A 60,948-nucleotide genomic window follows, 5' to 3' on the forward strand; every position below is an offset into this window, starting at 1 on the left:
CCTTCTCTCCTCTCTACATCTCCTCCTCTCCCCTACTTCTCTGCTCCTCTCCTCTTCCTCCTGTCATCTTTACTTTTCCTCTCCTCTGCTCTCCTCCTCCTCCCCCACTCCACCTCTTCTCCTGCTGTTCTCTTCCTCTCTCCTCTTCTTTCCGTTACTTCTCCTCTCCTCCTCTCCTCCTCTGCTCTCCTCCCTTCCCCTGTCTTCACCTCCTCCTCCTCGTCCTCTCCTCTCTTCCACTCCTCTTCATCCTGTCCTGCTTTTCCACTCCTCTTTGTGTCCTCTCCTCCTCCTCCTCTCCTCATTCTTCTCTTCCTCTATCTGTTTCACCTGTAGCCCCTCATCTCTTCACCTCTCTCCCCTCCTCATCATCTTCTTGTCTTGTTATTTGTTCCTCTCTTCCTCTTCCTCCCCTCTTCTCTCCTCTTCTTTCTCTTCCTCCTCTCCTCAAGTAAAATAACCAATAGTTTTTGGAAATTACATTTTAATCATGTTCTTTGTAAGAAGGAAAGAAGAGAAGAGGACTATTGAAAGTAAAAAGTAAAGACAACTTATTTGCTGATGCAGTGTAAACATGCTGTGGTGATGCTATTGTTTGGTTGTAAAACCTTTCAGAGCTGAGCTGTCGTCAGGGATTAAAACTGAAGCACGGCCTTTTTCCTTTCGTTATTATAGTAAATTCTGCTGTGGTCCACAATGCTGCTGGTTTGTTTTCAGTGACAGTTGTCCGGCTGTTTACACATATTAGGAAGCTAAACGCTGCATTATTGTAGACTTTTGTGCAAAAACACATCTGACCTCAATTATAAAACGAGGCTTCAAGAAAGAAACAGGCCCCTTAACTGAGACACTGGAGATTCACCTTATTTGAAATTCAAGCAGTGAACATGATCAGCAGCAGGAAATGGTCCAGCACAGGAAGTGACAAATCTAAATTTAAACCTGCGGGACAAAAATGTCTCCAAAGCAGGAGCAAGCAGACTGTCTGTGAAGGGAAAATGTCTTTTCTATCCCATGGCTGACGTAGTTCGCTCTTGTCGCTGTCTCTTATCCCTTTGCATTTATTATAAGGTAATCGCAGCCCATTCAGAACAGTGGACATGAACGTGCTATTTCCTCTTTACTGTCAAGTTACAGAATATCTGGATATTAAACGCCACAATTCATAGTGATGCTCATAGATGATGTACAGCAGATCCAAGAATAATTAAAGTGTCATAGGCTAAAAAATTAATCTCTGAATAAATGGATATTGTGTGATATTTTGGCTTTTGTTTGTATATTTTTAGAGATGAGATCTGATATAGTGGATGTGAGGTTAAACTACTTTCAGAGTTTCAGGGAGCACAATATTTTAAAATGCATCATGTTGATTCTGTCTTTACAATTTTGATCCACGGGGGGAAAATCATCATCATCAGAACTCATCATTTTTTGTGTCAACAATCACTGTTGTGTAGGCAGCGTTTAAGCATGATGAAACTAAACCACTGAAAGATGAGATGATGTCTAAATATTACAGGAAGGTCACATGATGTTTCTGAAATGCTTAAATGCAAATGTTTCTGCATATACCCGTCGCTAACTACCATTACCTACTGTTGCTTTCTCATCCTGTCTTTTTTTGGCATCTGTCCCTTCTCAGCATTTTTCTTATTTTTTTTTTTCCTTCCTTCCTTCTGTCTTCCAGGGCAGAGAAGAAGGAGAGGTCGAGGTTAAAGACGGTCAGAGTGACGAGGTCTCAGGACAGATCGGTGAGCAGCGACTTGTCATAAAAACCTTTAAGGGCTGTAATACTTAATAAAATTAAACAGAAACCACTATCTGTTTCAAAGCAGCAATTTGTCACAGCATCCATCTGATTACATTCCAATTAAAGAACCACAAAACCTTATGTGAGCAGAATAATTCTCAACTACTTGCTGCAAGTTTGGAAACCAGTAGTTTCTGGCTGTGCAGTCATATCATCAGTTCATGCTGTCTATGAGAGCAGAGCAGTGAAGTCATAAGAAATAGCAAGTCTCCCTTTTCAACCATAACATTGGAAATAAAGGTTGAAATAAAGAATTAACTCTGTTTATGAGAGTTTGCTATTATTCTCTTGTGTGTGTTAAACATTCTCAAATTACAGCTGTTTAGGGTAAATGTTGGCAGATTAATAAAAGTGCAGAACCATCTGTTGTGCAATAGCTGCATTGCATTATCTAAAAAAAAACTGCAGACCAAGATAAACCATGAATACTATATAAAACTCATTACAACTTATTTTCCGTGAACTTCAGTTTTAAGATGAAAATTAAATGTGAGTGTATTGCAATGCTGTTAAAGCAGGAGGTGGTTTTTCTTGTCTTATTTACCTGTCCACATAACTACAGTTAACTGTATTATTCATCGTATTTAAGTTGTCTTACTATGAGATCACAACAACTGATTATGTTAAAGAATATAATTAGTCAGTAATTCACCTTTAATCCAATACGTTATGGCAAGACAAGATATTTCTGTTGTATATTTTATACAAAGGGTAATTTCAGATCAGGGATTTCTGGCACAAACTCATCTACCTCCAAAGATCATGGAGAAAAGAAATAGTTTTAAGGGATAAAAAGTCTTTATTTTATTTTGTTTTATACTTTGTTGTGAGACCATGGTAATTGAAAGTGCCTTACATAAATCATTGAGACTAAAATAATAACAAAATGTCCACCTAAAAATAAAATACAAGGATAGAACTGCAGCACAGGTCTAAAAGCAGCTAAATGTTTAATTAAGAGCAGAGGCTGAAAATGTATTCCAAGCTCAGGAAGTACAGCAGAGCAGCTAAAAGCAGCTTCAACAGGGAGTGTCATCCTAAGAAAAACTATAGTCGATCAGTTCAGCAGGTGCCCAAAAGCATTCGTTAGCATTTAACTGACAAAACCCTCCAGCAGCCGTAGGAATTAGGACACTGGCCCATCAGGAGCAAAGGAGGAAAAAGTTTGACGTTGTTAAAGAGCCTCAATGTCCATGACTCATTTGTAGTCAACACATCAGTGAGTCGAAGAATTCCTGACTAAAATATTTGAAAGTCAGTCCCAGCCTCTCCATTTGTTTCCAGGAAAAGTGTTAATTAAAGATTAATTTAAAAATACACTAACTAGTGATATTTGTGATGTAGAAAGTTGCTCTCTAAGTTCAGATGCGAGGCGACGACGTGACTTTAATCACGCTTCACACAGCGTGACAGTGGGAGCTGACACACGGGTCTAACACAAGCTATTGATATCACTGTGTTGTCAGCTCCCTCTGTTTTCCTCGCACCGTGTGAATCAGCAACTCTGCATGGTGAAGAACTGATAATTAAAAATTATCACACACACATACTCACACATGCTGTATCTCCTGGCACAGTGCTATGAGAAATATGCAATTAGTCTAACTTTGTATGTGTGTGTGTGTGTGTGTGTGTGAGATGACTAGAGAGCCCATGAGCTTTCAAAGAGCGATTCTGCTGATGACAGTCAAGATACTGTTATGATCATCTTGGGTATGATGATTAATGCCATATCTCTCTCTCTCTCTCTCTCTCTCTCTCTCTCTCTCTCTCTCTCTCTCTCTCTCTCTCTCTCTCTCTCTCTCTCTCTCTCTCTCTCTGCAGGACCAGGATGATAAAGGTAAGTGTTCTCTCAGTGACACCTGCTGGTCAGTACATGTGACTCCAGCTCCACTGTGTAGCGTGCACTCCACCTCCTCCGCAATCTTCTCTGTTTAAATCCTCCTTCAAGTTCCTCCTCCTCACTCCCGTTCCTGGATGGAGGAAGAGGAACACGATGGAGAGGGAGAAACGGACACTGTGATGTTTGAGGTCACTCTCCAGGATAGTTCAGTTCAATCAGTTCTGAGAACATACAAAGAGTATAGCTGTAAGTCAGCCAACAACCAAAAGTGTTGCCGTCTTTAAAACTTCAAAGAAAAAGTCCATAAAAAAAAAACGTGTTTCAAATGTAAGTGATGAAAGAAGAAATCCACGGTCCTCATCCTGTGAAAAAATGTTGAGTTGGACTAATTAAGTGAATGATTTTGTCCCTGGTGGCTTAGGAAAGGATCTTTATTTAAGTAAAAGCACCAACACCACAACTTAAAAATACTCAGTTACCAGTAAAGATTGTGGATTTAAAGTCCTACTTCACTTCAGCCAAAAAATAATTAGTTACAGTGTAACAACAGTATTTTAATATTGTGGCAGGCTGCTGAGAGCTTATTGTACTCATTGTATATACATTTTATTACTTTATAGCAATGCCTTGTATTTTATATGCTCCTTATAGGTTTTTAATTTGTAAAAAGTATTGTTTTTCTCTCTGAGATGTAGCCGAGTAGACGTATAAAGTAGCATAAAATCAAAATACTCAAGTACACCAAAGTACTTGAATAAATGTTCTGGGGGGTTTTCCTTCCACACAGAACTCATCTATTTATTTCCACATAAAGTCAGATTCAGGCTTCTCTTTTCATCCAGTGGAAAATGCAAACTGCACAACATTTAATGACAGCAAATTATTTTGTCTGACAAAGTAAGAAAAGGAGCATGTACTGTTTTTTTCTGGTTATCTCAGTTTGGACTTGAGACCTTTTGTAAAATCCTGCATTACAAACTGGAGGTGTGGGGTTGACAGAAGAGACGCTACTGCTGTGTATTATGGGATGTTGTAGGAGCCAGTGTTTGGAGTTTGAAGTCAGAATATCTGAACCTCTGCTGCTTTGATTTTGACCATTCTTTTTTTTTTTCCTTTTAATATGTCTCTCACAAGTCTCCCAACTTTGTGGAAGTACAACGCTAAATTTCTGGAGTGCCCCTGAAACATTTCTCCTTTATTACATTTGGAAAAGTACTACATTTCTGGCTGCTTTTCAGAGGAATCCTCTGGACTTAGTTTTACCTTTCCTAATGTAATAAAGGAGACATATGAAAGGAAGTAATTAAATGTATTTTCTTTTGGAGACTGTAATATTCCAGTGTCCACATACTTTTGGCCATGGCACACATGTTTGGGTAGGGATTGTACAATGCATAAATGGATGTAATGAGACTGTGCTGCTGACTGTGTGTGTGTGTGTGTGTGTGTTTTAATTTTATAAGTTAATGTGTGTCAGTGATTGTGTGATATAGAAAGAATGGAAATGTATGTGTTTGTTTGTATCTGTGTTTGTATGTGTGTTTGTTGCTGACTCTGACCTGTCTTGTCCTTCCAGAGCTGGTAACCTCTGGCACCAGCGATAGTGAGAGTAGTTCCTGTAAGTCTAGACCCTCCTCTGTCTTTCTTTCTCTTCCTCTCTCTCTCTCTCTCTCTCTCTCTCATGCTCTCTCTCTCTTCCACTGCTCACACTTCTTTATTTTGTTTTTTACTTTTATTTGAACCTCAGCTACTTCATGTAGCTGCTGGTATATGTGTGTGTGTGTGTGTGTGTGTGTGTGTGTGTGTGTGTGTGTGTGTGTGTGTGTGTGTGTGTGTGTGTGTGTGTGTTTATCCGTGTGTCCTTGTGGGAGTGTCATGCATACATGCACATGTGTATTTGTGTGTTGTAATTATTGTGTTTTCATGTGCATGTGAGTGTTTCTGTGAGTGTGTTTTTTGTGTGTGCGTGCAAGTTAGCTTTCTCTGCTTCTCCAGCCGGCTTTTCCAGAGCTGTTGAAGAAGTGTAGTCAAAAGTAGAAAAGGATGAGGGTGTGTTTTGATGTCGGTAATCCCGTCCACTGTGCCTCTAAATGTGACCATCATCTTTATCTGTCCAATCAGCTGGCCAGGAGGAGACCGTCCTCACCTACCAGCCTGTCATGCAGCAGGAAGGTCAGTGCTCAACTCAAATATATCATTTATTTTAGTTTGACCACCTTTATGTTATTCAGTCTGTGGAAGTATAGTTACAGAAGACACTCACCAACACACGGTACTGTACATCGATTTGATAAAAAAACACAAAATACCATCTTTTTTTTATCTGTAGAGTAAAACTCTTCAGTTATATTTGGGAATTTTGTAATAAAGATAACATTTGGGTCATAAAAGCATGGATACAGACATTGTGAAACTAAAAAGCTGTCATTAGAATTAGCCAGACATAAAAAGTTCATGCTGTGCAGCCAAACTTTGTTCAAACAAACAGAGAATTATTGTAAAATATGATGGAGTTTACAAACCTTCCAAAGATATATATGATAGGTGGTTTTGTTGGCCTGTTGGTGGCAGTAGAAACAAGCTTTAAACACAACACTGACATGTTGTCACGTATAAAGTGTGTTATGGTCAACATGTAACAAGCAAGTCAGTTTACAAATCTGGCAGACATGAAGCAACATTAGCATTAATTTTGGGTCGTGTTTCTGTCCTACTGATGAATGTAGCTCTCTGTCTTCACCAACTCCTGAGGTAAATATCTGGCTCTTTAGCTGCTAAATGGGTCAACTTTGTCTGTGCACTGTTTGGTACTGAGCAGGTAGGTCATGGTGTGTTTATCAGAGTTTTGTCACTGAAAGCAGTGACAGTGAACTAAAACTGCAAAACCAGAACAATAAGCTAAAAGAGGCTAAAAAGCTCCGTAGAGCTGAAGGGAGCTGCAGAGTCAGATGATAATTCTCTGTGGACTTGTCACTATGAGCAGTACCTTTCATGTTACACAGTAATTTGACCCATCATTAATATAGAAATGTAATTAGTGCAGCTTTAAAGCTACTTCAACAGAATGAAAGGAGGAAAATGGAGAGCATCATTTAGCTAATCTTATTGTGTCTATTTGTATTAATGTGCTTTGCTTTGCTTTGCTTGTCATTTTTTTAGTTAATTACACACGGCCAGTCATTGTGCTCGGACCAATGAAAGATCGGATCAACGATGACCTCATCTCTGAGTTCCCTGATAAGTTTGGCTCCTGCGTCCCACGTGAGTTTCTGAACTGTGTGACGAATCTGAGTGGTGACCTCTAAAACACAGAAACTCTGCATATGAGACGTACGCGTGTGACCTTCACTCACATTACGAAAACTATAAAATCCTGTTTATGGTGCTGGAATGAACGCTGACACTTCAGCCCACATTGATGTGACTACAGGAGATGTGTCTATAGATGGACATTTTTATGACCTCACTTAAAGTTGATGTTTAGCTTCTTTTAGTTTTAGCTTAAAACAAAACTGTAAAGAAAATATGACAGACAGTTACCTACTGCGTTTATTAACTGTCACTATTCCCAGACACTTTGAAGAGATGACTTTGTTTGACAGGCAGCTTGAAAATGAAAACTGTAAAATTAGGTTCCAGAAGAGCTGTGAATTGAAAGTTAAAGGTCAAATCAAAAATTAAAATGAATAAATCCAGAAAATATATGTAATTTTTTTTTAAAGTTTTAAAACCTGAAAAACTTCTTCAAAACTTCAAAAAGGTTTCTTGGAAGTGAACAGGGAGCTGGAACACCTCCATCTTTACATTATCCTTTTTTTTTTTTTACAAGATATAAGAATAAAATATGTAATGAAATATATGCATGAGTTGAATATAGAGATTGAGATACAGATACATTTATACTTTTTATTTATTATTATTATTATTATTATTATTTTGTTTTATTTTATTTTAATGATGTTTTTCTAGAGAAAAGTACATAACTTCAGCAAAAAATCCCAAATTAGTTATGCAATAAAGTGCCATAAAAAAAACTAATAAAAGATAATAATATGATCATATTTATTTTTAAATAATACTCTGGTCTGTGTGTGACACCTCTGATGTTCAGACACAACGCGGCCGCGGCGAGACTACGAGGTGGACGGCAGAGATTACCACTTCATGTCCTCCAGAGAGCTCATGGAGCGAGAGATCCAGGAGCATAAATTCATCGAGGCTGGACAGTATAACAACCATCTGTATGGAACCAGCATACAGTCTGTCAAAGAAGTCGCTGACAAGGTGAGACACTGAGAGACGTTACGCATGGAAGAGAGAACATGAGGAGAGAGGACAAATAATCCAAAGGACAGAGGAAACAGGATGAAGGGATCAATAGAGGACAAAATACAGAGTTGTCTAATTCTCTCTCTCTCTCTCTCTCCCTGTCTGACTCTTATGTCTCTCTAACAGGGTAAACATTGTATACTGGATGTATCAGGGAATGCGATAAAGCGTCTCCAGATGGCAGGCCTCCATCCCATTGCTATCTTCATTTGCCCACGCAACGTTGACAACATCCTGTAAGTGACATCAATAACAACAACCTCGCCATGAGGTTCATTTAGTCACAGCTTCCTCTGAAGCTTTTGTCGGTATCACATGGTGCTAGTCAGAAAATAGACTTTCAAGCTCTACCTTTAAGCCAACATGATGAGAGATGATATAAGTGCATGTGCAGCTCCGTGACATCTGAACAGGCTCCTAATATTAATATTGTATATTATATCATGCAATTTAAGCAACATCCTGTTAGTATCACTGGCAGCAAGGTGTTCTATGAGTATGAGGAACATCAAATTTTAAGCACATACAACATACAGGAGCATATTTGTACATGAACATAAAAGTAAGCTGTAATCCTCTGTAAGTAAAAATCATAACATCCTTCAAGCAACTTAAATTGGAACATAAACAAAACATAAGCAAACACCTGTGAGTAACATTCATGAGTTAGAACTGACAAATACCTTTACCGTCCTACTATGATGTCACACTGCAAAATGACCTCTTATGTTCAAGTGTAATGATGAAAGAAATGTACTGAAATCAGGTTATACTCAAAATTACAGGTCTCATGATACAATTCCATATGACAAATTATTCAGTGTTATTCTGTCCACCAATGCAATATAATGCAAGTATAGATCAGCTCAACATGAGCCTATGAACAAACAATAATACTGTTTATAAAATATTTGTTCGATTTTTTTTTTCTACAGCTAACCTCGAACATACTGTTGGCTAACTGCAACTTGATCTGTTATTCTCATTCGCTCACCACTGTGTGTTGTTGCAGTTCTACTGTAATAAAGGTTAAATATCATCATGCCATGTGAGCACTGCTGAACATCACACTGAGGTCAATGAAGTTTTTGAGAGTTCATGATCATGGAAAAAAATGTTTTCGAATCATGTTCTGTTCCTTCATATTGAGTCTCAGTTCGTATTCGTGATGCTCGTCTGTCTTTCCAGGGAGATGAACAAGCGTTTCACTGAGGAGCAGGCGAGGAAGACTTACGACAGAGCGGTCAAACTGGAGCAGGAGTTCACAGAGTACTTCACTGGTTAGTTACTTGCAAGCAAACACTTATGTGGTTCTGTACAGACACAAGCCAGAGCTGCTTTCTAACATACACCTTAACCCTTTAATGTTCTGAGAAATTTCTGTAACGGCTCTATGTGAGAACAGGAGCAGCAGTCAGTGTCATAGCCAGTTCATCAAATGCAAAGATCATGAGGAGGTATGTGAGATACTTCTCCCACCGCAGCTCTAATAGAAACAAGAGCAGCAACAGTTTTGCATAATAGGTATGGCTGTAAAAGTATGGTTGAGCAATATGACTGACTATATCAGCATCTTGCAAATATATGCTAAATCAAATATAAAATACATGGATGTTCAAAGCAATAAACCGATGCGTTACATCAGACTGAGCTCTTCACATGTGAAAAATATGAACTTCTAAAAGTTACTGTTAGTATTTACCTGCGGCTTGCTAGGATTCATTTCTTTGGACTACAGACCTTTATATAACTTTAACATTATGAAATCATATCACCCCAATATTATTCAGCTGAAAGTCAATGAGTGATGATACTGAAGTCTAAAAATATATTACACAACATTACTACATTTAAGAAATATACAAAAAGTGAGCAAGAAAAGCAGAGGAGATTCAGAAGATGGGAGATTTTCCACAAGCCAGACATGACTGATCCAAGTTCCAAGTAAATTAAAAAAAAAAAAAAACATTCTCACAGATTAATTAACACACACAAGCATTAACAGAAGCCTATCTACCTGTGCCCCATACATAAATATATGATCCATCCCATTCAAATAGGACATAAGATGTTGCCAGATCTTATAAAACTTTGTGCTTAATACCAATCAATAATTGATTTTTTGGCCACTTGGGGACAGTGGAGACAAGTTGTGATCAAAGCACTGATGTGTCACTTTTTAAGTTTATATGGTGAACTTCGCAAACAGTTGTTTATTTACACTTCCAGCCATTACAGAGCTACATTATCATTCATTCAGTTGTGTCTCTGGACACCTGGCTTATGCAAGTCCGATGCTTACTCTCTTGTAGCTCTGTTTTTGGTCTCTACCAAGTCCTGATTAGCTGATTAAGCTGCTAAATGCTCCTCTATATTCAGCAGCTAGTCGCAGACTGTGTCTTTCTGCAGCTAATTGCTGGAAACAGCTGCATGGTGCAGGCGAAAACAACTCAATGAGAGTGAACCAATGAACAGTTAAACTGAGCTGAAACTCTGTATAAAGCTCTGTAAAGCCAAAGGCAGCTGCAGATTCAAGTGATAATTCTCAGTGGGTTCATCACTACATGTATCACATTGTTTTCACTTCATCATTTGAAACATGATTATTGTGAAAATGATTATAGCTGCTTTCAGTCCTCTGGAACCACCCCACATACAGCCACCCAAGGGTTAAGGCCACATGAATAATCTTGACACTGAAGTTTCCCAAAGAGAAGTTGCATACTGTATGTAAAGAACATACGTAGTGATGATGATCTTTAAAGGTTACTTTTCATTTTGATTATAGGTCATTTTTCCATGGGTTACGGGCAATATGTTTTGGTAGTTATGCCCATTGGTCATTGATTTCTCTCTGTCTCTCCCCCTCTCTCTCTCTCTCTGCTGCAGCTATAGTCCAGGGCTCGTCTCTAGAGGAAGTGTACTCGCAGGTGAAGCAGATCATAGAGGAGCAGTCTGGTCCTTACATCTGGGTACCAACCAAGGAGCGACTCTGAATAAACACACACATACTACATGATCACACACACACATCACTCTTTCAATACTTCCTACTTCTCTGATTTTCTATTATCAGCCTGCTTCCTCTCTCTCTCTCTTTCTCTCTCTCTCTCTCTCTTTATCTTTCTTTCTCTTACATGCACATCACCACCAACACACACACACACACACACACACACACACACACACACAAATACACACACACACACACACACGTGCACAAGCACATAAAATTGAACGAGGCTGGGACTATCTGGGACTGCTACTTCCTGAAGAGGGAGGAGCTCATGTCTGTCCAGCAGCCTATTGGTGGATCTTCCTACAGCTCAGTTCCTTAATGTTTAAGGAGGTGGTTCAAATCAAGGCAACATGTACCATTATCTGATTTGATTTCATTATTGTTGTTCTTATTGTTGTTGTCGTTGTTGTTTTCATATTAACGAAGGGTAATGCATTCATGTATGGGTTTGTAATGATAATATTGTCACCAAGAGGCAGACTTTTGCACGCTGTAGCTTTAAGAGCATGTTTTTGGGACAAAATCTTGATCTCCCTCCCCGTCTGTCTGTCTTTCCTCATGGCATCGCTCCGGTTTCTCTCTTTCTTGTCTTTTTCTATCTTTCTCTCATATCTCATCCCTGGTTCCAAACTGTCAACAGTCTTTAGAAAACTTTATAATGTGCCCCAACATTTCGGTTTAAAGGGTCAGAATGAAACCAACAATTCAGACACTTGCTAATATTTATTGTAACAAGCAAAAAAATCAGAATTAAAATAGAAAACTAAATTAGACTGCATTAAATTAAACATACATGATTAATCACATACATGTTCAGAGCAGGAACAGCCAATCAGAGATCACCAATTAAAAAGATCATTAAAAATAACTTGTATCACTCAGTGATATGTTATGTTATGTAATTTTATCCCTACCAACCTCAATATCTCAAATAGTAATTAACATGTGAAATTAACAACAACAATCCAATATATTATATTTAAATTGGTTGTGATTGAAACTAACAGAAACCCAAACTGGAGCAGAGAGGAAATTCTCCATCTGGTAGATGATCTACAAGCAAGATAGAATGTTAGCAAGGTAAAATTAGATAAGATTTAAATAAGAAAAGAAAATAGAAGATAAGCAGAATTTAGTGCCACACTGACAGGTGGAAATTGATTGATTGCAGTTTTATTCTTTTTGACTAGTAACTCTGCATGAAGAATGTCATAACAGAAGAAGAGGAAAAAGTAGTGTAAAATCCTACTAAATGTTCAAATCAAATGCACATGCTTCAGCCAACATATTGCTCATTATGACCAATAATGTTTCGTACAATCCCTCCAAAAGCAACTGCATTAATGAGTACTTTATGTCAAAGGAAATCAGTTAATTTTTAAAACTAATGGGTTTATAGTGAATGATTGATGATTTGTTTTTCTTACGTCCAACATATGACTTTTGCTGCTTGATAAATACAGGTTCAGATCCTCAGTTTAAGAAACTTGGGTTTGTATCGCACAAGTCTTCATCCCACAATGGTTTTTCCTTCTTCCTCCTCCTCCTCCTCTTCCTCCTCTCTCTCTCTCTCTCTCTCTCTCTCTCTCTCTCTCTCTCTCTCTCTCTCATGCCTTCATTTCTCTCTTCCTCTCCACATCCACACTCACAGTGTGACATTAGTTGAACAACAGTGTATCATCGTCTTCATCAACACTATCATCACAATCATAATCATCAGCATCATCATTATAGCTTACCTTCTTACTGTAGTTGCACTAATGAGGGCTGGTTTCTTAAAAGCATCTTTGTGACAGAGCTGATACCATCCCAGTGTTTCTGGTATTGATGGATATGTGATACACTCACCTCTCCTTCAGCTAATTCCCTGAGTTATTCTGCTCATTAGAACATGCTGAAGAGGTCAGGAAACATTTTTTGGTAAAAGGCATTTGCAGTTATCTCATTTGCTGTATTTCATGCTATTGTTGAGTAGTTAAAAACATCAGATGCACCCCTCTGGTGAAAGCTACTGTCAGCTACTGTATTAGCTCTGCAGGTAACAGTTTCGTTTTTTTCATGCTGGATTTATTTGAGCCATCGGTCCCAGCACGTATAAAAGACACCTGAAACTAGTGCCATTTGTGACTGCAGGACTCACGACTTTACTTTGTGATTGGTCAAATACCATTCCCTACACAAACCTTTGAGGAAAAATCTAAATGTTATTTTTTTTACCCATCATCCAGCAGTGGGTTGTATCTTCAAGGGTGTCTGCAGTTTGCCCCCAAAAAATAAAATGTTTGAACGGAGCTAAACTACCATTTAATTCCAGCGTTTCCACAGACTGCACCAATTATTGCTGTGGACTTAAAGGTGCCCAGGAGATCTTTGGATCATAAACTTTAAAATGCAGTGAGTGTTTTATTTTGAGGAATAGTTTTCCACTTCATAGGTGCTACAACATGCAGCTTTTGTCAGTCATGTGACCTTCGCTTTTGCACAACTGTTGGCTGTAGTGGAGTTTTACCAGTCTAACTCACTTCACAAGTAACATACTATATTAAACTTTACTTGCAGTGAACACTAAGAAAAATAGAAAACTTGCTATGTTGTACACAGTAAAACATAGGCCTGGATTGAAACCTATCTTGAAAACGGCCATCTTGTCTATCAGTTTCGACACTGCAGCTGTTTTATTGTCATGTTTTTTGTTTTTTTTTATCAATTCACATGTTGTGCTAAATCATTTTAGTAGCTTGAATAGTGTTATGGAGCAATGTTTTCACCAATGGGCCCCAGTTTTTTTTTTTTTTTTTAAATCATGCATCTTGCCTTCGGTTTCATGCTATACCGCTGCTCGACAGTCGGTGGCAGGATAAGCAGTGAATGTAAACGTAACTTTTGTCTGTTTACACAAAAACTCCACACGGCATCTTTAACGAACATTCCAGCGAAGAAGAAAAGTGGAACATGGCAGTCCGTGGAAATCAGCCAAATATTTTATCTTCCCATGCAGAAAGTAGACGGAAGATGCAAACCTCTGCTGGGTAACGGGTAAAAAAAATGACGATCTAGTTTTTACCTTAAAGTGGCTATAGTTAATATTTTTATGATAACAATGTATCGAATGAGCAACAATGTGAAAATAATGTGACAACTGCTCATCGTGATGAACCTACAGAGAATTATCATCTGAATCTGCAGCTGTGCTCAGCCGTACAGAGCTTTATAGTGAGTTTCAACTCACTATTTAGCTGTCTTCAACTTTTCTGTTTTGGTTCACTGTCCCCGTTCTCATCAGCTACTTTGAGCAAAATACTAGCACTAGCTGCTCAGCACCAAACAGCAGGCAGATACAGTTAGAGACCAGCTGGTGACACAGTGGAGAATATAGCAGCTAAAGAGCCAGATATTTCACTAAGAAGTCGGTGGAGACCAAAAACAGAGCTAAAGGAGCGTAAAGTCACAAACGGGGCTAAACCGAAACAAATGACAATAATCTCTGTTGTCGAGTGAAACATTCAAGATACCAAGATGCTTTTGGTGACACAGCCCCCTGTATGGACCTTGTCAGCCAACCACTTCCCATGTCCACCCTCAACCCCCCGAGGCGACTCCTCCAAGCTGACTGGAGACCAGAGACGTACAGAGAGACTGTTCTGTCAGCAGAGTAGCTCTTAGACCCAAATAATAAATAGTTTTGACCACATGTGTTTTGAAAGCTTTAATATCTCCTCACAGAATGTTCAGCTAAACTAAATTTCTGTCCAGCTATAATCCTCTGTATGAATCGAGTAGATCAGTGGTGTTTGTCAGTTGACAGAACCAGACTCTCTGGGTGACTCTGGCTGTGTGTTTTAGCCAGGGGACCATGCCACTGTCTGTTAGAGTAAAGCACTGATGCAAAGAATCTATTACAGAGATGGATCTATATCTAACATATTATAATATTTATCCCTGCTCTAACTGCCTATTTTGGTACAAAAAAATAAATAAATAAAAGTCTTTATTGAGATTTACTGAAATCCCTCGACCAATGACCAGACATGATTTTTTCTTTTTGTGTTGTGGAATGTGTATGAATGTGAATATGACATAATAACTGTAAATATGAATATATTTTCCTTCACTTTCACTTCTACTGCAGATTCGTAGTGGTTCGTACTGATGTCTTGGTTTCCACATCAAAGCTTAAGGATTTCTGTGTGTCAACTGCTTTATGCTTATGTAATAGAAAATGTATTTAAGGATCTCCACCTCTAAAGCTTATTAATGGACATGATCACATAATATAACTGACACCAGTTTACAAACTCTAAAAAACTAACCTCTAAACTTTACAAATTTATTTTCACTATACATGACTTGTAACTCTAAAAATCACAAAATGGAACTGCGATTTATCCGTCACTCCCATCTGCGACTTCTGTACATAGGCTTGAAAAAAAAACCCACCTTTTTTAACAACTGGAATTACAAACTTATAACACATTCAACATTAAAACCATTCACAGAACATATATCACCTTATGTGAAATGTACAGTCACAGAAAAAGGAAAATTTTCTTAAACCATCAACAACAAAAAAAACAATTGTCATGAACTGGAAAAAAACAGAAACATTGACCGTGAATGCTTATAACAACCAACACTAAGGTTGAAGAATTTTTTCCATTTGTCAGTTCAACAAAGTTGCCTTGTACCTGTGTAAAGAAAACTCTTGACACACATACACACATGAAAACACAAAACATTTGCTCATGTATTGATCATTAACCACCTCTGACTTTCTATATCACACAAACAGTATCTCTTTTGTTCACATGGACTTTCAGCATCTTTCCTTTCTCCCCTCATACGTAACTCACTGACTCACTGCTGTAATCAATCACTGACTGTCCAGCAGCAGAGCCAGCAGCTTGTTGCTCAGCACATGTGAATGCGGTTACACTCAATTATAATTACGTAAAAGAAGACCTCATGTCAGCTTCTAAATTCTCGAACCAAATGCTAGTGAGATAAAATGATGTCACTTTTTTGTGATTTAAAGAACTTTCTAAGAGCAAGTAACATGATGTTGATACATTTGTGTAGCACCTTTCGTGCAACAACATGAATAAAAGAGGTCAAAAATAAAGTTACCTCAAAAAGATAGGTCTTTCATCTCTTTTAAAACAGATTTCTGGTGGCATACCATAGGAATTTCTAAATGAAAGGCAGTGGAAGATCTAAGAGTTGGAGCATCAAACAAAAGGCAGCTGATATTAGTTGTTGTGTTCACAAGGTGCAAGGCTTTATAGCAGGTAAATGGACGTTAAAAACAATTCTAAATGATACAAATATCCAGTGCAGTGATTTTTTTGTATTAGTGTATTAGTAATCCTGGCTGCAGCGTTCTGAATTAACTGCTTGCTTGCAGACCAAATTCACATGTTTGTATGTTCATCTGACCTACTGTGCATTCACTCAACTAAAAGACTCCCTGCATAAGGATCAGTTATTTAGAAGTGCACAAGTTAAAAACCGTCTTTATTTTCCCTCTCATTCATACCAAACTGCATGGCTCTTTCCAGGAACCTTTGTAGAAGTGAAGGATCTGTAAATACAACCTAAATGAGCACAAAAGTAGTCCCAGCTGTACTGATTAAACATATAGTAATTAAATAAAAACAAGCAAAGGGCAAATAAATAATAATAATTAAAATAAGTAAAAGGCAAAGATTATTAAAACATACAGATTTCAAGGTAATAAAGTTGTTTCAAGGAAATTCTTGAGCTTTATCTTTACATTTTTTAAACAATTCATGAGATCTCTGAAGTCAGCATTCAGCTCATTTAACAGTGTCACAAAGTCACATCCAAGGTTCACATTATTACAGTCTTTGAGTTCGTCCGGTCCTTGGGTTCAAGTTACCATAATCCAGTAATGAGAGGTAATATCCTGCTGTAAACTACTGTTAGAGTAAAGAAATCACCAGGTGTTCAAACACTGTTGTTATATGATCTGTAATAATCTTATAAAATGTTAAGCACCTCGGCTGCACACAGAACCTGCTGGATGTGACAATAAGGAAAGCTGGTGTTCACTGAGGATCCCACACTGAGGAACAGACAATTTGGCTGTTTCAGCATTTTAATACAAAGAAAAGTAGATTTGTTTCACTAACTGTTTCATTAAATTCATATTTCAGAGAAAGTCAGTGGTGACAGCTGATTCTCAGGTCAGATGATGCTAGGCGCTGACTGCTCCTAGAATGAAGACACCAGGAGGGGAAAATAACACCATCCTGACACCTCAGTGTGGCTGTCACCTCCATGTCATCCTCGCTCCGTCACACTGTGAATGTTGCAGCAGATTAAACATAATCTGACTCCCCAGCCAACTACAAACTCCATTCTGCAGTTAGATTTACTGCCCACGATGAATGTAGTTTCACCTGCTCTGCATTCCACCTTATGTCAAGTTGCATTATCTATACTGGGCACTGTCAGGGATTTAGCAGGAACCAACTAATCTTTTCTAATTAACAGAAAGTAAATTTAAGCGTTAATTTCAAGTGAATTCAAGTTAAAATATTCTGTTCATAAACATGGGTTCCCCTGACCTAAAATATTTTGCCTTGACATGATCAGTTCAGTGAATGTACTTCCATGTACTAACTATGTGTTGATTCAACACAATGTGCTTCAGTTGTTTGAACTTGTTTTCTTAAGTTCAGTAAATTAAACTGGGTTGGTTTTATGGTTTCAAAACTCGCTATTTTAAATTTAAATTAGTCTTATCACCCATGTTGATAATTTTTATGGAGGAACATTCACAGCAATTAGAGATTTTATGATGAGGTTGCCTTCCTGTGTTTCATCTAATGTATGCAGAAATATTTATGACCATAATCCTCATATCCGACTTCAGTTTGGACTGATTAGAATTTGAATTAACTGGTCTGGTGCATGCTGTTTGACACTGGCTTTGGCAGAGGTTCTCCGAGTAACCTTCTGGTTACAGATAAAACCAGTGGTACCCAACATATTTGGCTTGTGACCCATCACAGAAAAACAACGTCTAGTCGGGAACAGTTTCTCTGCAGTATAAGTACTTTCTACTGTTAAAATGCACCTTACACCACATGAAGGGAGGCCCTCTGAACCACTTTAACAACAACTTCGCCTCAGTTCACTTCACATCATTTTACCATGATGACCAAATACTGTGGAATTAGTTTTTGGTACAGCATGGTAGTAAAGCTCAGCGGAAATAGTTGATAACTTTCTTACTCTGTTCAAGACAAATTCAGCTTCTGAGATTCACAGACAAGGTCAAAGTTAGTCAGGGAAGCAGGTAAACTGACTCCTCGTCTCTGTGGTCTGCTCTCAGCAGCCAGAACAGTGACTCAGTGACCAACGGTCTAAATCTCTTCTTTCCCTTTGGCCTTTAGTGGAAAATCACCACACTAGTAGAGTAGAGGAGTGAGAGGAAAGCAGAGGTGGGGTCCTGACTGTAAAAGACCTCTCTGTCTGGGCTTTGGCCTGCAGCCAGGCGGCAGCAGCAGAGACGTGTCAGACCAGGTACACGCCAGGGACGCACACTTCATAAACTCTACTCTGAGTTTCAAATACTCAAGCTGAGAGTCTTGTGATTCCTGAATTACATATTCTAGATGGCCATGTTGTAAATCAGTGAAAATACAACCTCCTCTGAGCTTCACACAGGACTGGACACGAGGCCAAGTCTTTGAGATAGAAGTTGGACTTTGACTCTGGAGTCATCATATAAAGCAGCGGAGAGGGAAAAGGAGGCTACTTTACCTAACAGAGGGAAGACGAGAGAACAAGGCCATGGCCACGTGGAGGACAGTGGGAGCGCTACTGCTGATAGCACATGTTGGTAAGAACTGCTATATTACATCTAAATACACTGTAAAGCTTTTGTACGTATATATTTTTTCAGTTCAGCTCAGATCTTTGTACCACAAGAAGAAATTCTTTTTGTAGCCAGGCAGCATTAAAACACAAGAAAACAAGAAACATAAGCACAATAAAAACACAACAAGACAAGCGAGGACATTAAAAGAGTTGGAACAATACACACAGTTCACAATTAAAGAAAGGGTGTATGACACAGGCAAAGATATATATTTCTGACTATTATGTCTTTGTGTGTGGCCATGTGAAACCTCTCATCTCTTGTGTTAAAATACATAAAAGACATAAATGAGTAACAAGTTGGATTACCATTGATGCCTGTGAAGATAAGGGCAAATTTTCCTTCAGCAACAATGAGCAAAGACATCATAATGAGAAATTTGCTTTGCATGTCTTACAAAAGTAAAGTGTTTTACAAGAACTTACAAGTAAAGTAACAACTCCCAGGTTGGGAAGTACTTTACTTTGGACAGAAAGTACAGTGGAAATTGTGATGTAGATTTTTTCTCATTCCAGTGTTCCTCTTGTTTTCCTAAACCAACACTCCAAGAGTTATAACCATAATCACCTCCACGTTGTCAGACATTGTTCAGCTGCTATCATGACTGTGTGTGTGGATGGAAACACTGCTATAATCCGTAGCAAGGGTACCCAGAGTCTTATGGTTAAAGGGGGACAAGGAAAGCATAGACTTAGAATATATTCAAATCTAGTTGTTGTCAAAGATAAGCTAAGTAGGCGAAATGACAAGAAACATGTAATATTAAGTAGGTAAGACCATGTGACAGTGCAGATTTTGGTGTCCAATAGCATCTTCACACATGAATGTTGAGGATAAAGTTTGACTTATGGAATAAGGTGTGGTAAAATGTAGCAACCATGTGATACCTAGGATTATATACCCATAGTCTGACAAGACAGTTTTCTTCAGCTCACAAGAATTTCAGTCACAGAAATGACAGAACACAGTCATCCGTATTTCATATGGATGGATTGCTAAATGGGCCTACCGGGCCCCCTGGCCTTCATCTATAAAAGAGACCCAAAATGACCACACAGACACATAAACTAACCACACAGACACATGAAATGATCACAAAGAGATATAAAACAACCAAAAAGAGATTCGAAACAACCACAAAGAAATGTAAAAGGACTACAAATGACATAATGATTTAATGTCTCTTTCAGCCTGGGTGTCTTTGTGCTATTTACATGTGTGTCCAGGGACCCATTTTCTTCTGGTTATAGATGTTTAATACTCAAGGCTACAAGATGTTTTCATGAATCATTTGGTGGAATATTTCAACAACTGAATGACGGGCAGTCTGCATATCTCCTTCCCTCAGTGTTTGGCCAGAAAACCATCAGATGGTGCACCATCTCAGACCCAGAGCAGAGGAAATGTCAGGCCATGTCGCAGGCTTTCGCCAGCGTCTCCATCCGTCCGTCTCTGAGCTGTGTCGGCGGAGGGACAATCGAGGGCTGCGTTCAGAAACTACAGGTCAGATTTTGATAACAGGAACTTTAATTCAATAAATCTTTAAACCTCATTGAGCAAGTTTAATTAAATGACCTGTGATTATTGTAGTTTTTAAATGTTCACTGTTATATCACACTGTGTCATTGTGGATTGATGTAGAGCATTATATTAAATATTAATTTAGTTATCTATCCATTTTTATCAGTCAGGACAGCAGGGGACGCGTTAAAAGCTGATGAACTGCTTAGAGTGGCAGAACATACAATCAGGCATCAGATAACAGAGGCCACATGGAAAGTTGCAATAAACATCTTAATAGGTGATGCAGTTATCAGGACCCTGGGCTCTTTATGACAACCACAGACTGGAGGATTTCTGATCTGTGTTCTGTTACCAGAAGCTGAACAAGGAAGGAAACACAAGCATAAACACATGCATTACCAATTTCACTCAGTAGGTATAAAGGAAATAGATTAATTTTAAGAGGAAGGACTTGGTTGGGATGTCCCAGAGCTTCCTTCCTCAATTTTAAATCATCACAAGGCCACAGAAGCTCCTCATGGTTCTTCATCATATACTACAGATTTATTAGTTTATCTATTTGAGTCTATTAACACTGTGATTCCAGTTATTCCCCAATCATTCATCTTTTTCTTCGACGTGTCTGCAGAGAAAAGAAGCTGATGCCTTGTCCATGTTCGCCAAGGACATCTACACCCTGGGGAAGACTGCCTCCTTCAAGGTGGCTGCCAGTGAAACAAAGGCTGACCGTAAGATTTAACAATAACTAAAAAGAAATTGCATCGTTGGAAATTCATTCTGCGCTAGTGGCAGTGGGGATTATAGGCACCGGTTCCAATATTATCCGAGGATCAGCAACAGTGAAGGAGTAACAGCTGTATCATGCGCAGCACAGGTTCCCAAAACTCTAAGTGACTTTTGTTGTATTTTTATTGGTGTGATCTAATACAGCATTTAAACAAATTCACTCTTAGGACATAATTAATTTCTGATTGGTCACAGAGTTGCCACTGCAGCAAAGATTACTGTGATACTAATAAAGCATTGTCTGCTAATCTATTGATGAGGATGTAGTTTATAATATTCAGTGCATCAGGAAAAGACTAAACAATCTGATGATAATAAAACGTATTAATGATGAAAATTATGACTTACTCGTAAAGAACTCTTAATTCAATCTTCTGGCTTTGATTAGCATCTTAAATCTGACATCTTATCTGACATGAATGTTCTCTTTTCTTTTTTTATCAGAAAAATAACTTATATTTTATAATTTCTTGTCACAATAACTGACCTACTTATTTAAGTTACATCACGCTGAAAAACATTAACTAAACTCCAGATCACTGTTTTTAAAATTCATACTCTGGACTTCTTTATACTGATGCTTGATGAACATATGTGATAATTCTCCACTTGTGATGACACGTTAGCTCAGTTTAACACAGATGTTCTGTTATCACACCCTGATTATAATCTCTGCACAGCTTGTGGGTTATTTCAGAACAGGACTGGTAGTCTGTACTTTGATCTCAATCTTATTTCTGTTCCGTGATAACATGTTGCTGTCCAACTACTTAATGTCTCAGTGTCACACGTGTGTCAACACCAGTGCTGCTTTTGCCTCAGGTACTGGTGCCGTCTACTATGCAGTTGCTGTGGTGAAGAAAGCGAACGTTGCCATCAACATCAACAACCTAGCAGGAAAAAAGACCTGCCACACCGGAAAAGGCCGAACAGCTGGCTGGAACATGCCTGTGGGATACTTCATAGACCAGGGTTACATGTCTGTGATGGGCTGCGGCATCTCACAGGGTACGACAAATGTACATAGACACAAATACATATATACATATATATACTGAACATATAGAAAGCTGGAGAGAGGCATGTGTATGTGTGCGTTTGCGATTAGGTGTGGCAAATTTCTTCAACGCGAGCTGTATCCCTGGAGCAAACACGGCTGAGGATCCTCCGTCTCTGTGTCAGCTGTGCGTAGGAGACGCGAGCGGAAACTTCAAATGTGATAAGAGTTCAAAGGAGAGATACTACAGTTATGAAGGAGCTTTCAGGTAACACACATTCATACCATGTATACTTACACTCTTACACAAAGAAGTTACTGTCCTGTAGAACTGGGTATGTACATGTGGAGTCATTTTTGTTCACTCCAACACTTCTAGATTGCTTCCTTTCCTTGTTTGCGCCTTTAATTGTGAATTTCTCTGTAGATGTATGGCTGAAGGTGCAGGAGAGGTGGCCTTCATCAAACACACGACTGTCGAGGAGAACACTGATGGTAACGTCTTAGTTATGGCTGGACAATGACTAGTTGGTTATTAAAGTAACTATTGACCCATTCAGCCACTTTGTTGTTAGTGAGCTTGTCTTTTGGCTAACCAGTTATGTTTTTCACCAGGTCGTGGCCCTGTGTGGGCACAAGGACTGAAGTCATCTGAATATGAGCTGTTGTGTCGTGACGGCACCAGAGCTCCAGTCTCTCAGTGGAAAACATGTCACCTGGTCCGTGTCCCATTCCGTGGCATTGTGGTCGCCAATGACATCACTCCCTCTGTTGTGTTTAACATGCTGACAGAGGGGCTGGTACGTCACAGCTCACACACTCTGCAGTAGTAACACACATGAACCGGTCTTCTGCTCATTCATAAACGGCACCCCAGTGTCCCAGATGGTCAGTTTCATTTCTGCACATTGTGAATGTCAGAGCCTGTCACTTGACTTCTGCTGATAGAAATTTGATAATAGCCAGAATTATCCTCATGCAGTGTTCTTGATAAGTACCAAAATAAGATCTAAATCTTTAAATTTTAATAAATCTCAAAACAAATTTAGTTTAGTAGCTGTACAAGAGCTTTCGTTCATGTTATTTATTTTGACGTGATCACCCAAACTATGCAAAGCCTTAAAGGAGCTATTTGTAAGTTTTGCTATTGCTACATAGCCAACATTAGCATTAGCAGCTGTCAGCTGTTTACTTACCAGTCTAGAAGAAAAGTTGTGGGTTCAGCATCAAGCTTAATTCCTTTACTCACCAAGAGCTGTCTCCAGCACTGGAAAGCAACACCAATGTTAACTCTTGTCTCTATCAAGTTTTTTCTTCTACTGAAGTTAGAACACTAACCAGCTAGCTTTGGCCCGTCTCGTCACTTTCCAAGAGTTACAATAACTTTTCTCCGAGCATTTGAGGCACCTCTTGCCCACATTCACTTCAAAGTTCACATTTCAAAATTCCCAGCCATCGAGCTGCTGATGAGGATCATGTGATATGATTCAAAGATCCAGAACAGTTACTAATTTAACCTTGGCATGAGATTGTTTGTTAATTTTGAAACTAAGTTTTAAAATACAGTTGTAATGTATATAAGAGAGTGCTCCAAACATTGCATGTTCAAGCATTACAAGAATGACTTTCCATCAGCTCTTTATACCTATGTAGGCTATGGTCACTCTAAAAGATGTATTTAACCAAATTAACCTCTACATGTGTAAATTCCTGTCTGCAGGAAAAGTCGGGCTTCCAGATGTTTTCATCTGCTGCGTATGGAGGAGGAACTGTGCTGTTCTCCGAGTCATCCGTCATGTTTCAGGGGGTGGAGTCAGACGACCACAAGAAGTGGATGGGCAGCAATTATTATAATGTTCTGAGTGCCATGGACTGTAAACCAGAAAGTAAGACTATCTATCTATCTATCTATCTATCTATCTATCTATCTATCTATCTATTTATTGGCAGGTGAAATGCTTGTACTCTGTAAAAGGATGGATGGATTTATTTGTTTCTGGTTAACCGGGCAATGAACCTACTGTACCTATCCACGTCTTTCTTTCCGTCTTTACCACTCACCCATCTACCTGTGAATACCCCAGGTGCCCTGCGGTGGTGTGTGTTGTCCAGCGGTGAGCAACAGAAGTGTGCTGATATGGCTGTGGCCTTTCAAAATAAACGTCTAACTCCGGACATCAAATGTGTCCATGGGGACTCTGTGACTGACTGCATGAATAAAATCAAGGTGACCGATGTTTCTCAGTGATATTCATTTATTTCTAATTAAAATGTTAAACACTTGAAATTCTAGGGTCTGATGGAGTTTTTGAGTAATTTTATATCAGATGACATTTGTTCTTTGCATTTTCAATGTCTCAGATTATCACTTTCAGATGTAAAGACTAACATGCTGATGTTTAGTAATTATTTTCACCAGGTTCATCATCTTGATTTAGCTTGTTAGCATGCTAATTCACACTAAAAGCAAAGTACGACTGAGGCTGACGGGAATGTCAATAGTTCTAATTAAAGTATGCTGTTTAGCTACCAAAATATCCTGAGGGGACCATGAATGTGTGCACCAAATTTAATGGTAATCTAAGAGTTGTTGAGCCGTTTCAACAACAAAATTACAAATATCAACCTGCTGATGGCACGAGAGGAAAATCAAGGCATCCCCAAATTCAGTCGGCTTTATCCTCTGGGGATCATGAATGTCTGAAATACATTTCAGGGCATCCATTAAATAGTTGTTAAGATATTTCAGTCTGAACCAATGTGATGGACCAACCATCAGACCGTTATTGCCATCCATATAGCCATGCTTCTAGCACGACTGAAGAAAAGACTGGCTAATAAAAACCAAGCAAAACAAAGCAGAAACAATAACTGATGGCTTTTTTTTCGAGTAGTTCTGAGATTTCAATCTGTCTCCTTCTGTTTCTTGTTGGTGTAGAACAGCGAGGCTGATGCCATCACTCTGGATGGGGGTTACATCTACACAGCAGGCAAAGACTATGGCTTGGTTCCTGCGACTGGCGAGAGCTACACAGGTAAAAACACACACACACACACACACACACACAAAAGTCACACGTTCTGGATTCAAAGACAGCACATACATTCGTTTTTTTTGTTTCTTTTCTTTGCAGATGACCGTGATGGCTCCATGTACTATGCAGTTGTGGTGGTAAAAAAGAGTAGCTATGACATCCGTAACCTTGACGACCTGCGTGGCCGTCGCTCCTGTCACACAGGATACGGTCGCACCGCTGGATGGAACGTTCCTGTAGCGGCGCTGATGGAGAGAGGCTTGATCACCCCTAAGCAGTGTCAGATACCTCAAGGTCAGTGGGATGTTGGTGTGTGTCAGTGAGAGAGGCAGAGGTGTGAGCTGGACAGTCAGCCGAACTCACTCCGCCTACCCGTTCTGGCCATCAGAATGTTTCGTTTTCTAGATTTTACTACGGATTTTTCTTTATTGGTTAGTCTGCTGATTAATTTTTTCCATTACTGATTAAGTTAGGTCAAAAGGCATGTTTTGACTGATTTAGTATTAGAAAACTATTACAGTGACATAAAACAGAGATAAGAACATTTTTAGATTTGAGAAGCCTGACACAGAGAAAGATTATTGATTATTACTGTAAAATTGTTGTTAATTTATTTTCTGTTGATCGGCTATTGGTTTAATTGACTAATTTATTTCAATACTAGTTTATACATCCCCACTCCCAATTCCCTGTTAAGTCAGAAAGTGCCATCATGTACGGTGGCTGACCAGGGTAAACGCGCTGCAACGGCCCAAAACACTTCCAAAAGGAGAAACAAGCTGCAAATTCATAAACGATGCACATTCAAAAACACATACAAAAATACAAAACAAATACAACAACGGGAACGAGCTGCAAATGCAAATGAAAAAAACATGCTGCAGGAAGCCAAAACAAAGACATTAACTGCAAACATGCTGCAAATACAGAAACGCTGCAACAAAAAAAACACACAAACCCCCAAAACAAATGCAACAGAAGGAAGCGCTGCATATTCAGACAACATGATGGAAGGGCTCCAGGCCTCTAGAGGGAAGGCCAGGTGGAACACCTTGACCATAAGCTTGAGCCTCGACTCCAGAGGCCAGACCAGAAGCGCCAATGGTATAAAATGGCCGTGGTCGTGATTGCTTCCTTATGTCAAACAATACAACACTAGATACAGAATGGATTTGTGCCTGATTTTCTGCTTGTTTTTATCTGCTATCCTAATATCTGCTCAATCCAGTACATGGACAAGTACACTTTCTGAGATGTGACTGAGCTCCTCCACAGCCACAGATGTTGTCACAGGCTGAGTGTCTCTTGTACTGTAGATAGAGCAGGTTAGAAAACATAATCGGTTTCAATGCCTGAATATTCCCTCCAGTGTTTGACTTTCTGTTTCTTGTCTTTCCCATGATGCTTAGCGGTGGGCGGGTTCTTCAAGCAGAGCTGTGTACCAGGTGCCAACCAGCCTGGTTTTCCCAACAACCTGTGTGACCTGTGTGTGGGAGACAACACAGGGAAGAGCAAATGTGAGAAAGGAAAAGACCTGTATGATGGATACAACGGTGCCTTCAGGTACTAAAACATTGGATGTTTCACTCCAGTAGCTACGTTTCCATTTCCAGCTTTTCTTTTAATTATATCCTCAATATTACTTAACATAGAAACATGTGCCTCTCCAGTTATTACCATGCTGATCAAAGCCTAGAAAAACTCTAACTGTCTGTCATGTACCTTTTTCTGTGGGAAAAAATGAATGCGCCTGAAATAGCTCATCCTACTTTGAAGCTCTTCTGCCTCCAATAGAAAAGCGGCTGGAATTTAATGAAACACTTCATGTGTCTATCTGTCCATTCAGGTGTCTGGCGAAGGGAGATGGCGACGTGGCTTTCATCAAGCATTCTACTGTCTTCCAAAACACTGACGGTAAGTCGAGTAGCTCCAAGATTTTCAAAGTTTTCTTCTTTTTGGGGTCTCAGATTTTTAACCACCTCACTTTGTGTGTCGATTCAGGTAACTCTGAAGAATCGTGGACTGTAGGTCTACACTCTACAGATTTCCAGCTGCTCTGTTCTCAGGGCGCGAAAGCTGAGGTCACGCAGTACAAACACTGTAACCTGGCTAGAGTCCCCTCCCATGCTGTCATGGTACGACCAGACACCAACATCCACGCTGTCTATGGACTCCTGGACCGCGCTCAGGTAAGACTGTTTATACTATACGTTCCGTTTGTGAGTGAGTCAAGCCAACAAAGTGCAGAGACCTGAAACTGGTTTAAGATAGGTAATCCTTGAGAGTAAAGAACTTTTTTTGTAAGATTCATGTCATAATCATGAGGTAATTCTTCTTGCTGGTGCATTCAAGGATGCTCCAACATCTGAGAATCAATAATTGGCCACCAGAAAACAGAAAGCAGTATATATAAACAAATTAAAAAAGCACACTACTATGGGATTTTTGAAGATAACATTACTTTGACCCATAAATGAATAAAGAAATCAGGAGTCTTGTCATGTCTCATTTTAGTTTCACAGTGAGATGAACGGAAATCAAGTGGTAACTGGCATCTCTCTTTATCTTTTCCTCACTGTTTCCATGTAGACATATTTTGGCAGTGACACAGGTACTGGTTTCAGGATGTTTGACTCGAACGGCTATCAGGGCACAGACCTCATCTTCAAAGACTCCACTGTCCGCCTCGTGGGTGTCGGTGACAGAAAGACCTTCCAGGAGTGGCTGGGACAGGGCTACATGGACTCACTGGTAGAAATGGAATGTAATTCATCAGCTGCAGGTAAAAACACATAATTCCTTATAGTCCAATGCCAATTCAAGTGACTCATGTTTTTAATAGCCTATGTGAAATATGTCTTTTATTCTGTGTGGGTATGAAATAAAGCTGATTGCAAAAGCCCCAAATTGTTGTTCCCTTGACAAAAGCAGTATGAACTCTCACTGCTTAAACATCTCGTAATTAAAGAAATACATCAACTTTACAAAGAGGAATGCAAGTTTTATGATTTATTTAAAGGAGCTACTTGTAAGTTTTGCTATTGCTACATAGCTAACGTTAGCATTACCAGCTGTTTACTTACCAGTCTAGAAGAAACTTTGCAAGTTCCACATCAAACTTCATTCCTTTACTCACCAAGAGCTGTCTCCAGCAGTGGAAAGCAACACCAATGTTAACTCTTGTCTCGTTCATGCGTTTTCTTCTACTGAAGTTAGCATGCTAACCAGCTAGCCCCCGTCCAACTTGTTACTTTCCGATACCGACTCACTGTAGCCTCCAGTCTGCCCTGAAGACGTAGCACTGCACAGAGGGTGTATTTTAACATCTTGGATTATAAAGACAACAATGGCTGAAGCTCTTGTCAAGGGACAATCACCTCCACCTGCTTCTGGCAAGAAAGCACATTCAGCGGCAGAGAATAGTTGGACATTTTGGGGAATACCTTTATTCAGCTTGATACAACTCTCATGTCTGTACATTAAATATAAAACTACAGCCAGTAGATAGCTTATGCTGTGTTCATGTAATGTCGGATTTACCATAATTACCGGTTTCCCCACTTGTAAATGGCATTCACATCAACATCCAAGTTATAATTATGCCTGGGAAAGTTTCATTTTTCTGAAAGTTAGGATACATATGATACATTAGTTTTGAAGTGCTGGCAAAAACAGGCAAACATAGATGTCTCATTTCAGCCAAAGTCTGTTGTAAAGGTTCTTTCTTTTAAGAAATGTCACTAACGTTTGTGCCTATGTTTTATTTTGTTAGTGTTTTTTCTCCTTGTAGCATCAAAATCCAACTGGGCTGTCTAAGATATTATAGATGACATATTAAAAAAATTGATCAGTGTAGCTACCCCTCTGGCTTATCAGTTTGATTTTGTGTGTGGCCATGAGATGAATCTTTCATCTATTTGCCGCAATCATTCAGCTGTATATGAGACATTAAGTTGTATGGATGGATAGGAAATTGATGGAGAGAAGGAAGAAAGGAATACTGATCCATAAATAAAGACACTATAATCCTGCTGCCAGTTTTCATTGCATAAAATGGCCACTTTGCCTCTAAGAGCCAGATTCAGTCAAAGTTGTTTTCTTTTGTACAACCTCTAATACTTACCAATTTCTCTCCCTGTTGTAGTGATGTCCTCTGCATGGCTGCTGCTGGTGGCCCTGTTCAGCTTCATGCTGACCAACCTCTGAATGTAAAGGCACAATATGACCCACACATCCTGCGTCTTCTCCTACTCCCTTCCTCACCTTTTTTTCTAATCCTTTCCCCTTGCTTTTCTGGAGATCCACTCCTTCTATTCATGAATGTGTTTTTTTGTTTTATTTTAAAATTGCATAGCTTCTACCTGATTGTATGATGTTTTGATGTAGGCGAGGGTGGCATGTTGGAACTACCTTTGGATTTAAATTGCGCTACTGTTGAAGAAAATGAAGGACTTCTTTTTAGTGGCAGAGAAGAGTTGGATAGATGAGAGAAGGTGTTAGTACCACTGTGTTTACTGAAGGTGAGTTGCCATATCAGTGCGTATGCTGCCACCTGTTACATTGCTTTAGTGGTTAGTGCCTCCTTCGAAGCTTGTTTTACAAAGAACAGCCAGTGTGATTTTTAATGTCACATGAGCCACAGAAAATGCTTTAACTTCTGGTTCACCTCTCTGAAGAATAGTTACTTAAACTGCAATGATCACTTAAACTGCATATCTAAAAGTGCAGTTTTCAGGTCAGTGACCTTTGTCCAAGTTTTGATATTTTTGCCTTTACCTCGATACAAAAGGAAGTGAAACAAATCATTTGTGGAGCTCACAGCATTGAGAAAACATTACATTACTTCTCCCCATTAGTTTGGATTAGCCACACGACACCCTCTCAGTAGTTTCTATAGGGAATTAGTAAGTAGTAGTAGTAGTAGAAAGTAGTTCTAGTCAAAATAGTTCAGTGTCTGGGGATTATCAAGAAAATTCTGTTGAATTGCTCTTGAATTTGTAATTTTAACTTCTCAGTGATGTGAGCACCATCTACAGTACATCCATTGTATTGGAGTAGGTACAAACCTGGACAAATAACAACAACATTTACAAACTTACTAGAGGTAAATGTGTTGTTATGTGGGTGGGCTGACCCTTTAACTTCAGGAGCAGTAACTTCAGTAAAATGGATAAAATGTATCCAGACAAAAATATATCATCACATCTTTAAAGCTTTTTCTTCTGGTACCTTTAAGACTCTAACCCGCTGTAACTGATCCAAGTTCAGTTCAGTCCCATTTGCAAAGGCTTTGTGTGTATTTAGAAGTCAGATTGTTGTTCTGCTCTGCTGCTGTTTGCTCTGTGAGTACTACTAACAGACATGGCCTTGTCTGAGTTCAGGCTGTGTATCTTACTATAAGCTAATGCCATATCAGTGAATATGCACTAGTGTTGCCTCCACAGAGAGCTGTGCTGGGGATGGTGTGATGATGAGTGATTGAATTTTCATCCATAGGCTGTTGGCTTCATGTATTCTCCTCAAATGCTTTGAAATCAAAGAGATAAATGATTTAATTCATACAGTGTACAGTGTAACTCAGCATTCATTTGAGCCTGCCTGCAGCTCAACATCTAAATCTTTGCTGCATTATTTTTTGGCTTTTCACTTATTTCCGTAACTTATCTGAAACTGTGTAGACACAAATGGAGTGAGAAACTCTAACACACTGGTTTGGGGAGAACATGAAGAAAACCTCCTGTGGTTTGTGATGGAGAGTGAATGAGTTTTTGTTTGTCTGGATGGTAAAAGTCAACAAAGAGAATGTGTCAGGTGAAGAAAAACAACAGGGTTTTAATACAAAATATAATACAATTAAAAGACAATAACAGCTAATGCTAGACTATTCTGAGCCCTCGTGTCTGCTTACCCGAACGACTCCCTCCAGGATTGTCTCTTACTAACTCAAACTAACCAATTTCCTGTCATAACTACTGTACTTCCTGCTGCTTGATGCTGTTTCCAGATTTAAATTGTTGATTGGATGTGTATTTCCCTATGTTGAGAGATTTATTTTTATATGAAGTTCAGGTGCCATATCAGTGTATATGTACTGACTCATGCTGTCAGACACTTATGTCTCTTCTTCCTCGCGATGGAGTTTTATTTCTCTGTGAAACATGTAACTAATATTTAGTTGCCAGGCCAGTGCGTCTGCATAAGTATTACTACATAAAGCTGTTTTCTCTGCTTTCTCAAATGAAATAAAGATACTTTATATGCTGCAAAATTACATCTGTTGAGCTTCATTTTTGAGTATTTGTTATGCTTTCAATGCTTTTTTTCCCCTACAGTTTCTCAACTCTGATTAAGAGTCATATGAGGATCTTTGTCATGTAGCAGTTCTATATAGCAGCCCTTTAACCCATCCCACAGCTGTTATGCATCAGAGTAATGAATTTGCATCAGAATAAAGTCCTTGTGTACATGGAGATATGCAGATTTTTTTTATACAACCAAATGATGAGATAAGCAGTAAAAAATGTTTTTTCTTTTTTTGTATATTCTAATATAGTGAAAATACACCTGTATCTAATAATTATTTCCATAATAGATTAATCCAACTGTTATTTTCTTAATTAATCTATATAACATCAGAAAAGTGGGAAAACCCCATCAGAATTTTCTAGAGCCAAAGATGACATGTTTTGTCATGAGCATGTTTTGTTTTTCTACGACCAACAGTCTAAAGATATTCAATTTTCTAAGATGGTGAGGCAATGAAAATAAGAAAGCTCACATCTGAAAAGTTGAAACCATCAAATGTTTGCTTGAGAAAAAGGTCTTAAAGAATTAAATATCATAGTAGTTGCTGAATCATTTTTTGTTGATCGACATTCATGGCACCTTTAAGTAACAGCACAATACACAGTGATTGCCAGAAGTGATAATCTTTGTTCATGCTCTGCTCACTCCACTGGTGTAAAGATACGTGCGCAGGTGTTTGAAAGTAGCATACAGCTAAATCTGCTTTTGCCACTGCAGTGACCAAATCTCACAGGAGGCAATGAAATGTCCTGTGTTATCTCTACTTATGTTGTAAATTCATCTCTGCCACTCTCCTGCCAGAGTTGTGAAAGCAAATGAACTATGAGCTAAAACTTGGAGGCAGTGAACTGTGAACTCCAGTCCTTCTGACTCTGCTGTGGATTTCTACATCACACGTGTGTACTTGTGAACGGCATACTGAACTGAGTGGCTTCAAAACTACTTGTGATATCACAAAATACTGCTCTGGCAAACACTTCTTATACTGAAATTTAAGATAAGCATAGAGAAAACTTCTCCACTATCAACAGATTAATCTGAAAACAACTCTTAATGTCAAACTCTGCAGATGCACCAATCTGCACATAAAAGGTTAGATCCCAAAACATTTTTGAGTGGGTGGGGACTTTAAAATCTGATCTTTCAGGTTCACTCGATTGCATTTAGAGTATCAGAAAACAGTCCACCTTCATTTAAACCAAAAAAATATTATTTCTTTTATATGAAATTTTATTATACAGCTATATGAACTTTGAAAATATAGTTTGCATTTTTTCCTCTTACCTTACACACGCTTTGTTTTGTGCCAGGGGCAAATGATATCAACTGACACAGACTAGCAGTCAAAGCACTGTTATAAATTATAATCTTTATTCATACAGTGAGAATTAAATGAATTCATTGTTTACACACATCACATCCCTCTACATATACACATTCAGCTGATAAAAGCGTTTCCCCTGACAACTTCATGAACAGATCAGAAAAAGGTCTTCGGCAGGATTGGTGTCATAGATGCATGAGTGCCAGGCGGGGGAGGGAAATGAAAAAAAATCAAACAATACTTTTGTCAGAACATAGGACATAACTGTGTAGTTTTGTTCATAGCTTCATGTGAAAAGGCTATGAACACAAAACAGCTCCAGAGTACATATCATTTCCCAAGACAGTCCCACAAGCTTTCTGCAAGACTAAATACACACATCATAAATTATCTGGCCAAAGAAGTGTAGACCTCTCCGTATTATTAACAATCACATTTCCCGATTGTCAACTGCTCCGAGTTCACCATATCTGATGGTTGCAGTTGATCACCACATTCCTGAGGCAGGTTGTTTATTTTTCATTTCTCCTTTCATCTCCTGGTTTCTTCAACGGGCAGTGAGGTGAGATGTTGTCAGCCTGTCAGTAACAACACATCCTACAGCCAGTCTGTCCTCTTTATTTCTTGATCTGTCTGGAGCCGTCCTTCCATCCTTCCTTCACTTCATTCACAAATGTCTCCCGGACTCTCTTGAGGCGGCTGCCCATCTCTCCCAGGTCACCGGGGACTCTGCCGGCCTCGTCCCGAACCTGCCGCAGCGTCTGGGACCGCATGACCCGTTCCGAGGCGTCCCGCCCGGCTATCTGAGCTTTAGTGATGGCGTAGGCTGTGATCTGGGCCGCCCTACGAATCGGCCGAGACTCTGCCAGTTTCTCGACGACATGGAGGTTGTTGAGGAGATAAAATAACAAGCGAGAAATCATTTTGTACAGTGTTTAGGTAAGTCAGCTAAGTCAGCTAACTTAACAGTCCCGTCCACCTCTCGTGTATTTCAGCCCTGTAATGACACCAACATTTTCCGTTAGTTAGCTGCAGATGTAAGTTCGTCAACGGTAGCTTAAAGCATCATATAGATTGTGGTTGCGGTGTAAATTTCAATAACTGCATATATAAAAAGTTGACTTACTTCAGCTGAACCAGGTGACCGCTAGCTAGCAATGGATGACATAACAGACTGTGCAGGGAGGCTAAAGTTGGCTTCACAATGGCAAGTTAAACTTAGTGAGCAGCGGCCACAAGTGGCAATTACAGCACGCTGGCACATTCAATTCTGGAAATGTTTGCATATTTTTTCCCCTTCTGTATATACCGGGTGCCTACCTCTAAATGTATTGGCTATTTTTAGTTTTCCAGCATTGTGTGCTATGCACCTTTCGGGCCACAAAAGTAACACGCTAATGCTGCATTCACTTGCTATTTGAATGGTTCCGTTTCCCGAGCTGGGAAGTTGTTCTTCCGACTTAGGTGTGTTCGTGTGCTTTAAATCGGAATATGGAAACAACATGGACGGTACAAAGGAGATGTACTGTATTTTATTGCTGAAGACAACATATTGATAATTGTTCCCAGTATTTGTCTAACTTATTGTCGGGGTTATTGCTAATAAATAACTTTTCCAACTACTATAGGTCACTCTGCGTAGACAGCAACTAACGGTAACAAACTAATATATTGCCGGGTAGCAAAATCTATAATAATACATATTCTGTCTCATCATCATTTCTTTTCTGTACGAATCCGAAGCCAACTTCAAAACAAACGTTTTTCCGGACGTTTTTTTCTGGTAACACCAACCGGTGAAATACATCCGGTGGTATCGTACGTACATCCGCTTTCAGGAGCAGATTTCCCTGCTCATTTCCCTTATTCATCCCTCCAGATTTTCTCGCTGAGCGTTGAGCTCAGTCTCCAAACTAAACTGTAAACTGTTCGCGGGTTGCAGATATGCGGGTGTTTCTGTTGTTCGCGGTGACGGTGCTGTCTCTGAGCCCGGCGGGGGTGAGCGGAGCCGAGAAGAAGAAGCTGCAGATCGGCATCAAGAAGCGAGTGGACAACTGTCCCATCAAGTCTCGCAAAGGAGACGTGCTGAACATGCACTATACGGGCAAGCTGGAGGACGGCACTGAGTTTGACAGCAGCATACCCCGCGACAGACCCTTCACCTTCACCCTTGGTGCCGGACAGGTGATCAAAGGCTGGGACCAGGGGCTGCTGGGCATGTGCGAAGGCGAGAAGAGGAAGCTGGTCATCCCCGCCGAGCTTGGCTACGGAGACCGGGGAGCACCCCCAAAGATCCCCGGAGGAGCGACGCTCATCTTCGAAGTAGAGCTGCTCAACATCGAGAGGAGATCCGACCTTTGATTTAGAAGAGATGGCAATTAAGGCAACTTTGAAAACGTACGTTTTTACTAGTGGTACACTCTCAGTGCACTGTCTGAGTTTGGGCCTTGTTCTTTGTGTATTTTTCTTTCATGTCACTTTATCCTTCTACTCTTCAACATTTCAGAGGGAAAAATTTAACTTTTTACTGTTCTACATTCATCTGACAACTACACTTACTTTGCAATTTAAGATTTTTGCATAAAAACACATGAACATCTTATAAAACACGATATAGTTACTTGTAGATATTCTGCTTACATACATAAGTAGAACTGAAAGGATTAGTAGATTAATAGAAATTTTACTGGCAACTACTTTGCTAAACGTTTATGTCAGGTTTCATGTTAACTACCAAACAACAAACACCAACTCATGGTAGTTTTTCTGCTTTTCCCTTCTGTTAGTTTTAATATTTTTGAGGTTTGGTCTATTGGCCGAACAGAATAAGCAATGTGAAGTTGTCAATTTGGACTCAATTTTGGTAAATGTGACAGCATTTATCAATTTTCTGAATTTTTACAAAACAACCTGTTGGGTCCCAAGGGAAAAATGAGTTCTGGGACTTTATTAACCCGCTCCAAATTCCTCCCTTTCTGTGTGCTTTTGATACATTATTACTGAAATATAACATGGTCACAGGTTTCCTATGTAGTGATTTGATTAACAGTATTTTGGTTTTGGTCTCAGTTTCAGAATCATTACACCCCTAGCAGGGAGTAATGGAACAAGAAAGAATAGCCACAGTGAACTATTACTCATACAGATACAAAGTAGTTGGCAGTGTCTGGCTTCTCATGAATCTGTTGCCACACACACCAGCCATAGATGAAGAGCTGCAAACAACAGGATATGAATAAAGTACTATTTTTATATTTGTGCCAAAGCTTGGGTATCATATCGATGTCAACTGAAAAACTGAAATGATATCAACCCTTATTAGAAGTAGCATTAACTGGTCAAATTGATATTTGAAAAAGAACAAACCAACAGAAACAAAAACAAGGACCCTCTCCCAAAAGATATTTAGATTGAGATTCTTTGTTTGCGCTGTTCTTTATGACATAAAGTCAAAATGTTTAGTGTACTGTCATTTTCTTTCAGGTTCCAGAAGGTGCTGCAGCATCAAGTGGAGATCATCTGACCTCTGATAAAGACTACATGGAAAATCTGAGAGTAGGGTTGGCACCCCCCAGCAGAGCCACTGTCCTCCTTTCACTGGCTTTGCTCATTATGCCCTGATTTATTGGACTGAAGTTATTATATGACACAAGAACTTACTATACTGTATGTCCTTGTAAACCTTAATGGAATTGACAGAAAGCAGCTAATCCTAGTATTTAGCCAGGGGCTGATGATAATATCACACCCTGATGTTTCATCTCACTTTTGTTTTTTTCTGATTTATAAGTGGGTTCATTCATATCTGTACATTTTTTACAAAATAATTTAGGTTGTTGATTTAGTTGGAAGTCAGGCATGGGACAGATTAGGATACATGTTTTTGTTCACAGTATTTGAATTCTGATAATAAAATGTTGACCTTACGGGAACCTTTCCAGTCTGTAGTAGTTTTCTTAGACAAGGAAATACAAGTTTTTATTGTTTTCTTTGGCTTTGTGTCTGTCATCTGTGTCTGATTCATGCACTTAAGTATTCTGGCAATTACACTCTTGATCATCTTAATCATTAAGGTCTCTCAAATGGCAAGTACTGTGTGAAATGCAAATGCATTAGAGGCAGTTCAAACCAAAGGCAAAAAGAAAAAAAAAAGTAAATCGGTAATAAAATATTCAAAAAAAATACAGTTTAAATATATTAGTAACAAGAAATCTTAAAATAAAATAAAAAAATATATTTGTAAAATGTCTACAATAAAAAAGGCTTACTGGTTAAAGTAGGTCAAACAAGGGGACCAGTCCATCAGTGACCAATGACATACAACTGACTGCAGCCAATAGTGTGGCACCACATCTCACAGTTCAACCTCCAGCATCAGTAGTCATGTGACTGTGGGCAGTCAACCATAGACTACATGGGTGACTAAAGAATTCGGCATTAATAGAAATGCCACATTTAAAATAACCAATACTAAGTATTTGATTACATTAGATTAATAGACTGAGGTGTGTTTTATAATAATATCGAAAGAGTGCTGTTATGATGGGTGTAGTAAGGTTTATTTCTGGGTTCTACATTTTTTTTTTTTTGGTTTGTTATTTTTGTTATTTGAGGTTGAGTATATACCTTTACATTTTGTTTTCATCAGAATGGAGTCGAGTTCTAAAAATACATGACGTATATTAAACCAATTTATTTTTATAATCAGCGTACTGTACGTCAGATGTCATTACATTAAGAGCGTAATCTGGTATCAACAGGGGGCGACACTGGGCTTGTGTAGAGGTTAATATCTATGGTTAATATGAAATGTTTCCACCCGGAGTCTTTCACAGGACGGACACACGAACCGGAAGTTGCTACCGCAATTTTCAGTTGAATAGCTGCAGACCGCCAACTTGCGACTTCTTCACCATGTCTGCTAAATTAAACGCTTTGAATAGTGATTCTTACATTGATATTAGCCAATACAGAGACCAGCATTTTAAGGTAAGTGAGGACATATGAACATCAATACCCGAGTATTTTAGTTTTTTTTCAGTTAGCTAACTGTTAGCAACCGTTAGCAAACAACAGATTCTGCACAGACATTGTTACTTCATGTGTGTAAAAGGCATTTGTAATACTGTGTTATGGTCCTAGGTCGGGCCTATAAGGTAGATAACTCACCTAACGTGATTGTAAGTGCTAACGTGTTTTTTTTTTTTTTTTTTTACAGTACTGGCGTTTATTGTCTTTTGAGCTTCACGTGTTTCGACTCGCAATTTGGTACAGTAGCATGCGTCCAGTTCGCATTTAAACGGTTCAGCTTTCTGGAGCTCCCCACCATCGACGGGCGTTCATCTTAAATCAGGGATAATTCAGTGTTTTAGTTGTTTGGTTTATAAAATGTAAGAAAGTTTCACAAAGAATTCTCATCCGAGTTTTCAGAACCCGAAGGTGAACTCTTCATTTGAGCCATATCACATCCGAGGTCGTGATGTTGTACTGAATATCAGCACGGCTGTGATTCTGTTATAGCGGCCTGTTAGCAAAGACAATCACATCATCACATCACGACCTCGAGTGCTATATTGCCTTTATACAACAGTTCTATGATCGGCATATTAGTTAAATAAGCAACAACAGATTATGATTTGTTTGTTTATTTCATCATTTAATTGGCAACGCCACCACAAAGAGTTCCGCAGCTGGACTGGTACTGGACAGTTGCTAAGCAACACTTAAAAATTTTCCTGACCTGCACAGTGCACACTAACTTGCTACTTTGTCTACACGTTACCTCAGGAGTGTGCTGAAGTATCCAGGCTTACCTTCGTGCTCTTCTGACGACCACACATCATTTAATTCAAACGTTATTTCTGGAAATATATTCATCTTTGCAAAGTTTGTTTCAATCTAAGATAGATAACGACCGTTGATAGTTAAAAGTCCCAGTGCTGTTGTGCTCTATATCAGCACTCATGGACTGCTTCTCGTCCAATCAAATTACCTACCTAACCTTGGCTCTGGCCAATGTCCTCAGCCTCTGGGGAATGGTGCTTATTCATACTCTCCAATGGTGCTTGTGTTTGCAGGGTAACCGCTATGAACAGGAGAAGTTGCTAAAGCAGAGCCACACTCTATATGTGGGGAACCTCTCCTTCTACACCACAGAAGAGCAGGTAGGATACACTGCCATTATTACCGACTACATCATCAGTTAAAGCCCTGCAGCAGCTTCTCTGGAAATTGGTTTAATTATCGTCATATTCTTTCATCACAAGAAATCTGTCTCTTGGTTACTTTATGAGCTGGTGTTTGCTACTTTGTCATCTTTTTATGGCCCCATCTTTTTATTACTCTAGCAGTTAGTAAGTTATTATGCTCATCTGAGTGAGTTATACTTGTATATTCTATATATAAACGAAACGCAGAGCTTCTAGTGGATTACATTGAAATGATGATATATTTCAAACCAATTTTTAAAAATTTTATCAGTGTTAAAAGCATTTATAAAACTATTGCTTAACATCGTACTTATTTTCTCTTACACAGTTCTCTTCTTTTGTCATTTTTTTTTTGGTAACTGATGATCAGGTGCACGAGCTGTTTTCCAAAAGTGGAGACGTCAAGCGCATCATCATCGGCCTAGATAAAGTCAAGAAGACAGCCTGCGGCTTCTGCTTTGTAGAGTATCCTTTGAAATATGAGACCCAAATTAAACATAGTCATTGTTTTAAAAATATTTGCATTCACCTACACAGCAAACACACCTGAACACCAACACTCTGCCTGTCTGGTTACTAACCCAAGTACCATGCTTTGTTATGAGCTCAATTTCACCACTGTAGAATGAAATGTATGTGTGAGTTTAGTGTATGAGTTTAGGACAGACCTTAATTCTGGCTGTACCAGATACTACATGCGTTCAGGCGCAGAACATGCCATGCGCTTCATTAATGGCACACGGCTGGACGATCGTATCATCAGGACAGACTGGGACGCCGGCTTCAAGGAGGGACGACAGTACGGCCGCGGCAAATCTGGAGGACAGGTGAGGATTCTGACACTTGTTTGTTATGGGTTGAACATGTAATTAGCCCACTGTGAATGCTGACAGGTTTTATATGTACATGGAAAGCACCAATTCTATAAATGTTTGCAACCATGCCTTCCCATAAGACTGATTATTGTTACAGACACCCTCCTATGCCCACCTTCACTCACACAATCAAACCTGCACAATTTCCATCTGAGATAACACCATGAATATCAAATTATAAGAATTTATTGTAACAAACTATCAAAATAAAACAAACAAAAAAACAATACGTAACAAGAAACTGCTGTATAGAAATTTACAACTAGGCTTGAGATTATTTTTTAACTGTAAAATGATATAGCCCTTTAAAAATTAAATAAAAAATTAATGTTAAGAAATTACTATCAGTCGATGTATCATTATTTGATTATTGAGTATCACCAGTAGCAGCTTCAAAAATCCAGTATTGGACAGGCCTCTGTAGTTTAATCAGTTTCAGAAACATATTTATGGATATATAATTTTTGTTATTTTACTGGATATCACCTCGTATCTTAATATCCCTCGGGCTAAATGCATTTCCCTCTCTGTTTGAGATACAGTTCAGTGGGAAACACTGAATGCTTATTTTGGCAGAAAAATCGAATCTAATTCTGCATATCAAAAGCTTCAATCCAAAAAGGCTTGTGTGCGCTTTTAAAAATCCATATCCGTTAAACTCCAGATTATATTAAAAGTATCCCAGAGAGGTAACGGTGTACAAAATAAAATAAAAAAGTACACATTTTTGCAGTTTCGCAACATGGGTCCAGAATGGTCTTAGATAAGTAAGTGACCATGTCTCCCAGCTGTTGCTGTGGTTTAGGGGAAAGATGCAGCCTATCACATGATTAGATTCTAAATCACTGCTCACCTCAAACATCCTTCTGGGTGGCCGTCCTGGTGTTCACGGTCTCGTCCCTGCCTGTTTTGTCTTGTTCATATTGAAAAAGTTTAGGATTATCTGCAGCACAGCGTTTTGGAAACCGATATAAAACACAGCATACTGTGACATTTGAAAAATGACATATACTGAAGTGGCATTCAAAAAAATCGATACACTATATCATGACATTTTAATACACCAGTATGATATTTAGAAAGTGATATAACTTCCAAAATAAATTATGCATGATTAAGCATGGCCTTTGAAGAGACAGCATTACTGTAGCATGGCATTTGAAAAATGGAAGTGTATATTATGCTGTTAACAAATACAACATACATAATCATGTCCAATTTTGTTGTAGAGGTACTCAATGGGCTTTCTCTGAGAGTATTATTGGACTAAGAACCAGCTTATTTTGGGGAAAAAAAAGACAAGCTTCTTAAAAAATACCTTCCAGTATGTAACTTTAAGATCCCTCTGCTAAAATGAGGATGTGAGAATGATATCAGTTATCCTATACTATACTGACTATACTATAAGTAACAATATAATATAAGTTCAAAGGTCCACTCAGCACCAGTAAGACAACATATACAGTCACAACTGCTCGTTGATTATTTTTTCAATTAAATTTAGTAATATTGTACTTAAAAATGTATTTTTATATAAACAGCTTTTTTGAAAATATGATTAATCAGTCATTTTAAAAATTTGATTAGAAGGATTCAATTTAAACAAAAATAAAAATGTGTGTGTGTGTATATATGTGTAACATATTTTATACAAAAGATGTTATTCTGTGTGCTTCACATAAAAAATACACAAAATACAGATGCCAGAAATATGAGAACTTAGAACATGGGCAAAAGGACTTATTTATTTATTTGAAACTTTATTTTTTATAGATATTTTCAGGCGAAATGAATAAAGTTGACATTGGTAACATTACACTTGTATAGAAAAGGGGTCTTTCAGTGACATATGTAATGGGTTATATCCTCCAGGCAAAAATATGAAATCAATTATGATCTTTTTCCAGTATTGTACATATTGATCATATGAGTTGTAAGGTCAAGGGTCAGTTTTTCCATATGATTCATTTTGTTGACAATTTCAGTCCAGTTACCTTTTTGTTAAAGGTGTCACTGCAGCCTTTTTCTGTCAGCATTTTTTTTTAACTACATGGTCTCCAGCATTTATTGTGTCCCTGATAACCTTTGTGAATAAATGTCAATTTTGTAGTTACAACATCCAGAAAAAAAAGATATAAAAACATATAGATTGAAATTAACAGTAAATAAATGAGAATTAAATTAATAATGTGGGTGGGTTAAAATATAGCAAAAGCTTCTCAGTTAAAGCAAGTTTGAAAAGATGAGTTTTACAGGTAAGACCCATCAAATGTGGACAATTCCATTACTTAAGTTGTTTGGTAGTCTAAGTAGAACATTTCTGTTTTTCCTTTCTTATTGTGTATTTGTTTTTTTGTTTGTTTTCTTTGTGTGTATTTACCTGTGCCCTGTGGCTGTGTATCTGTTTTTTCGTCTAGGTGAGGGATGAGTACAGGCAGGACTACGACCCAGCCAGAGGCGGCTATGGTAAACTGGCTCAGCAGCATCCACCCGCAGAGACACGTAATACATTTTAGACTGAACCCCACCACAGCCACCTGCCTGGACTACACAGAGACTCACCCTCAGTCCTGGCCTGGATTATTCCTCTAATAATACTACAACATGCCACCACACATTGTTTGTCCCAGTGTTACCATGAAATCCTCTACAGCACGCCTGCAGGATCCACTAAGCTCCAGAAATTAGCAGCTGTTATTTATTTCCTTTGGACACTTGTTTTCTCTTCCGACTGCATCTGACTTCCATACCTGCTATCGGTCTACAAAGTTGCACAGGCCAAGTTCGTTTGTGATATTCAGTGATATTTTCCTAATCCTGCATACAGAAATAAAATATATTTCCCCACAGGCTGGAAAGTGACAATATGCAACGACTGGGATGTATTAAATGTATCAAATGTCAAAATGACTACCTGATCTTGTAAAGTCTCTATGTCTAGTTCAAGTAGTGTCTGCTGATGAACTGATTTTCATGAATGAAAAACTATGTATACTTTTTTAAATAAAGATTTTTTTTTTTTTGGACATTTATTGAGTGATGCTAAGTTTTCGTCCTGATCAGTGTCTAAGGTCCGTTAATCCATGTGTCTGTGTCATTCTGAATGCCATTCAAGAGAGCTTAAAATTACATATACATAAATACATCTATTCTATATAAATTGTGTGTATTTAGTAAATGAAGTATTAATATAGTGGTTTAAGCCTGCATCAACAGAGTTATTTGGCCACTTGGAGGCAGTGGAAACACAATACTGACGACCCCTGTTAGGTTGGTTGTTGCATATTCACATATCCAGAAGAGAGAAATGTGAGTATTCATTGTGGGGTTGTTTGCCTCCTTTTAGCTCTGTATTGCACTTATTGATTAATCAAGAGATTACACAGTAGCTACCCAAGCAATTCTCATCCAGCCCTGTATTTATTTATTAAATTCAGGGATTAACAGGTGCATGTAGACAAAGTTCACAGACCAGTCCAACAAAGTTAACATCATGGACATTCCTTGAGGACACTGTGGCTCTCCACGTCCATCAAACAAAGATCTTAAGTTTAAGGGCTTGTCCGGGATTTGAACCCGGGACCTCTCGCACCCGAAGCGAGAATCATACCCCTAGACCAACAAGCCCTTGATATCAGGTGCTCCCTCTGTAATTCCTAATTTTCTCTGTGGAGCATCTGTTAGGGTCAATAGTGCACATTTGAAAGCTTGCTTAACAGTTTTGCCATGAATGAAAATTAGACCGTTAAACCTCGTAAAACCGGTATTGACCTCATGCCATGAACATTTTGCTGGTATTAAACATCTGTTGTATATAGTACAAGGGTTTTTCTGTGCATGTTCTAATTAATTCAGCTACTGTTTAGTCTGCATGCAGCCAACACTCACAAGTCTGGTGCTTTTATTGCCAATAAAACACAAAAGTAACACATAAAATCAGCACATGCTACTGCTGTAGAGTTTAGCTGGTACAACTCCCTATAGACTTACACAGTTTGAGTAGATTGAATTTTTGAGAAATGCACTTAATCGCTTGCTGAGAGTCAGAGCAGATGATTAATATCACTCTCATGCCTGTACAGTGAGCAGCAACCAGTTTGCTTAGCTAAGCACAAAGCCTGGGAACAAGGGAAAAGCTAGCCTCTGTCCAAATCTTTTAAAATATGCCTATGAGCACTTCTAAAGCGCACTAATTAACACTCAGTATCTTGCTTGTTTAATCCATTGTTTAGCTAGCTTTAGATGTTTTGTTTTTTTTTTGTTTTTTTTCCCTTTGTCACAGCCAGGCTAGCTGTTTCCCCTATGCAAAGTAAATAAATGCTGGCTGTAGCATCATAGTTCGCATACAGACATTAGAGAGGTATCAGTCCTCTTGTCTCTCTAACCCTTTGCAAGAATTTCAAGCAGGCGGGTCTTGCCATCAGAAGATTATGATTATTGGATATGAAGGATTTGGATTCATATATAGATTAAATACTTACTTACTCCGTGCTCTAAATGTTGAATTACACAAAACCCTTCTTAGGAAAATAAGAAATACAAAATGTCAGTCCTTTATTCCCTCTTTGATGATATGCCTCCCTTTTGTGACAAAACAGGACCACTTATTAATTTGTTTATTCATGAAAATTAGTAAAGATGTGTTATCACATACAGTAGATTCAGAGGATCATTTAGATCCCTTCACTTTTTTCACACTTTATTTTGTTGTAGATTTAATTTTAAAAGGAAGGCCATTTTTGCCTAACAATCTACACTTAATAACTCTCAATAACAAAGTAAAAATGTGCTTCTAGTTTTGTATGTATATTAAAAATAAAACAGATTGAACCCTCTCATTTCCAAGTATTCAGACTCTTTGTCGTGGCACTCCAAACTGTCGCCAGGTGCGTCCTGTTTGCTTTAATTATCCTTGAGACGCGACTGTGTGTTTGGAGTCCACCTGTGTCAAATTGGACTGATTGAACATAGTTTACAAAGACACCCGACTCTGTTTATAAGGTCCCACAACTCACACTGCACTGAGGACAGAAACCAAGTCATGAAGTCCAAGGAACGCTCTGTAGAGCTCTGCAATAAAATTGTGGCGAGGCATAGATCAGAGCTAGGGTATAACCGTGTGTCCTTTATATGGCCGATAGTCCAGTAGCAAATTGATATGGGTGTTGTTTTGTATTGTGTAATCTCCAAGGCAGAGCTGTCACTTTTGTCTGTATATATGGCTTCCTTTTTGTCCTCATGGATGTTTGTCTGACAAAGTCCTTGTAGAACAAAATATTGCATTTGTAAAAACTGGGAGCTTGCAAAGTTCAGTTTGCGGACAAAATAAAGCACTATGGTTATACTGGTGATCATCTTGTAGAGCAGTAGGCCGGGGCTCATCTCCTCGGCTCCTAGACAATCCTCATTCCACCTGTGAAAAAGAACATGGTATCTTGGCTGTGTATAAGCAGTCATCTGGTCTCTTATCTCAAAGTGAGCTGTAGTAGTGAAGTGAAGAGCTGAGCAGAATAATAAACAATGGAAATTGGCTTAGCTTCAGACATGTTTTTGCATTATATCCCCACCACTTACTCCCGGTAACAGCTACTACGCTTTATTCTTAATCAAATCCCCTCAAAGCAGATTTTGAAAATGAACACAAGATGGCAGAAGAGGAGGTGGAGTGCCTTGGAATAAGGTAGTGAACCAACAGTCATACATTTCCCATATAGACTGAGAGTTCTCACTGTGCATCTGCTTCCATTTTGAGCCTGTTAGGACCTTTATCAGCAGCAGAAGAATTACTACAACAATAAGACAGATGTTAAAAAAAAAAAAAAAAAAAAAAGATGATTTGAACTGAGAGCTTTGACACCTGAAAGTACAGTCGTTCCCCTTGACCAGCAATCCCCAAATTAAATTTCTCATGACCTCAAGATCAGTGAGTCCCATCCAGGGGGTACTTGTGCAACTGCCAGGGCATGAAATGTTGTTGAGCAGCACAAATGATTTGAGAAATAAAAATAGAAATTATAATTTGATCAAATAATGTGGAGAAAAATAAACATCAATATAGGATTACAAAATGGCATGATGCTGATCTTAAATTATCTGATCTCATTTATCGTCAGAATCAGCTACTAGTTTACTACGCAGTGCATACTGAGGCTAAATGGCTTAGACTGAGCCATTCATGCACAGGTGGAATTCTTAACTACACTTACCAGATAAAAGATGAAATAATTTGGTCACAGTAATGGATAAACAACTTAATTAATTTGCTAAAGGTAATTGCTAAAGGGTTTAACACACAGAGCAGCTGCAATGCCTCACAAAACTTAACACAGAAACAGTTAAAAGTGATTGATAAACAGTTGAGCCATTTAACTGAAAGTAATGGACTGTTCTTATATAGAGCTTATCTAGTCTTATTGACCATTTTATACTACTTGCCACATTCACCTGTCACACACTTATACACTGACAGAACAACCATCAGAGGTAATTCAGTATCTTGCCCAAGGGCACTTGGACACATGGACTGGAGTGACTAGAGATCTAACCACTGACTTTCTGGTTAATTGATAACCCACTCTACCTCCTGAGCCACAGCAGCCCTATGTAATTTGACATCAAATACAAAGGAATGGATGATAGCTGAAACCATTTGCTAAAATTACTGGATAAAACAGTTGAAATTAACTAAATGTAATGGATAAAAATAAGCTAAAAATAAAAGGTCAAAAGCTCTAGCTTTAGGAGCAGTAATGCAAACTGACCTAAAAATCGACAGTTAGTGGTATAAAAAAATGTTGTAAAATTATCCACTTTTATGAAGTATTAATTAACATCCTCTTTCACAATCAATTCAAATGAACAAATTTGACAGGTGAGGCCAATAAAGGAGTATACCTGAGCTCAAATGACTCAAATCATCTGATTCAAATTTCTCTCCAGCAGGAGATGTTGCACAGACTGAAACGGACCCTGCCACCGCTACTGTTTCATACCCTTCTATCACACTGCAGGAGGGTCTTTGAGCAGAAGGAGCTGTGGCTGCTGTAAGGATTGTGAAAGGATTCCATTGTGTGCTCAGTAACATAAAGAACGTTTTCATGATCCATAAGAGCTCTATGCATCCAAATGATGTGTATTTGCCATTTTATGTGAGCCTGGGGATCTATCCGTTCACATGCTCCTGCAGCAAAACATGCAAAGCTCACTGATGCCCCAAATGTGCCCCCTGTGATATGGTTCTTGGAGATTTACAACATTAGCTGTTATCATAAGTCATCTTCAAAAAGTCAAGTTCAAATGGGGTCAAGTGAGAATTAGACAGCACCAAGGCCAGAGCCAGAATTAATGAGACATTATGCTAATGAGAGGGCTGTTTGGAAATATGGAAAGAAAAACCTCAAAATCCCCTGCTTTGTCTCACTGAGAAACGCATTGCTAAGGCTGCCTATCATTGGCTGGTTACAGATGATGCAGTCAGATAATGATCCACCATTACAATGAAGAACAGCGGCTCTCAATGCCAGCCTTTAGCATGGGAGATAACTCCCCAACTTGGTCATTAATTCATGATAAAGGGTGCGTCATGGATAAGCAGACTAACACACCAGCATGTGCTCACTCATGTCAAGTCGTTCAATCTCTTCTCACTCCTAGGGCTAGTGTTTTTTTTTCTTATACAGACAATGATATTTTAGAGAATAGTGCGCTATAAAGGGGATGTAGTACTGGACCGCCGCCTGTGAGCCAGGCCTTATCACCCAACATTAATGCCCAAGCTCAATGGGATCAAATCTTTGCAGCCATGCTCCAAAATCTCATGGAATTGAATGCATTTTATCCACAAGAAGTGCACTTTACATCAATGTTTTGGGGACTGTGCAGTGGTTTATCAGGAGAATGGGGACTGACATTTGCATTGGTCCTGTTTTATATTCATTCATTCATCTAATTAAGCTTATTTAATTCAAAATAAAAGTATTAAAATGGATTTCTCAGTGCACAAAATTGGAGAACACATTACGCATGAAATAAAAAAAAAAATACTGTTGTCATCATTGTGCACAATATGAATTTAGTCATAATTTACATTATGAACTCTCACCAGGTACCCAGAAAGCAGACAATGTTGTAAGATGACTGTCTGAGATGCTTTCTGACCAGGTCAGCTAATGAATTAATTCCACAATTAGAAAAGAATATTGAATGCATAATTTAGGCTATGGGGGAACATATATTTGAAAGCTTTTTGCCAGAGTATGTAAAACAGGGGAGGAATACTTTGTTACATCATCACTTACTGTGGAGCTGTGAAAACCCATTTCCATCAAGAAAAAAGAATGAACAATTAGGAAATATACTCAGGAAATCCAATTTATTCAAATAAAATGTATGAGCTATTATATATAATGCCAAATGATGAAATATCACCTTATAATTTTGAATTACTATTATCATTTCATTTAAAGAGTCTAAATCTGATCTGAATGGCTCCCAGACTTCCCATGAGTATTTTTATTCTATTTTTCTATATTATTTTTTTAAATTTTCGTGGCAGAAATGAGCTTCCATATTGACCCAATATATCGGAGGTTGTGAGATAAAAACATAGCACAGGAGAAACACATGTTTAATGTATTAAACAATAAAAAAAAATAAACATTAATGTATCTAAAACAACATTAGGCCCATACATTTCACCTCAGGGTCACTGATAGACAAATACTCCATCACCATTCTGCAGTGTCAGGAGAAACATTAACCTCCTCCACATTGTATTTGCTCCAGGAGAATATCAGCTGCGGGCGTTTCAAACAGTCCAGTGAGTAAACATGCACATTTCCTGTTACTGAGGGGGATCTCATTACAGCAAAGTAATTCACTCCTCTATGGCTAGTCTGGAAACACATCTACACAGAAGAGCGGCAGGATGTGCATAAAGAAACTAAATTAGCAAATGGTAGTTTGACATTTCGGGGCTGTGAGGCAAGAATTTGTGGAAAATGAGCTGCTTTCTGGTGGCGTGCTTTACATCCAGCCAAAATGTGAGCATTAGTGTCAGTCTAGATTGAGATGGAGTAGTGTCGTGTGATAAGGCTGAAGAGAAATCGCTGAAAAGGATCTGACAGGTAGAAGCTCCGTGTCAAGGCTTAAAAATCCCTTTGTCCTTCCGCACAGATCCTGTTGTGCAATGTTTCATCATTGTGCGGTTTCATTAACTCTGTCATCTGATCCACCATGAAGGGGTGATGCAGGGAACATAAAAAACACAAATGTCACATCAGAGAAAATTCTGGGTAAGACTTCAGGAAGTCGATAACTATGAAATCAAGGGAACAGAAAAAAGGCCATTTGATCGATTTAATATGTTCCCTGCTAAATGATGTGGCTGTTAAGGAAGTTTAAAACATGGGACCTCCTGAATGGACAAATGTCCTCTTGCACTTTACTTCAGCTATGTATTGTCTCTCTGTCTCAGTACATTTGTGTGGTAGATCAGCTCTCCATCTGTCAGATGAAAGATGTATCCTCTGTAACAAGCAAGTGCTGTGTGGAGAAAATGGCAGGGATGGGAGAGAAGAGAGAGGGCAACAAGGAAAAGAAATTACATTTCTGAGGAAGAACCCTCGTTTTACCAGGGGAAAGTGGCCTGGGGCAGTATTTACATCAAGCAAACAGTTATGTTTTTACCAAGGGCTAAAGGGAAATAACATTATTAGAAATGACTAATTACCAAAACTACATAGAATTTATTTCATTTAATAAGTCTACGTCTTCAATCTGCTGCTGTTTCTGTCCATCAAGCTTCCTGTTCTTGCATGGCACATACACAGATACACAGAAAATTCACAGTAACTTGTTTTTTTAAAAAAAGAAAAAAAGTCATGTAAAATGGTCATGAATTTCCCCCAGGGGATAAATATCTATCTATCTATCTATCTATCTATCTATCTATCTATCTATCTATCTATCTATCTATCTATCTATCTATCTATCTATCTATCTATCTATCTATCTATCTATCTATCTATCTATCTATCATAAAGTTTGTGACAACAAATTTGGCTGAGGTTTCTGGAGTGTAAACTTCTCCATACACCATAAGGAGCAGGACAGAGCAGCTTAAATTACAGTTTTAAGATTCTGGCTTAATTCATAAAGTGTCTGCCCAGCTGTATACAAGAAGATAAGTTTACTAGTAATTGGAAGTACTCTTAAGTCCGTGAGAACAGTACAATGTCTTCTGTGACTCCAAAGAAGCTTTCTCCAGTCTGAGAAATTAATGAATGATTTGACAAAATATCTTGGCTAAAAGTCTACTTATCAGCTTTTTTCCAGAGCTTTCAGTTGCATCTTCGACTACAAGTTTGTAACTAGAAACTGGGGGAATGCTGTGTGAGTCTCTGAGTCATTTACAAGTCAAAGAGGGTCTAGTTTTATTATGGAAATTGTTGGATGCTGTGATTTTTGTGCTTTACCTTAACTAGAGACAAAAAGCTTATATTATCTCTGCCTTTGCTTCATCAATTTGGGCTGATTTTCTTTCAGTCTTTCTCTATGAATTTTGGCCAGTCAATAACCTTTTGGTTAAGGTCAGGGAATCATCACAGTCTTGGTTTATTAGTGCTATACATGAGAACAAACAAGGAATCTGCACATTGCTGAAGACCCAAAGGAGGCAGAGGAAACTTTGTTCGAGACATTTATTAGACTGTTGCTCTGCTCAGCAGAGTGTGATAAGAGGAACAACCACAATGTAGTCCTTAATTGGAAGCAACACACCCAGTGATGATGAAAGACTGACCACAAGCTCGACAGTTCTCCTTGTAAAATGGCAACAGACACTTCGAGTACGACCTCCTCCGGTGTGGAAGGCCGATGTTGACATAATTACTTTTCCTTCATTGAGACTAAGTGCGGTCAGTGAGCGTAAATCCCTAATGCAGAATAGTCTTATGTGAACATAATTCATAATAAAAAGCTGGGTCTGTTCAGGCAGGAGCTCTAACTCTCTTCTGTTCTCATCTATGTCTTGCTCCGGCTCAGGGGCCCTGTCTGTCGTAGCTGCTGGACTGGTGGTGCTTGCAGGTCGTTACGGCTCAGAGGTCTCTCAGTGGGTAGCGTTGGCCGTAATATCATGCTCCACAACACCCTCAATACCCCGCAGCTGTCTGGAGAGCCTCGCCACCTTCCTGCTCGCTGCTCATACAGTACTGCAGTACATGTGTTCCTCTTGCCCACTGCTTAAAGATCAATGTCAGCTGATCGAAACACTTACTGGAGTGAAATTTGAACTGTTTCATACCTCTGAAGCCTTTCAGGTCCAGGTTTTGCAGTGACAGACTTAGTGTCAGGCTCAAGGCTAAAGATTTCTATCCTAGTGTTGTTCCTCTTTCACTGAAGTGTCTTTATATGTGCTGCTCTGAGAGTAATCTACTGGCAGAAACAACCATCTTGCTTCAGCTTCTCTTGCTTGAACTGCAAAGAATCCGGTCCCTTCAGCAATAATGGTAAGGCTAATTGAACACAGTTATAATTACAGGAGATTTTTTCAGACTGTTTCAATTTAGCACAGTCCATTTCCTGCCACGGATCAATTCGCTTTCTTGCTCCCAATGGTACTGATGACTGTCTTTGAAAACCAAAAAGCATACAGTAGCTCGCAGATTCAAGAAGCAGGTAAACACTTCCTCATGACCCCTCTCTTTCTCTCCCTCTCCTCTCAGTAAACACCAGCAAACACTGTTGTTTACACAGAGAGATCACTGCAATAGAACGATCTTTTCTTTTGGCAGAAATGGGATTTTACAGTAAATCTCAATTGGAATCCTTAGGGGAGGGATGGGAGGATGGTGCAGTATGTCAAAGTAACTTCAATTTCGCTTCAGCTCCTTTCTCCTTATAACTGAGGTCAGTTCACCTGCATTGCACAATTTCCTCACGTACTCCTAGTATCTAGCCATGCAGATACTGCACTTTTGGTTTTATTTATTTAAGTTTAGACGTATACATAGACTCACAGAGTAACAATGGTGAATGGAATTTCCCTTCTCTTTCCAAAATCTCAACATCTCTTTGTGTTGTCCCTTGTTACTTTGGATAATCCATGAAACCGCATTAATCAGATTTGTTTGGGGAGAAAAAGTAAAGTGAATTAAAACTATTCACAGATACAGGATACAACAAAACAAACTGAAACAATAATTCAGGCCAGGAGTTTGACTCCATCCCAACATGCTCACACCCACCACCCGAGCGATCATTTTGTAGTCCATCAGACTAGTTGTAAATTTGGACACCCCATCTGGGAGGAAAGTTATCCAGATTCCAAAATACAAAAATTTGGGGCTGACCAACAAAATAACCATTTTGTTGAACCATTTTAGCAATTGCATGTTATTTAATGAGGAAGTGGAGGCTATATGTGTACTATACAGTACATAGTCATAGCAGAAACCCAGTGTAGGCTATCATTATATCATGCCAATAAGTTAACAGAACATTAAGGCAAGAGCTGGCAGTAACACTGACGATGTGGAAAGCTGTCACGCAACAAGTAAGAAACCAGATAGTTAGACTTGCAGTACAAGAGCAGGTTAGGAGGTATAGGAAGAGCATACGATCAATAACAGAGGGCACGGTGGCTTTTTCAGAAAATGATGCCATGCACAATTCACTATTTGTGCAACCTTGCATTAAAAAACAGACGGGTAAGTGCTTCTGTCTTGGATTATCTGTGGAACTTGGGCTTTAAGAGACTGATCAGACATTACATAACATCAGCCTCTGTGGACAGAGTCCAAGAAGAAAGCCATTGCTCACAAAATGGTACAAAACTACAAGATTAAATTTTGACAAAGAATGTGACAAGAGGCGTGATGAATGTTGGCAGCCCATTCCTCGGTCAGATGAAACCAAAATAGATTTGTTTGGATCAGATGGGGCCCAGCATGTTTGGTGCGGACCTGGCTAGGACACAGGGACTGCATAGTGCTGACCGTCAAACATGGAGGTGGGTGTGTGCTGATATGAGGCTGCGCGAGTGCAAAAAGTGTAGGAGAGGTAAACATTTACAGATTACACTATGAATGCATGTTTGTATATCCAAATACTGAATGAGAATATGACTGACTCAGAGGAGGAATTTTTGTTTTTCAACATGACAATAATGATCCCGAGCACACTGAAAAATAAAATCACACAAGAGTTTGAAGAGAAGAAGAAACAATGACTTGGCAAAGTCTGTCTCCTGACCTGAATCCAGTAGAACACATTTGGAGGATTTTAAAGCAGAAGGTAGAGCAACAAAACCCCTCCAGCAAAGAACAGCTTAAAAGAATCACCTGTGAAGAATGGCAGAACATCTCTCCACAGATTTGCGCGGGGCTAATATTATCCATGCCCAGGAGGATCGAATCTGTCACGAAAAATAAAGGTGGACATACAAAATATATAGAAAATAAAAGAATAGCATCTCACCAATAAAGAGCGTACTGACCTTTGCTGTAACAGGTTAATAAATATGGCCTTTCATGATAAGTTATAATTAGTGAAAACATTTCTGTTTTTCAAATTAATTGCCCTCAACCTTTGTGGGCTTTAGCTTAAACAAATAAAATTGTATTAAATGGACAGGATTCATAACATTTTAGTGATATTTTCTTGGAATCACTTTATTACAGATCACATGAGACCTTTGGTTTTTAAGGTTTTAATTTCAGCTAAAGTGTCACTGAGATATGAGAACCTCAGGTCAAGTGTACGTGGGTCATACAAACCTTGGATGAAGGTTGAACTTGAGTAAAGTGATGGAGAAATTTGTCCCCATCTTCTGCATGTGGTTGAATTGATGTGGATGCAATAGAATAACCAGTGAGATGAAATCAAATTAAAGCAGTAGGACACATATTACAGAAACAACATTCTCTATGTAAATGCTACCCTATAAAATAATTTATCCAGATGTTCAGAAACTGTTTCACATCTGCTTTTAATTCAGGCATCAGGTATTTTCACTGTTGGGAAGCTTTTGTACAACACAGGAGGTGACAAATTGAAAATAATCTTTCCACTCAGAGAAAACTGAACTCACCCCCAACAACAGAACCTCTTCATCCTCATCCCATCATCTCTATCCTGAAACATGTTATTTATTTGTTCCTCAATTGTCTGCTCATCCATGGGAATGATTAGAAAAGACAGTAGCTGTTGGTGGGATGTTGCCCAGCAGTAGCCACCTCTCTGCAGGCTGGGGGTCCTCCTTCTAGACCCCTCAGGTTAGCTGGTGATGTCCGGGCCAGGCTGCAGCTGACAAATGAGCAGAATCCTGCAGAGCCAATGTCAGCTGTGGGTTCATGTCAAACCCTATCAGCCTCCATCTGCTTGGGATGTGAGAGATATATTTATCCTCCCTAGAATCGTCTGTCTGAGCATCTGTCTTTCTGTCAGCTTGTGTGGGTGTGTTTGTGTGTCCACCTGTATCTCTGACTGTCTTTTCTCTGCCTGTTTACAGTATAATGTGCCACCTGAAGCCTATTCTTACATTAGAGCAATCTTCATATTAAAAGTTGTACTTATAGAAATAGTTCGGCATAGTTCTTCTCTGTACATTAAATATGAAGCTATTGCAAGTAGCTGTTTAGCTTAGCGTAGATTTTAATAAAGACTACAAATTGGGTAAACAACTACCTGACACAAAATCATTTCACTAGTTAACATGAGTTTTACTTGCAATCACTCCACTCAACTTCAACTTCTAAGTTAGTTGAAGAGTGTTCCCTTTCTATTGCACATAATATTCTGTTTGGAGATGTGTTTTTTTTAAGCTAAGCAGACAGATTTCCCAATCACGTCAGAATCAGTGTGCAGCGTGCATCAAAGAACAGCAGGCAGACTGCAATATATTTGCATTTGTTAGCAGTGCTAGCGATCTATACAATCAATCCACGCCTCGACTCACCATGTAAGAGGTGAAAGAGTCACACTTGCAGCCATGCTGATTTGGCAAAGATGGCTGCAGGTCAGTGCAGGTCAAGGGCAATTCAGTCACTTGATTCAGCAAGTATTGCTGATTGGCACAACTACAGTGTTTTCAAACAGGAAACCTGTCAATAAATTTAGTCTTCTATTTTCTTCTTATTTATCTTTTCTATATTCCTATTCATGACAGTATAACACTTCTGATGACAATTTGAGTTTTTATCTCATCAGCCATAGGACCACAGCTCACTACCTAACAAGAGGATGAAGACTGACTCTCTCCTTCTCCTACTCCCAGGCCTGGACCAAAACACCGCACCAGACACTTGCTCACCCAGTTACAACAGATGTTTGCTTCATTTCTGGCAGCTCCAGCTAACACTTCCTTTGTTTTGATGCTAAGGTAATACAAAATAAAGGCATACATACCAAGGTAAAAAAAAAAAATCCCAGACCCAGAGTTCTGACAGCCCAGTCCACTACCATCCTCACACATGCTGCCAACTAGATATCCAACTGTCACTCCTACACATGTGAGACTTGGTAGTTGTAGATCGTCTGGTTGTTGTCCAGCTGCCTGAAGAGGTAGGGCTTCATCAGATCTGTTCTCAGAGGGTATGAGAGGAACATCTAGGAAATCAAGCTCCAATGCTTTCTTGAGACCAGAATGGGCAAATAGCCCAGCATCTGAGACCCTGCCCTGAGTACCTACACTAACATAAATTAACTTGTAATTTGCATCTACGGCTGACATCATGAAAACCAAAACTTTTTTATAATTGCACTAGTGCTGCCACTTGTGGGCCTGTGGGGCTGGATGTAGACAAGCTTCGCATCGAGGGCACCGTGGCAACGTGGGAATTGCCATTTCTCTGCGAAGTCCTTGGCAATTGCCTGCTATTCCTCCTCGGATGTTGATGTCTGCAAATATGAGAGCAGAATGATAGATGCACAATATATATATATATATATATATATATATATATATATACAGTATATAAACAAGTATATTGACAAATTATTTATACACAAACACACACACACACACACACACACACACATACTTCTAACCCACTTGCTGCCGGTCAATGAATGGTTGAAACACGCTGTATAACATGCCCACCACATCTATGCATTCAGGTTTGTCAATATTAACTGATGTTTGTCTACATTTTTGAATTTGCTGTGTGTCATAATGTCTATGGTTGTGATGCTAATGGTTGGTTACTACACTCATCTTTCTAGCCCTGATGCAGGGTCTTTCATGTCTTTCACTATATCAGATACAGTGATGGCCTGAGTAGTGTCCTGGGAACTGAGTGTATCACCTTCAACTGAGGAAAAAAATGTTAATATTACTGCAAAATGAAAACACAAGAGAGAAACCTGCACATTTCTTTTCTATACAAACCTGTTGCCATGAATGTGAGGGTCAAGGAGAGCCTCTCTGGCAGTAATTGCCCGCCTCATCTCGGTGCCCTGTCTGGCGATCGGTGGTCCCGCTCTACTCTACAGGGTTTCAAATTTGTCTGAGGTCATCCACAGCAGCTCCTTGAAATCTGACCTGTGCTCCAACTGAAAAGCAACAAAACAAAAATAAAGAAAACTAATTACATTTTTAATAAGGTTAACCCTTAATAAATTAGCCACCGTAGCCTATCTTCTCCTAAACCACAAAAATCAGCAAAAAAGTCCAAACTACACAATACTCTGTTTTCCTAGCACCACACTTGGTGTCCTCAATGTATCCCATCACTCATTCAGAGAACTCGTTACACTATTAACGTTACTCGCTGGTCACTATCTACATACAAACTGTGTGTGCATGTTTGAGATTAGAGAGAGGAACATCTGTGGAGTTTCTCCTCATGAGTGCGATGCAACCCAATTTCAGTTAGGCTGAATATACCTTTAGGGTTGGGGACGAAACCAAGTTACGATAAGTTCGCGCATTTGAACTGTTCTTGTTACATTATTGTTGCATTTGTCAGCTCTTGTTGGAGCATTATCTGTAGCCTATTTTCATCTTTGATTCATTAATTTAGTTTTTCTGTGATCAGTCCACCGCTTATCAAGCAATCTATTACACAAGCTACCTGAGGCTAATGTGCTTGATTAACTGTCAGGCCAGTTGTTTATTGGTATGTCATACTGTGATTCATATTGCACGTTGTACATATTCATAATATTTTTCCATATTGTAAGTGGTTAGTTGAAATTTTTTCTATTTTCTTTTTATGTTTCCTGACTTGCAGAACTTGCTTTGTCCTAATTTTTCTATTTACTGTGTTTCTTGCACCAAAAAAGTCCTCGTATGTGAAAACCTAGTTGGCAATAAATCTGATACTGATCCTAATCTGTTATGTATCTTTTTACTTTCACTCCTGTGGACTCTAAGTGTATGGTTGCGGTTATATTAATAACATGTAATTATGTTTTCCCTCTTTATCATAATCTTTGTCATAATCATTGCATTTGTTGGCCAATATACTTCCCAGTTTCAATCGCCTCCAATCAACATTTCAAAAGGTCAACTGCTGTCTTCAGCCTTTACTGGAAGAGTGTTTATAGCCCTGCGCCTACAGCGGGGGCAGAATCACTGATTGGAAACACCATGATAACAGTTAATTACTGTATGTGTACTGTATCACTGTAATGTGTCAGATGTAGAATTGGCTCTGTCTCTTCATGTTCACGTCTTCTCAAATAGAGCTGCCACTTTGTTTTAATCTTTTAAATGACTTGGTGAAATGAAATGCTTTTTTTTTTTTTTTTTTTTTTTTGCGTTCGATTTTTAATGCAAAAACAGAAAAAGTTACATTTTCAACCAGAAGAAGAAAACAAGAAACTCACCAGTTATACTGCAAAGCACTGATCAACGAAGCACCAGCGAGGATATGTTCTTACTGTGGTTTTTCTATGCCTAGAAAAAGCTTGCATACAATTATTGCAGGAGTAAGGCAAGGCACTCAAATATGTAAATAATACCAGCTAAATGGAAGAAAAAACACTGTCTGTCCCTAAAGAGCTAAATCCCTCATATCAGCGCCATTAACTGTCTCTAAAAGATACAGATTTAACTGTCCAGCTGATACACAACACCATTCACTTCACATCAAAGTCAAAGAGCTGTAGTAACTGCTTGTTGTCTGGCATGTTTGACAAGCAGACATTTTTTTTTTTTTTGGGTGAGGGTTGTTATCAGATGATGAGTGTTTGTGATGATATTAGTCAGAGATGATGATGTCCAGGATGCAGAGTCGTGCCGGCAGGCTGCGGATCACAACAATGCGTCTGTCAGTCAGCCACAGGAGGCTTGTTGCCTGATCCAAAACAGTGAGCTTTTTCTATAAAATAATTAATCCTGAACAAATCATAAATAAGTCAGTAATGAATACAGCTGAGGAGAAGCCAGTGTTTTCGTGGAAGATGAAAAATGGAATTTAGAAAGGTGTTGTTTGTAAACCGACCCAAGGATGAGCCAAAGGAAGCATGAATGCTGATATCACTTTTATAGACTGCTGCTTTCTCTTCCCTTGTTTGACCTTGCTGTATAAATCTAGTCTCATAAGTAACACCTCGAGGCTGTGTTTGTTTTCATTACAAGGGTGACTGGGCAGAGACATGAAGCAGCTTTCAGCCTACTGACAAAAACTTCACAGGCCAGAATACTTTACAAATGCCCTGTGCCAACATACATTTGGATTACTGGCCACATCCATAATACAATAATCATAATAAGTGATTGCCCATAGGTGTGAAACTGAGCCTGAGTATTGGATTGGGCACGTGGATGTCTCCTCCCTCCACCCAGTGCCTGCTGGGATAGGCCTCCAGCTCCATGTGACCCTGAACGGGAGAGAGTAGGTTTAGAAAATGAATGAAAAATACAACTAAGGCATGTTGAGTCTCTTCCAGGAGCTGACGGCAATTGAGACACTGAATATTTTTTTCCTGCTAAATGACCTGCCAAAAGCCCAGAGAATCCAGCAGCAGATGCTGTGAATAAAAAGTTAAAAGGAATAGTGCATTGATCACTTGGCTGACTCTGTTTGGTTTGCAAAATATATAAGAGCATGTGGGGGAAAAACTTTGGTACAGTAGATTGTGGAGTGGATCAGGAACAGATGCAAAGCAAAATTATTCATTTCATTTAGCAGCAAATTAAAGCATCATATTGGGAGCAGTGGCTAGACAGGACACACTGTCCAGTAAACGTCATATAACTCCCTTATCAACTGACACTGCCAAGTGATTTTCTGGAGCAGAATATGAGCACATTGGAAGAATTGAAAAATGTTGATTATTTGATATTATCTTCATATTAAGATAACTTTATTTCTTAGGTGGAGCTCTTTTAGTTGTTACATACACTTATACCTGGGAGCAGTCCAGCACAACCACACACTCTTACTATTTGCCCCTGAGCAAGTCCAATTATGATGATAGGCACGGTCACCATTATAAGCTTCAATATGAAATTTCATCATCTCATATCAGCTGAACTGGACCATAAAGGACACTGGGGTGAAATAACTTCCATTTTCCATCAATATTCAGGCAGTCAATCAACTGACAGGTAAGTGGTGAAAATCCCTGAGTTAAATGTACTGTGTTCAAATGTTCAGCCATGAATATTCCATTCTCGCTAATTCCATATCAGAATATGTTGCAAAATTCACCGAGTGTAAAACCTGTGTGAAATGTAAATGAGCCAGCTAAAACTATACACACACTCAAAATGGAGATAAGAGCAATAATTGGAAGTTGTCGCAAACAGTGTGCCTCAGCAGAATGTACCTAGTGTATCGGGATTCTCAGACCCAAACCTGCATGAATGTGCCAACCTCCACCCACCCGTCTTTTACTCTTTATAGCGTTCATGATGTGCAGCATAATGGTTCTCAGACAATTGTTTCTGATGTAGCCCTACTTCCACAGCCCTTTCAAGTTAACTAGGGACCCCTTCATGGATTTCAATTGACTTTAAATTGGATGATATATAACATTATTGACCATTTAAAAGTGGGTACTGTTACAGTATATTTATTCATGATTGAACTGTCAGTATTTAGGTTGGTTTGGTCAACTAGCCTACTTTTGCAAGCTATTTCAACCATTTATCCCTAACTAATATCTATTTCAGACATTTATTTTTCCATTTAAACCATTTCTAAAGCTACTTTCATTTCTGGCATTCATCCATTACTTTTAACTAACCATTTCAACCATTTACTCATTACTGTAACTATGTTTCCTTGTGCTATTATTTATCCACTTCTTTCAACTATTTCAGTGTCCATTGCTTTTGTCCATTCTAAACCATTACTCTTACCTATTTTAACCTTTTATCTACCACTTTTTCTGGATAATATCCATTACATTTATTTCAACCTGTAACATTTTCACGACTTCTCCATTACTTGTAAGTATTTCAGCATTTATCCATAGCTAACATTTTGTATACTGTGATTTCTATTTTTTCAAATTAGCTGAGCAATCTTTCCAAGTATCCGATGACATGTTTGGGAGTCAGTCACGTACAGATATATGATGCTGAAATGCACTCCAAAGCCATTAAAAAGCTACCTCTTGTTGCCTGCCCTCACAAAAAGAGCATCTCTCTCTCTGTCTCATTTTTAAAAAGGACGTTAAAAGGCCAGTTGGAGAAGTAGAAAAAGACACACTGATAGGAAAAATCCACAGAAATAATGTGAAATAGCACAAACGAAGATGAAAAAGGACTCGCTGGTCTGAAATCTAATTCTAGCCTTGACTGGATTAATGATTGACAAGCAAAGGAAAGAAAGAAGTAATGTGTTGATGGAGGAACTCTGTCTGTGTGTGTGTGTGTGTGTGTGTGTGTGTGTGTGTGTGTGTGTGTGTGTGTGTGTGTGTGTGTGTGTGTGTGTGTGTGTGTGTGTGTGTGACTGTGACTTCACAAGGCAGCGTATATAAGTATGAGCGCCTGCATCGGTTTAGCCTACATATTAATGGGCAAAAACA

The 60,948-nt window shown here is 38.9% G+C and overlaps 5 protein-coding genes and 1 non-coding gene across 12 annotated transcripts in view; 4 read left to right on the top strand and 2 right to left on the bottom strand.

Annotated features, from left to right (window-relative positions):
* Nucleotides 1–15,019, top strand: part of LOC130170514 (discs large homolog 1-like protein) — a 108,135-nt gene extending 93,116 nt beyond the window's left edge. For 5 of the 6 annotated variants that reach the window (XM_056377846.1, XM_056377841.1, XM_056377843.1 and 2 more), the window contains 9 exons: nt 1,691–1,754; nt 3,638–3,653; nt 5,233–5,274; nt 5,778–5,828; nt 6,816–6,917; nt 7,768–7,940; nt 8,112–8,221; nt 9,174–9,265; nt 10,875–15,019. In XM_056377846.1, the coding sequence (XP_056233821.1) occupies nt 1,691–1,754; nt 3,638–3,653; nt 5,233–5,274; nt 5,778–5,828; nt 6,816–6,917; nt 7,768–7,940; nt 8,112–8,221; nt 9,174–9,265; nt 10,875–10,981 (757 nt within the window). In that variant the 3' untranslated portion in view covers nt 10,982–15,019. The remainder of the gene's footprint in view (nt 1–1,690; nt 1,755–3,637; nt 3,654–5,232; nt 5,275–5,777; nt 5,829–6,815; nt 6,918–7,767; nt 7,941–8,111; nt 8,222–9,173; nt 9,266–10,874) is intronic. The other variant, XM_056377842.1, reaches the window with a different exon arrangement.
* A 3,452-nt stretch (nt 15,020–18,471) lies between these two features.
* meltf (melanotransferrin) lies at nt 18,472–31,514 on the top strand. The gene is made up of 16 exons (XM_056377666.1): nt 18,472–18,871; nt 20,259–20,413; nt 21,063–21,162; nt 22,043–22,228; nt 22,329–22,485; nt 22,645–22,712; nt 22,833–23,017; nt 23,938–24,103; nt 24,302–24,444; nt 25,156–25,252; nt 25,352–25,546; nt 26,662–26,815; nt 27,099–27,166; nt 27,254–27,441; nt 27,842–28,034; nt 29,397–31,514. Exons 1-16 carry the CDS (start codon nt 18,823–18,825, stop codon nt 29,456–29,458), a joined length of 2,166 nt encoding a protein of 721 aa, XP_056233641.1. The 5' UTR covers nt 18,472–18,822; the 3' UTR covers nt 29,459–31,514.
* Nucleotides 31,515–32,907: 1,393 nt separating this feature from the next.
* Nucleotides 32,908–33,805, bottom strand: LOC130171090 (protein NCBP2AS2-like). The gene has a single exon (XM_056378896.1). The coding sequence runs from the start codon at nt 33,803–33,805 to the stop codon at nt 33,500–33,502; it is 306 nt and encodes a 101-aa protein (XP_056234871.1). The 3' UTR covers nt 32,908–33,499.
* On the top strand, nt 33,680–36,814 carry fkbp2 (FKBP prolyl isomerase 2). Of its 2 annotated transcripts, XM_056378895.1 has the most exons (3): nt 33,680–33,821; nt 34,825–35,279; nt 36,366–36,814. In XM_056378895.1, exon 2 carries the CDS (start codon nt 34,827–34,829, stop codon nt 35,241–35,243), a length of 417 nt encoding a protein of 138 aa, XP_056234870.1. In that variant the 5' UTR covers nt 33,680–33,821; nt 34,825–34,826; the 3' UTR covers nt 35,244–35,279; nt 36,366–36,814. The 2 variants fall into 2 exon arrangements, with proteins under 2 accessions (XP_056234870.1, XP_056234869.1); XM_056378894.1 differs by lacking the exon at nt 33,680–33,821 and having other exon boundaries at nt 34,707–35,279.
* A 620-nt stretch (nt 36,815–37,434) lies between these two features.
* ncbp2 (nuclear cap binding protein subunit 2) lies at nt 37,435–42,992 on the top strand. The gene is made up of 5 exons (XM_056378893.1): nt 37,435–37,871; nt 38,960–39,046; nt 39,462–39,556; nt 39,780–39,918; nt 42,384–42,992. The coding sequence occupies exons 1-5, from the start codon at nt 37,692–37,694 to the stop codon at nt 42,480–42,482; spliced, it is 600 nt and encodes a 199-aa protein (XP_056234868.1). The 5' UTR covers nt 37,435–37,691; the 3' UTR covers nt 42,483–42,992.
* Nucleotides 42,993–43,521: 529 nt separating this feature from the next.
* On the bottom strand, nt 43,522–43,593 carry trnap-cgg (transfer RNA proline (anticodon CGG)). Its single transcript has one exon. It is a non-coding gene; the product is annotated as a tRNA-Pro (tRNA).
* Between the last annotated feature and the right edge of the window lie 17,355 nt (nt 43,594–60,948).

The sequence above is a fragment of the Seriola aureovittata genome, chromosome 6 (genome assembly GCF_021018895.1).
Source record: "Seriola aureovittata isolate HTS-2021-v1 ecotype China chromosome 6, ASM2101889v1, whole genome shotgun sequence".
NCBI classification, from domain to species: Eukaryota; Metazoa; Chordata; class Actinopteri; order Carangiformes; family Carangidae; genus Seriola; species Seriola aureovittata.

Bases quoted from the DNA above. Each gene is read 5' to 3' on its own strand.
- meltf (XM_056377666.1), top strand. From the start codon at position 18,823: ATGGCCACGTGGAGGACAGTGGGAGCGCTACTGCTGATAGCACATGTT. The intron at 23,018-23,937 runs GTACGTCACAGC...TCCTGTCTGCAG, and splicing joins ACATGCTGACAGAGGGGCTG to GAAAAGTCGGGCTTCCAGAT. The intron at 24,104-24,301 runs GTAAGACTATCT...TGAATACCCCAG, and splicing joins CATGGACTGTAAACCAGAAA to GTGCCCTGCGGTGGTGTGTG.
- LOC130171090 (XM_056378896.1), bottom strand. From the start codon at position 33,805: ATGATTTCTCGCTTGTTATTTTATCTCCTCAACAACCTCCATGTCGTC.
- fkbp2 (XM_056378895.1), top strand. From the start codon at position 34,827: ATGCGGGTGTTTCTGTTGTTCGCGGTGACGGTGCTGTCTCTGAGCCCG.
- ncbp2 (XM_056378893.1), top strand. From the start codon at position 37,692: ATGTTTCCACCCGGAGTCTTTCACAGGACGGACACACGAACCGGAAGT. The intron at 37,872-38,959 runs GTAAGTGAGGAC...TTGTGTTTGCAG, and splicing joins ACAGAGACCAGCATTTTAAG to GGTAACCGCTATGAACAGGA. The intron at 39,557-39,779 runs GTATCCTTTGAA...TGGCTGTACCAG, and splicing joins TGCGGCTTCTGCTTTGTAGA to ATACTACATGCGTTCAGGCG.